General features: G+C 41.4%; 1 protein-coding gene and 1 long non-coding RNA gene across 4 annotated transcripts; one reads left to right on the top strand and one right to left on the bottom strand.

The window, feature by feature from the left end:
* The first annotated feature begins 742 nt into the window (after positions 1–742).
* LOC138798631 (uncharacterized) lies at positions 743–31354 on the top strand. Of its 3 annotated transcripts, XR_011364118.1 has the most exons (4): positions 743–886; positions 12564–12775; positions 18997–19143; positions 30983–31354. It is a non-coding gene; the product is annotated as an uncharacterized lncRNA (long non-coding RNA). The 3 variants fall into 3 exon arrangements; XR_011364119.1 differs by lacking the exon at positions 12564–12775 and having other exon boundaries at positions 30980–31353; XR_011364117.1 differs by lacking the exon at positions 12564–12775 and having other exon boundaries at positions 30983–31343.
* Positions 21541–22745, bottom strand: NEUROG3 (neurogenin 3). The gene is made up of 2 exons (XM_069979165.1): positions 22616–22745; positions 21541–22365 (listed from the first exon to the last, which is right to left on the bottom strand). The coding sequence occupies exon 2, from the start codon at positions 22362–22364 to the stop codon at positions 21702–21704; it is 663 nt and encodes a 220-aa protein (XP_069835266.1). The 5' UTR covers position 22365; positions 22616–22745; the 3' UTR covers positions 21541–21701.
* Positions 31355–52778: the final 21424 nt, after the last annotated feature.

Here is a 52778-nt window from a genome sequence, read left to right as displayed (position 1 = left end):
TGGAGCCATGTTACAGAGGGGAGGGGACACAATCACACTGGGGGGCGCGCAGCTTTTCAAAAAAAAGGACAACACATAAGGGTGCTCACATATCAGCCCGGTCCTAGCTACAAAGTAAATGAGGCTGGAAGCAGTTTGTTCCTGTGTTGAGGCAGCGACTAGAGATGAGCGTGACTGGAGCATGCTGGAGTGCGATCCCTTGGCATTTGAACACTGCTGACTGACAAAGTTGGATGCAGCCCTAGGGAGCCCTGGAAAACATGGATACAATCTATGGCCTACTCTATCGATCAGACACTAATAGTCCCTATCCATGGACCCAACAAATCTATTGCAAAATGTGATAGCCTATCACTGGGAAATATATAAGCCTTTATACAGGGCAACGATACAGGGACCTCCTTATCCTGATGTTACTAGGCTGCTGCTGATTGTTTTTTTTACCTGGCCGGTTATGAAAAAAAGGGGGGAACCCTCACAGAGATATAGCTCTCTCACATGCAATAAATCACACCCCTCATTGTCAAAATTTTTAAAAATCTTTGTAACTATATAACATGGTATAATAGTGTAGCGACACCTGTGTTATATTGTTGGTCTCTCTATGGGATATGTAATATGGTAATTTATTTTGTGCTGCTTCTTAGCTGGAGCTGCTGCACAGTACATTGTATGTGTGTTAAAAATAGTTGATTGTTAATAAAGCTACTTCAGAAAAAAAGTCATTGGCAGGTGAGGCTGGTGACCAACTGCCACTGATCACTAGAGCTGTAAACAAGTCTGGTGGCGGCTTGTGGTTGCTGAGGGGCAATTGTCTGACCATTTTTCTTGTCACAGACGCCTGATGGACGGCACAGCTCCCCGGTGCATCCCAGAACATCTACTGGTAAGTGTTACTGGTACACACGGTACATAGGACAGCGGAGAGGAACACTGATCGTGGGGCAGACCGGTCATGTTAGGGGCTATGTAACTATATAACATTTATAAGACTTATCTGTACAGGACATAGAGGACATTAGTGATGGCGGCCATGGAGACCTGTAAGAAAAAACTGTCATCTCCAAGACACGGCCATATAACACTACAGGTTACAGGCTGTTGCCATTCAGATCATACATAGCTCTGTAATCTGGACCATAGAGTAATATGGGGTTGTCTGCAGCTTCCTCAATAACAGATTGTGCTGCTCTACACAGACTGGATATTAGAATGTATAGGGGTAGATTTATCAAGCAGTCTTACAGTAGCAATGTTCTGCGTTGCCCATAGCAACCAATCACAGCTTAGCTTTAAAGTTATCATGAGCTCTAATAAAATAAAAGCTGATCTTTGATTGGTTGCTATGGGCGACAGGGGTCCGAATTAGGGGGCTGTGCTGGGCCTTGACTGGGAAGAGCACCGGGACAGTCCGCATTATGGGGCTGGAAAGGGCGTCTGGAGGGTCCGTGTTATGGGGCGGGCCTGCGTTAGGGGGCTGAAGTGAGCCTGGGCTGGGAAGAAGAGGAGAAGTAGAAGAAGAGGAACAAGAAGACTGTGACGGGCCTGGGCTGGGAAGGGCGCTGGGAGGCTCCACGTTAGTGGGCAGGGAGGGTCCGAGCTAGGGAGCTGGGGTGGGCCTGGGCTGAGAAGGGTGCCAGGAGAGTCGGTGTTAGGGTGTCGGGGAGGGCCTGGGCTGGAAAGGGCCCTGGGAGGGTCCGTGTTAGGGGGCTGGGAAGGGTGCCGGTAGGATACGTGTTAGGAAGTTAGGACAGGCCTGGGTTAGGAAGAAGAGGAGAAGAAGAAGAGAAGGAAGAAGAAGAATGAGGTGGGCCTGAGCTGGGAAGGGCACCGGCAGGGTACGCATTAGGGGGCTTGGGCAAACCTGGGCTGGGAATGGCCGCAGGAGGGTCCGCTTTAGAGGGCTGGGGCGGGCCTGGGCTGGCAAGTGCGCCCCGGGAGGGTCCTTGTTAGGGGGCTGGGGCGGGCCTGGACTAGGAAGGGCGCTGCGAGGGTTCGCGTTAGGAGGCTGGGGCAAGCCTGGGTTGGGAAGGGAGCCGGGAATGTCCACATTAGGGGGCTGGGGCAGACCTGGGCTGGGAATAGCATCGGGAGGGTCCATGTTAGCAAAGTACAGGTAAATTAAGGGTTGAGAGGAGTAATCGGGCTAGGGTGGAGGGGCTCCCTCATGGTGCCTTCACCTTGATGTGGTGAGGGAGCTTGTGTGCTTTGATGATCCAATGAGCTAAGCTGGCGGGAGTAATACTACTGGCGGGGTCACCCATGCCAGACAGGTCAATGGGGAGAGGCCAGACTAAGCAAGGCACCCGGAAGAAAGGGCTGGTATTCTAGAAATTGTAAAAAAAAAATTAATACAATGGAAATATAATATTGACAATACATCTAGCGCTCTCACTACACATATCAGTCAGCAGGACATACCACTTAGGCAAGCAGGAGATGGCAGGACCCCTGCACCTAAGATTCCTGTCCATCAATACGCCGGATACAGGACTCCAATCTGATGGACGTCTTACTATGTTGTAAGTGCAGGGAGTGTGCAGTGTTGGGGAAAACCAGCCATCAATCTGTTCATGGATAGCCCCACTTAGCACACCGACTCATCTGGCATTTGCCTGAACTGGCAACTGGACGAACTGGGACCAAACAGCAGCAAATGAATCCCACAAAATCCAGTAATCCAAGGGTTAATTTATACATGGTCATTAGTCTAAGACCTTATTGTCATGCTCCGTAATCTACGGACCCTACAGAGTGTGTAGCTGAGCAGTGGACTCGCAGCCCTCCCGCCATCATGTATCATTATGATGCTGGGAGAGCCGAAAGTGTGGCTGTATCAGTAAAATCTTGCAGAGATTTAATTAAGCCTGTATACACTACCTCCTCTATGATGCAGTGGCATGCCCATACCTTCATGTCATGTCCACTCTGCCCTAAAGTCCCTGCACACAGCATATGCACCTTTATTACCCCTCTATTACCTTCAGGACCTCCACAGGATGGCTTTTACATGGCTCTATATTGTGGGAATGGTGAGCAGCTAACAACACCAGAGTGGCAGCTGACAGACCCATGGCGCACCCTCCTGCTCTGCTCCTCTTTATCAGGTGCTGGGTGGCACTGGCGCTGTGTTTTAGAAGATGCCTAGCACATTGACCATCTACTAGTTACAGTAATATACGCTTTAATCAAACACGTAAATATAAAACATTAACATAGTAAGACAATTTTCTATGAATGATAATATTGTATATAACCTAGTAGTTCATACAGTTTCCAAATAATAACCAGTATACAAGGAGGAATATTATCACCACCGTAGTGATACTAAGAAAATTCTATATACCAATATTACCAATAATAGCAATATACATGTAACAGATTATACCACCATACAATGACTTCCATAACCACCTCATAATGACTAATACCACTATACTGTTAATGAATAAAATCCACTATAAAAACACCAATATTACCAGTATATACAGGACAAATAATCCTGTCATACCATGATCACTACCATTATCACATGCAGTGACTGGATAATACCGCTGTGCTGCCACTGAATAAAATGCTATATAAAGACTAGAGGTAAGCGAACGTACAGTCAGGTCACCCATCTTTAATAAAGACCAATATTCTCCCTAAGCAGCAACCATATAGAGCAGGGGTCTCAAACTCAATTTACCCAGGGGCCGCTGGAGGTAGAGTCTGGGTGAGGCTGGGCCTCATCAGGTTTTCCACAAGAAAAGCTCTTACATATACACACGCACATAGGGACAGGGGTGTATGACTATACAGGGGGCACAGAGGGATAGTGGTGTATGACTATACAGGGGGCACAGAGGGATAGGGGTGTATGACTATACAGGGGGCACATAGGGACGGGTGTATGACTATACAGGGGGCACAGAGGGATAGGGGTGTATGACTATACAGGGGGCACAGAGGGATAGGGGTGTATGACTATACAGGGGGCACAGAGGGATAGGAGTGTATGACTATACAGGAGGCACATAGGGACAGGGGTGTATGACTATACAGGAGGCACAGAGGGATAGGGGTGTATGACTATACAGGAGGCACAGATGGATAGCGGTGTATGACTTTACAGGGTGCACAGAGGGATAGGGGTGTATGACTATACAGGGGGCACATAGGGACAGGGGTGTATGACTATTCAGGGGGGCACATAGGGACAGGCAGGGCCGTATTTACCACTAGGCACCAGTGGTCCGGTGCCTAGGTCGGCACCTTGCAGGGGGGCGGGAGCAGGGGGAAAGAAACAACTTTTTTTGCTTTTATTTTTTTTTTAGTCTCCCACCTTCGGTTTAGACTTGCCAGTAAATCTAGTTCCTTTTGGGGTTGGGGGGGGGGGGTTTATTATCTACCAATTCAGACAACATGCAGACTGATCTAATCATTGATTCAATGTGGAAATTTGTTTGTTTTAAGCAGTTAAAAACCATGATTCAGACAATGTTTCTACATGTAGAGAAATGCATGTGGCCGAAACCACGCTCCTCCACACTCCCCAAGATGAGGCATCTTCAGGTTTAGTGCCTAGGGCAGCAGCAGCTGTTAATACAGCGCTAGGGATAGGGGTATATGACTATACAAGGGGGCACATAAGGGATAGGGGTATATGACTATACAGGGAGCACATAGGGAAAGAAGGGTATGACTATACAGGGATCACATAGGGATAGGGGTGTATGACTATACAAGGGGGCACATAGGGATAGGGGTGTATGACTATACAGGAGGCACATAGGGATAGGGGTGTTTGACTATACAGGGATCACATAGGGATAGGGGTGTATGACTATACAAGGGGGCACATAGGGATAAGGGTGTATGACTATACAGGGGGCACATAGGGATAGGGGTGTATGACTATACAGGAGGCACATAGGGATAGGGGTATATGACTATACAGGAGGCACATAGGCATAGGAGTGTATGACTATACAGGGGGCACATAGGGACGCGGGTGAATGACTATACAGGGGGCACATAGGGACAGGGGTGTATGACTATACAGGGGGCACAGACCCTTGCACATACAGTAGTCATAGAGGCCGATGACTATACAGGGGTCACATAGAGATAAGGGTATATGAATATACAGGGGATCACATAGGGATAGACGTGTATGACTATACAGGGGGCACATAGGGACGTGGGTGTATGACTATACAGGGGGCACATAGGGTCAGGGGTGTATGACTATACAGGGGGCACAGACCCTTGCACATACAGTAGGCATAGAGGTGTATGACTATACAGGGGGCACATAGGGATAAGGGTATATGATTATACAGGGGATCACATAGGGATAGACATGTATGACTATACAGGGGGCACATAGGGATAGGGGTGTATGACTATACAGGGGGCACATAGGGACAGGGGTGCATGACTATACAGGGGGCACATAGGGACAGGGGTGTATGACTATACAGGGGGCACATAGGGACAGGGGTGTATGACTATACAGGGGGCACATAGGGACAGGGGTATATGACTATACAGGAGGCACATAGGGGGGTATATGATTATACAGGAGGCACATAGGCATAGGAGTGTATGACTATACAGGGGGCACATAGGGACACGGGAGTATGACTATACAGGGGGCACATACCCTTGCACATACAGTAGGCATAGAGGTGTATGACTATACAGGGGGCACATAGGGAAAAGGGTATATGATTATACGGGGGATCACATAGGGATAGAAGTGTATGACTATACAGGGGGCACATAGGGACAGGGGTGCATGACTATACAGGGGGCACATAGGGACAGGGGTGTATGACTATACAGGGGGCACATAGGGAGAGGAGTGTATGACTATACAGGGGGCACAGACCCTTGCACAAAGGCATAGAGGTGTATGACTATACAGGGGGCACATATGGATAAGGGTATATGATTATAGAGGGGATCACATAGGGATAGAAGTGAATGACTATACAGGGGGCACATAGGGACAGGGGTGCATGACTATACAGGGGGCACATAGGGATAGGGGTTTATGACTATACAGAAGGCACATAGGGATAGGGGTGTATGACTATACAGGGGGGCACATAAGGATATGGGTGTATTACTATACAGGGAGGCACATAGGGATAGTTGTGTATGACTATACAGGGGGGCTCATAGGCATAGGGGTGTATGACTATACAGGGGTCACATAGGGTGGTGTATGACTATACAGGGGGCATATAGGGATATGGGTGTATGACTATTCAGGGGGCACATAGGGATAGAGGTGTATGACTATACAGGGGGCACATACAATACCGTTCAAAAGTTTGAGGTCACATTGAAATGTCCTTATTTTTGAAGGAAAAGCACTGTACTTTTCAATGAAGATAACTAAACTAGTCCTAACTTTAAACAAATAGACTCTATACATTGCTAATGTGGTAAATGACTATTCTAGCTGCAAATGTCTGGTTTTTGGTGCAATATCTACATAGGTGTATAAAGGCCCATTTCCAGCAACTATCACTCCAGTGTTCTAATGGTACAATGTGTTTGCTCATTGGCTCAGAAGGCTAATTGATGATTAGAAAACCCTTGTGCAATCATGTTCACACATCTGAAAACAGTCTAGCTCGTTACAGAAGCTAAAAAACTGACCTTCCTTTGAGCAGATTGTGTTTCTGGAGCATCACATTTGTGGGGTCAATTAAATGCTCAAAATGGCCAGAAAAAGAGAACTTTCATCTGAAACTCGACAGTGTATTCTTGTTCTTAGAAATGAAGGCTATTCCATGCGAGAAATTGCTAAGAAATTGAAGATTTCCTACAACGGTGTGTTCTATTCCCTTCAGAGGACAGCACAAACAGGCTCTAACCAGAGTAGAAAAAGAAGTGGGAGGCCGCGTTGCACAACTTAACAAGAAGATAAGCACATTAGAGTCTCTAGTTTGAGAAACAGACGCCTCACAGGTCGCCAACTGGCATCTTCATTAAATAGTACCCGCAAAACACCAGTGTCAACATCTACAATGAAGAGGCGGCTGCGGGATTTTGGGCTTCAGGGCAGAGTGGGAAAGAAAAAGCCATATCTGAGACTGGCCAATAAAAGAAAAAGATTAAGATGGGCAAAAGAACACAGACATTGGACAGAGGAAGACTGGAAAAAAGTGTTGTGGACGGATGAATCCAAGTTTGTGAGACGCAGAACAAATGAAAAGATGCTGGAAGAATGCCTGACGCCATCTGTTAAGCATGGTGGAGGTAATGTGATGGTCTGGGGTTGCTTTGGTGCTGGTAAGGTGGGAGATTTGTACAGGGTAAAAGGGATTCTGAATAAGGAAGGCTATCACTCAATTTTGCAACGCCATGCCATACCCAGTGGACAGCGCTTGATTGGAGCCAATTTCATCCTACAACGAGACAATGACCCTAAACACACCTCCAAATTGTGCAAGAACTATTTACAGCAGAAGCAGGCAGCTGGTATTATATCATAGGTTAAGGGAGTGACCAGCGCAGTCACCAGATCTGAACCCCATTGAGCTGTTGTGGGAGCAGCTTGACCGTATGGTACGCCAGCAGTGCCCATCCAACCAATCCAACTTGTGGGAGCTGCTTCAAGAAGCGTGGGGTGCAATTTCTCCAGCTTACCTCAACAGATTAATAGCTAAAATGCCACAGGTGTGCAATGCTGTAATTGCTGCAAAAGGAGGATTCTTTGACGAAAGCAAAGTTTGATGTAAAAACAATGTTATTTCAAATACAAATCATTATTTCTAACCTTGTCAATGTCTTGACTTTATTTTCTATTCATTTCACAACGTATGGTGGTGAATAAGTGTGACTTTTCATGGAAAACACAAAATTGTTTGGGTGACAACAAACTTTTGAACGGTAGTGTAGGGATAGGGGTATATGACTATACAGGAGGCACATAGGCATAGGAGTGTATGACTATACAGGGGGCACATAGAGACACGGGTGTATGACTATACAGAGGGCACATAGGGACTGGGGTGTATGACTATATAGGGGGCATAGACCCTTGCACATAGGCATAGAGGTGTATGACTATACAGGGGGTACATAGGGATAAGGGTATATGATTATACAGGGGATCACATAGGGATAGAAGTGTATGACTATACAGTGGGCACATAGGGACAGGGGTGCATGACTATACAGGGGGCACATAGGGACAGGGGTGTATGACTATACAGGGGGAACAGACCCTTGCACATAGGCATAGAGGTGTATGACTATACAGGGAGCACATAGGGATAAGGGTATATGATTATACAGGGGATCACATAGGGATATAAGTGTATGACTATACAGGGGGCATATAGAAATAGGGGTGTATGACTGTACAGAGGGCACAGACCCTGGCACATAGAGATAGAAGTGTATGACTATACAGGGGGCACATAGAGATAGAAGTGTATGACTATACAGGGGGCACATAGAGATAGAAGTGTATGACTATACAGGGGGCACATAGGGATTGAGGTGAATGACTATACAGGGGGGCACATAGGGATAGGGGTGTATTACTATACAGGGGGCACAGGCCCTGGCACATAGGGATAGGGGTGTATGACTATACGGGGGGGGGGGGAATATACAGGTGCAGACACGCTGCATGCTGGGACCTGCAGTAACAATGCATGGGGGCCACTTGCAGGTCAGTTATCCTCATTCTCCAGGCACTAGCAGCAGTAACGTAGTCATGTACCTGGAGTCTGACTCTAGAATGCTCCAGAAGAGAGTGAATCCTCTGCCTACAGGACAGCACCTCTGACACTGACAGTGAGCCGCCCCAGCTGCTGCCCTGCCGCCCAGGAACAGCCACCCAGAGATCGTCACCTTCTGTGTAGAGTCTGTGACCCTTGTGAAGCCCCAGCTTAGGGGGAGACCCCGCAGAGTGCTCTACACGGTCAAAGTGCAGCGATACCTGCCTTTGCCCTTCACCGATCAGAGCGCACTGACAGGCCAGGCCAGGCTGAGTCGGGTTAGGGGGGGCGCATTGATGAATGGGACAGGTGGGGGTGAAGCGCACTGACAGGACGGATGCAGGGGGAAGCACACTAACGGGAGGGGTGAGGGGGAAGTGCACTAACGGGAGGGGGAAGGGCACTGACGGGACATGCCGGGTGAGGTGGGAGGAAGTGCACTGTTGGGCCCAGTGAGGGGGGGCACTGACAGGCTAGGTGGGGGTTGCTCTGTCACATACAGTGTGGCACTAACCTGTGCAGCGCTCACAGCTCTGACCACAGGCAGGAAGATGAAAATACCGCAAAAACTGTCCTGGCAAAGTTTAGATCGGTTAACCGACGCCAGAGATGGTATCGGTATTTTCACGTATATCACCCAGCCCTAACCCTACTGTGATTGGTAGTTTTATTCAGCCCCGCACAACACTGAAAAGTGTCAGTCATATCAAACTCAGGCCTCACTAACATTAAACTTTAATATTAAGGTGGGGGCCGTAAACTAATGTCCCAATGTGTACTGCGTCACACAGTGAACTGTTATAAACATTAGAAAAATGGGCAGCAATGGACTAATACACTGTCATCTCCATTCCATCATCGAATCCAGCTTCTGTTTGGGATTTAACAACGCATAACATGGTCACTGTCGGGAACCTATTGACCCTACATACTGAAGACTAGAGATGGTCCGAACCCGCTGAGGTTCGGGTTCGGCTGAACCCAAACGCTCGGCTCGGTATCCTGTACAGCGGGCGGATACAGCAGGAGGACCGCCTGGAAAACTGGGATACAGCCTACGGCTATGGCTGCATCCCAGTTTTCCAGGCGTTCCTCCCGCTGGATCCGCCCACTGCGGGCAGACAGCGGTAATCATTGCGGAGGGTTCGGGTTCGTCCGAACCAGGTTCGGACCATCACTACTGAAGACCAATGTTCAGAATCTAAGCACAAGTGAATTACAATTGTTGTAGTGACTAGTTAATGACAACTATTTGTGTTTCTAGGGGATTTCAACTATCCATATTTCAGGTAGATTACAAATATTTCAAGTTCCAATGAATTTTAGTAACTCTGGTCTAATAAAGATGCAAATTTATATTGCATTTTAAGCACAAGATCCCCCCCCAAAAAAGCCCTTTTTTTTTTTTTTTTTTTTTTTTTTTTTTTAACATCTGCTTATTTTGCAGGGTCACGTGATTGCCTTTAATCCCAGGGCATATATGTGTCTAAATTGTTACTAGGGCAATGGTAGTAAAACTGGCACTAAGTGAGCAGAAAAAAAGGTTAATAAAAGCCAAGTAATTTACTGTTCACCTTTAACCGGGTCAGAGTCAGAGCTGTTAGGGACAGAAGAATAGAAGACATAAATATGTGCGAGTAAATAACAGCAATTGACAGCAGATGTATGAGATATAATAAAGAAAATCTTAATATGCAACTGGAATGCCATCAAGTCCAGTTACTTTGCCCTTATATGTTGCGTTGTTAAAAAGGTGTACATATAAATCATCAATGGGTAAAAAACAAGTTGACTGTTTGAATAAATGAGGTCTCTATTTGAAATGGAGAAAGGACAGTAGTAAATTTAAAGCCAGCAGCTCCACCAGAATTATTAATGAGGACTAGAGGTTGAAACCTTAGTTTGCCCAGTCTAGCCAGAGTGATGGGCTATTGAGTAGACTTTTTATCAATAGGTTAAGCAAGCTACAGCAGATGGCTGGATGGAATACAGGTGGAAGAGAACGGAGAGGATAGACATTGAAACTATGTTCCAAATATACCAACCCATTATTTAGTTGCATCTTTTTAACTCTTACGTGACTTTTTTGTGCCTACAGGTTTGTACAGCGAGTCTGTTTTACTGTAATTGATCTGAGACTGCCCAGCTTTGGCACAAAATCCGCCACCCTGCCATCTGCTATGTATAAGATTATTAATCTTTTTGAACAAGCTAATTACAGGAAATGCACCTGTATATACATATATCATTACAAATGTAATTTATTCAAAGATATAAAGATACAAGATATGAGGTACATTTACCTTCAGGCTGTAAATAAAGAGCGTTAGACCCAATAGCATTTTTTGTGATGCAGTTATTGTTCTAAAAAAAACTACTTTTAAACTTGCAGCCCTGTCAAATTTGCGTGGCTTAGAATACCCATGCCCTAGGATTGTGACATCATTAGGAATGCCCCTAGAACAATTTCACCTATTCATCAACTGTCTGAACACTGCACATGTGCTGGATCGTAAAGGCCCATGTGCAGTGTTCAGACAGGTGAGGAATAGGAAAATCCTAAATGAACAATTTTAATTAACACCATAGAGATATGTACATATATATGTATATATATATATATATATATATATATATATATAAAATCAATACCATGAAAAATAAACAATACATAAAAATAATCAATAAAAATAATCAGTGTGATCAAACTGTAAAAAACATATGATTAAGAACATGTGATTAAAAGTTCATATGATGTTAGAGCCACTTAGTGTGCATCTATATTGAACCCAGAAGATGGGCGTATATTCGTATAATGCGTTAGTATTGTTCCACAGTGTCTGTTTAAAATGATATAACAGTCATAGAGTTTGGAGGTACCGATAGCTTCTTAAAAAATGCAAAAGGTTGGCGTGGTACACCTCTCACCGGGTCGTTATATCAGCCGTGTCGTGGGTAGTATGTGGCTTGTGGTGCGCCAGAGGATCCTCCGCTCCGCATTAGAGACCGCTGCTGTAGGTGGATCTGGATAAAGCTGTATCGGCTTCAGTTGTGTAACTGCCGGATCAGCGTGCAGCGTCTTCACTCCTGCTGGCCACTATAGATTAGGCTGGAGTATGCAGAGTAGCGCTAACAGGTTTGTTGTTGCGCGGGAATCGGCCTGTCAATCATTCATGCTGTTCTCGTTGTTAGTGTTTGTCAACCTTGCAACATTAGTTATCCATGCAATAAGTTGACTGTAGCGGTGTATAATTGGCTAAACGCGTTTCAAGGCAAAACCAGGGCCTCTTCCTCAGTAGCCACATACTACCCACGACACGGCTGATATAACGACCCGGTGAGAGGCGTACCACGCCAACCTTTTGCATTTTTTAAGGAGCTATTGATACCTCCAAACTCTATGACTGTTATATCATTTTAAACAGACACTGTGGAAAAATACTAGCGCATTATACGAATATACACCCATCATCTGGGTTCTATATATATGCACACTAAGTGGCTCTAACATCATATGAACTTTTAATCATATTTTTTTTACAATCACACTAATTATTTGTATTGATTATTTGTATGTATTGTTTATTTTTCATGGTATTGATTTTATATATATATACATATATATGTACATATCTCTATGGTGTTAATTAAAATTGTTCATTTAGGATTTTCCTATTCCTCACCTGTCTCTAGAGGACTCTAGAGGATTAGTTACCTTTTTCTCCTATTTTTGATTTATTTTCTAATCCCTTGGTACAGGATATACTATTGACCTCGAGTTTATTGCAGTTTAAAGAGCTCCACCATCCGTTGTTTTATTTCGTTTAATAGGAAAATCCTGCCTGGAGCATTCCTAATGATGAGGAGGGTGGGGAGGAAGAATGGAGAGGAGGTGCAAGACTAGAGCATGGGTACTCTAGGCCACACCAATTTGACCCAGATCTGCAGGCCTGCCAGCATCTGTAAGCCAGAACGGCACACGTCCTCTTTGTCCTGCGGGTAGGAGATGGCAGAGGACCCGGCCAGCACTGAAGAGAGCAAATGTGAGTGAAATGTTTATTGTTTTTATTTGGCACTGAATAACAGGGCATCATGGGCATCACTGGGGAGTTAACTTCAGCTACCAGGAGCATCACTTGGGGGTTCACTAAAGCTACCAATGGCATCACTGGGGGGTTAACGTCAGCTACTATGGGCATCACTGAGGGGTTAACTACAGCTAGCAGAGGCACCACTGGGGGTTAACTACAGCTACCATGGCTTGTTTTGAAGGGTTCCTAGGAGAAATAGTTTTCTTTCTAAAGAGAGCATGGCAGCACACAGCTTAAGGTTGCAGATTTGCATTTGAACAATCAACAAAACTTCATACAAGAACAAGGTGGAGACTAAACCAAACATAACATAGCACAAACACTTCATACCAACTTTCAAGCCTGATGGTGGAAGAGTGATAATTTGAGCTTGTTTTGCAGCTACCTGGACTGCTTTGCAGTCACTGAATTGACCATGTACCCAACTTTATACCATTGCACCTCTTAGATCATTTTTGAATTGAGGCCCTAGTCTTCTTACACATAGCCGATTGCCAAAATGTTTTATTCCAGTTGTAAAAGAGAAAGAGAGACACCCGCCTTCAGGTGAGAAACAGTAATGCACTGAGACCAGCACGGACCAGCTGAACAACAAATCCCCCTTCTCATAAAGCGCAGGTGAATAAATTGTGAGCTACAAATAGCTCTGTTACCATTACGAGTGTGAATAGCACATTAGCGACAGCCAGCAAGTGAATAAAAATAGCATTTATTGACTGCTATGCGTTTCGGCACTATAACATTGTTTTGATTCATAATGATGTGGTTACTACCCTTGGGGTACATTAATGAGATGAGTTTGAAAGCCTAAAAGTAATCTATAAGAAATATACTAAAGAAATGTTTTCTGTACATTAAAATTAAACACATAAAAACGAATCCGTTAAATGGACAGCAAAAACGCAGTGTGAACCGAGCCTTACTTACAAATTGTTAATTCATGTAAAAACTCATATGAAATAAAGTTAGCATAGATATTTTCTTTTGGCTTCCTCAATCACGCCTTTAAAATTTAAGCCAACACATTAATACCAAGAAGGGTGCAGAAGTATAATCTCCACATTCCTGTAGTTCATTAAAGGAGAACTTGGCAATTTTTGTAGTGATATAAAATAACAGACAAAATATTTCCCCAGAACCATTTACCACAACAAACCACGGACCACTGCCTGATAGATGATCAATCACGTCTTCTGTTAGCCAGCATCACTGATATGTCCATGGATTAAACATTACCAGGAGTTTTCTTACTGTAAGCCACATGCCAGTGATTTGTAACCAATAATCTAATTTGTCACAATGAGGACTTGTTTGATATGTGTGCGGCAGTGTTTAAAACACCTGTTTCATCAATCTTCTTCTGTCTGCCTAAACTCACAGTTTCATGTAGATAGAGACAGCACCAAGTAAAGCCTGATAAGTTATTTTCGCTTAGCATATGGTTAAGCATTTTAGTGTAGTTACTCTCTGGATGGTTTTAAAGTAGTTTACGTCTCTACTGTATCCGCTACTGAGGATGCTAGCTAAGTAACGCAATAATCCCATGGTATGAAATGGGCATAAATTAATATCATGTGTATAAGTGTTTTAATTTTTAAGGAGAAATAAAAAAATAACAACACTTTGTGTTTTTCAAATGGTTCCCCAAACTTACTAGGCATGTATTCACCAGCTATGGCTGGGTTCATGTCTAAACATAATGTTTTAGAAAATTCCAATATCATTGCCCAAACGATATTAAAAATAATAGACAGCTTCACTAAACTTTATGCTTAAAAAACAACATATTTTATTGTAGTATATATTGCAGGCACCAAGGCTCTGGTGACCATAGAGGTGCTGGATGTCAGTACCCCATCAGTCTAGTATTTATGGCCTGTTCTGAGGATAGGAATGGAAAAAAAGTTCTGGAAGACACCATAAATGCTCACTGTCATTATCAATAAATAATTTTAAATCAGCAAGGGAGGTGATACTGTATACTACATCTTTGCACATTTTCTATATGAAATACAATGCTATACATCCAGCCACTAGGTGTCAAACTTTTAGAAAACTGCAATCTCGGCTCCATCACTAATGCCATTTGGTCTTTAGTAAAAGCAAAAAAAAGAGACCAAACACAGGAAATGATGTCAGTTGACCCAGTGAAGATGAATGCTGATTGGCCAGCAGCCATGCACTACTAAACTGCTAAACAAGAGCCACCCACTGGCTCAAAGTGAAAGGCAAAAGCATGAGCAGCTCAATGGGGCACTAAACGGATTACTGGAGTGGCAAAATTAAAATCAAAATGGACAGCGTACATAATGCAAGCATTAACTAGATATTTACTGGGATTGTACTGGGTCTGTATCAATTTTTTCCAGACGGTTCTCGGGTTGTCTGCGCCTTCTCCATGGAGCAGGCAGGCAGCGTGATTCTCTTCATGATTGGGGGCATACCTTTTATATCTACATAGTCCTCTCCTTTGTCAAGATGTGATTTATTTTGTTAATGTGAAAATGAGGCTCAAGTGTCTGTGGGTGTTCTCCAGTACAGCCAGAGACCAAGTTTAGCCAGCTCATCCTATCTTTTTTACTGTTCCACAATCTGCCTACATCCAACTATCTTATGATTAACACATGGGCTGAACTTGTCTGGGCATTTGTCCTGCTGAGAAACACCCAACGGGCAATTGACGCTCCTTGGCAAAACTCTTATATGTCACCAATGGAGAGGACTATTAAAGTAAAAAAGGTATGCCTGGAATCCTGGTATGCCTGGTGACTAGTCCTATCTTGCCATGAGCTTATTTACGTCTTTGTTTTCCTTTGTTGAGCAGTTCAAAATAAATCAGTGTTGGGCAGATGGGTCTATATTAGAAATAGACAATATGGGCTTTACATTATTGTATGTTGAAACCAAATCTCTATGGAAAGTTGGTAATTGGTTCTGAGTTCTGTACAGATCACACAGGGTCCCAGAAAAATAAAATAAAGCCACCCTCATCTGGTGCTCAAAGTAGCAAGTCAATATGGCCCAGGTAAAGTACAGGATATGTAGTATCACACTATACTGTAGAGAGGAGATAATAGACAGCCAATCACTGCATGTACTTCAGTAATACTGGGGTTTTACCAATAAATTGGCCACTTTTATTGGTCGATCCTCCAGTTATTCATATGAGCTGCAGATCTGGGCTGTGTGTAGCATTGTATGTTGAGTCTGGTCTCAAGTTACTATGGTACAGAAAGAACCATTGTATGTTGAAATATTGTAACCTTTGTAACCAGTGTAAGCTGAGGGACTACTGCATTACCTCCTACTTTCCATGTACATTCTTATGTATGTTACTGTGTTACATTACAAGTGATCATTTTTTGTGTTTACAGACTCTTTTAGGTTTTTTTATTGTAAAACATGTCCAGTTAATAAAGAACATGGTTGTTAGTTATTTGTCCTGTGCATTATTTTGGTGCTAGATTGGTTTACTTTCAGGTCCACAGGAGTTCACTAGATATATGTATAAGCACATTAGGAGGTTATCTATTCAAACAATACAAGTACCAATAACTTTTGAACTAGAGAAGCTCCAGTTATCACTGTTTAGTGAATCTCTCCTATTGTAATCTCTTTCATCACTGAAGTACTTTAAGTTGAAAACAGGGGAAGGAATGGAGTAGTCCAGTCCTAAACATATTCCCAGACATCCTTTCTCTTGCTCATGGAGAGGAGGAGGAGGAACCGACAAAGAAGAATGGGATAAAGACTGAAGACAACAAAAAGAAGTTAAAGTGTGAATGACAAGTTTTAGGTAACGGGCTGCTGCCTAAATTAGACACTGTGAGGTCGCTTGCGCAAAGAAAAGGACCGAGTCAGCTAGATTTTCATGCTTGGTAGACGGTAAAAGAATAATCATCTTTTAAAACCCTATCAGGAACTCTTTGGATTGTGATTATTTCATTGGAAAAAAGGAACTTTTGAATGTTGCCCAAGTGAAAAGATCTGATTTATAAGGTTACTTTCCTATTTCTGCCTCAGTGTTCTTCAATGAAATTTTCCACTTGTAAGATACTTAATAAAAACAAAAATGAGTCAGCATTTAATTATGGCATTTCACTTAATGAATATATATATATATATATTGTAGGGGGATACCCTCAACTGCTATAATAATACCACATGGGTAACACTTTGGTTAGGGTCCATTTTTTATATTTGTCTCTGGATAACAATACATAAGAATACCATATTCAGCCTTTAGATGGTTTAGATTGCTTTGTGACCTAAAGAATACCAGCAGCAGCCTGTAAAGAGATCAAAAATACTAATACATAAATACATAAGTCTACAGCACATTGCAGCTACCTATCTTCTCTCATTTAGAGAATAATAATTGAGTATAAGGTGCTGGTACTCTGTTAAGGCTATTTCCTTATGGCATTTGGGTGAACATGTTCAGAAAAACTTGATGGAGGTAAAAGGGGTGTCCTTTCGGACTCCAATGAGGGGGTATGCATTGGCATGCTTTCTTTTTTATTTTATGGAAAAGTATACCAGCCCGCTTTTCTATACAGTGAGCCAATGAAAAAGTATATTGTTACAGTATCTATTTTTTTTTCTTACAATCACACACTTTATATAGTATATTTGCTGTGGATGCCTTACATTTTACAAACCAATAAAAAGCTGATAAAATAGTTTTTAGAAAGGGCTTATGTTTAGGAATAACATTGATTTAGATGCCCACTGACCTATTAATCAAAGGAAGCCTCCCAGATTGAGAAATCTGAATGAGAAAGCAATAGATTTGCTTCAATGCAGGATGCCCCAGTGGGGAGTTCCAGGCTACTTAAAAGCCTGCCGAGAAAGGAAGAAGGAACTTACAGGCAAAATATGTAGCGTGGTAATGGTGATTTGTCTGGCAGCAGGAGTTTGCTGAGAGCCTGACAGGAGTCTTGTCAGTGTCTAGGGGGAGGCTTTTCTGAGCTGAATAGGCTAAATGAGCCTGTAATGAAGGGACGCCAGCTCTCTGTGCTTGCTCGGCACTGTTCAGGACCATGGTCAGTGGTGCATTTCCTAGCATTGTCTACATCAATCTTGACTCTGACATTAACTACTGTGGGCTTCAGCATTAAATAGTATAAGCGTAAAATTCACCCATTGGGTTGTTCCATAGAGGATTTTATGAAAATGCTGGGCCAATCTGTTACTTTTTATACCCTCCAGTTGAACTTTTCTATTCAATTGCAAGCCAATTAAAGCTATTTTAATTCTCATAAAAAGAGAGGTGCATGCTATTTCAGACCTATTGCATGCTTTAAATCAATTTAGTTCCATAGAAGCCATGTCATATCTGGAAAAAGCAAGCTTTGCTTTCAAATTCTCCTACAGACCATTATAGGTTAATGCGATTCATCGGGGAACTTTGTAAGCATTTAATTTACTTCAGCCAGTATTTCATTGCTTTAAATTAATACAAATATTCTTCATAGCATAAGGTTTAAAAAGAATGATCAAAGGCAAGAAACACTAAAAATCTCAGTTAAAATGTACGGCTTATTAAATGAATGCAGAAATTACTGTCCGACAGTCAGGAAAATGGAGATCAAATTGCGATGCTGAACCTTTAGGTTAGTTGATTACCACTGGGATTGCAATGCTGCAGGGGCGGATTTTCTCATCCACTAAAGGGGCCTGATGAAGACATTGATCTGGCCATTTGCCATTTGATTAATGCTAATAAAAATGTCCTGATTATATCAACTTTCTTGCGTATCAGCAGTGCTATTTGATCCCCATGTCTCCTGACTACTGTATTTTGTATATATTAACTCATCTGCAGGAGCTGCAGCAGATCTCTACCTATACTATATTAGTTTACTAGGGTGAAACATATTCCTAACACATGAGCCTGATATCACACATCTTACTACATTGCTCCCTTGCCTCAGGGACATGTGAGGCTCCATGTATTTTTCTCGTTTAGCTATACTACTACACCTTGACAGTCAACTTCCCAGATTGCCTTATATCTTAGTGGCTGCCACCATCTTGAAGATATAAACAATGAATTTACCCATCTTATAAATGGAAAATCAATTAAACATTTCTTTATGTATGAAGTAACAAATGCTTAAAGTGTAAAAAAAAATGTAGAAGGCTGAATTATGTTGTATTATGTCTTGCAGGACATAGTGCCCTCCAAAAAGAGGGAACTGGACTGGCCCACCAGATAACCAAAGGATCATTTGGGCCCAGACTGTGATGCAATAATGGGACTTAAAGGAAAGCGGAAGATAACCATATTTATAGTTGCCTTTGGAGCCACTTATGAGGTAATTTACAAATAATCTATTGCACATTATTGATAATATACCTTATCCATACAATGGTAATTACAAAGTTTCTGAAATTACTGTATAAATGCACTCGGGCAGGTTCTGTATTGATGGAGGCTAAACCCTAAAAGAGTTTTCACTCATTCATGCACCTATTGAATCCCACTATGACGTTGCATTCGGCATGGTTATAAAATGCTGGAAAGCATAGATTTGGTGATCTTTCGGCAATGGAACCTAACACTTTTTTACAGAAAAAAATGTTGGATACCATTTCTCAAATAGAAATTGATGGTCAGGTTGCCAGCCATCTATTATAACTGTAATTGTGTCCATGGTGAGAAACATTGGGGAACGTCTGTTCATCCTGCTACGATGACTTCAAAGACAATGGTGTGTCCCCCTTGGCTTCTGGTCAGTGTGCTGTCCTCACAACATTACACGTTGATAGGTGAAAATATTCTAGGTTCATATTATTTTAGTAAGATTATGAGAATTATGATATATACTATGATTTTTTTTAGTTTTGGTGCTCTTATCTGTTGGTAAAATTCATTTAGGCTATCTGTGATATATTACTAAACAAAAAGAAACTTTGCAAGCATGTCTTATGCCTGAGGCAAGGACGCTCAATGTCATAAATAATAGCATGTAAAAGAAATTCCAAATAACAAGAAGAAGCCTTGGCTGCCCCTGTACAGGCATTGGCCAAATTTGATGGTACATTTTATTATATGCAAGCATGCAGTTGTTGCATTTAGATGTGACTCCTAGGGATATAGGACTAGTAAATCATTAGCAGGACTAACCTAGACCATTAGTAACTGAGTGACAGTGAACAATCCTTGAAGACTCACATTTGATCTGTTTGTGTGGATATGTTGGACATTGTGCGTTGAAGTGCCAAATTTCTTTTGTTTTACAAATTGCTTCAATAGCATCCTTTTGCACCATTAAATGAATTCAACTGCCAATTATTAGCATAACAATAACCGTTTGACACATAAGGATCTTTTTGTCATCAAGACACATTGCAATGGGGGCAGTGAGAGAATGCTTTTCTTTGGAAGCCGCAGTGAAAGGAAGATGATATAAATCTAACTACTACAAATTGATTGTGTGGAAGCTTGATCTGCATTCACATTAGCATTCCAGTCCAATGTTCACCCTCGGTGCACAGAACAACCAGATTTGTGCTATAAAGAGTTTACAACCCTTTGCTGAATGATTACGGGTGGTAAATCCTGAACATTAGCCATTATTCTTCCACTATTTAAGGCAAAAAAAAAAACTTTTTTCTTTTAGACTGTATTTTACTAGGACCAAGTAAAAAGTTCCAGCAGGCCAATATTGTCAACGTATAACTTTTCTCAAAGAAAGATAATAATATAAAGAAAGAAGTGATTCAAAGGAAGAAAAGAGGGAATAAGAAAACAGAGAGAGGAAGAAGAGAATGAAGTAAAGGAAGCAAGCAGGGAAAAGGGAGGGAGTGGTGTGTTTGATAGGGAGTGTATCATGGGCTATTAACTGAGGTTCAAGCATGTACACCACATAAATATATATGGGTTATAGAACTGGAGTCAAATCCAATACATTCCAATATATAATATATCAATGCATTTATTGTAATAATCTATACATTGTTCTTTAAAGCATACATCTCTGTGAATGGATCATCGCTTTTTTTTGTTATTGTGCAGCTCTTTAATACACTCAGTCTTTTTAAATGTACAGGTGAGTTAGAGGTCTAGAGCTTGCCAGGTGCACGACAGAATACATACCCCATGGCACTGCAGTATATGAAAGCAGCTACTAAGAGAACATTAATCTTCCCTTACAAGATTATATCTTAAAGAGTGAAACACTCCACCTGTTTACTTCCTTCCTCCATCACGATTGTAATTAATATAACACTTTCCCTTTTATCAATTTAACTACAGTATTTGTCATTTGCCAACTACAAATGCAGACACAATTATTAACTCTTATGTAAGTGCAACATTATAGTAATAGACGAGAGGTAAATACAATAGCTTTTCATCACTGCTGAATATTTTATTGCAATGATACCTCGAGGTACAGTCAGTTACTCAACATGGTGCAAAAATAGATCTGTACACTATATATATATATTTATAATGAATCAATACAATTAATAAATAAATACACATGATTAAAAAAAGAATATAATTTAAACACAGCAAATAGCTGGAAATCAATAGTCATAGAAGCCCAATACAGAATAAACTTAAAAAAAATCAATATTACAATATACACAGTGGTAAAGAATTAAGTGTTCTTTTTTTTTTAAGCGCTAATATAAAGATACTGTTTTTCCTTTACAAGAAAAGTGCAAAAAATCTTATCTTTCCAACATATCATTACAATAGAAGGAAAAGCAAGACTTAAGAAAATAAAGCATTTACAATGAAAAAGGAGACACATAAATATACAGTAGAAAGGGATTGCAGAGAGGATTTGATTCACTTCTGTCCCTGCCACAGTAAGTTGGCCATTCAGCAATGTGAATGTGAGCAGAGGGACACTAGAACAAGTTATATAAAATCTGAAAAAGTATCAGTGTATCTCAGGGAAGAGCTGGAATGAGAAAAATCATCCATGTCTGTGGGGCTATGACTGCTGCTCTGTGACCCTGGAGAATAGAGAGAGTCCCAGTCACTTGATGAACTGCAGCTACTATTTGGACTAGTGAGCTCCACCATTAAGCATGTCTTAGATAACTTTTCAAATGAGTCTGTCATACCCTGTTGTGCCATGTTAAGTAGGCTATGGTCAGCCATCCGCAAAGTCTCAGATAAAGCCCAGATGTAATTGTGAGCAAACCTCAGGGTTTCAATCTTGGTCAGCTTGGCATCATCTGGAAAGGTAGGTAGAACACTCCTCAAGGCATCCAAGGCTGAGTTGAGGTTGTGCATTCGGTTTCTTTCTCTATCATTAGCTTTTACCCTGCGATTCTTCTTCTGTTTAATGACTGTTACTTCATTCTTGACTTGTGATCTTCGTCTCCCCTTTTGCCTTTTTCTCTGCAACTCCCTGGAGTCAGAAAGGGGAAATTTTTCTCCCACTAAACAACCTTCACTCCCAGCTGAGGGGGCTGGAGAACAGGGCAGAGAAAAAGAATGGTCCTCCTCATCAGAGACATCATAGTAGAGGTATCTCTCGCTTCTGCTATGGCTGCTCTCTGTTTTTGAAGACATTCTAAAAAATGTAACCAGAAATATTTGTGTGAGTTTTAAAGTAAATGTTATATATATATATATAAATATATATATATATATATATATATATATATATATATATATATATATATATATATAAAATTTCACATCAGTTTCATAGGTATTATGCTTGATTTAAAATACAGTAATATGTAGCATGTGGCTTAAGACTGTATGATACAAATAATGTAAGAGTTTACAAAAGGGGAAAAGCAGAGCCAAAAACATACCTTGTAAACTTTCAGGATGAATTGCTGTATAAAGTAGTTGAAAGCAGGTAGAAGATACCCAGAGATGTGGGGTGTTTTCCTTTCCTGGACCTCTAGGTCTAATATGTAAGAGGAGCTTCACTGGAAGGATGTGTGAAGGATGTGCAACAGGCACATGACTAGCTCCCAGGCATATATATACCATTGTGAAACAATGCAGATCAATACAAAGTGTGCCCCCCTGGCACACTTTATCTTATCAGTCTTGCATGGAGTGTGCCGGGCTCATTACAACCTGGGAAGTGGCCAATCAGAATCATCAATGACACGCGAGCCTCCCCACTGCCAGACACAGCTGGAATCCCAACAAAGGGCCAAGTGGGAGGGAGAGCAATGAACCCCCACCCCTCCATAAATGATCCTTACACTTAATATGTACATGCATCTAGGAGCTGCCCATGTAGCTGTGTGGTATCAAGGAGGGTGAAAAAAGACTAAACTTTTGTAGCTCAACCTTGTATTCAACCTTGTTCAATTGGCACAGAGTTTTGGAACAATTGACCTAAAATACACATAGTATGTGTTATTCATGGGGAACACTATGGATAAAGCCCAAAAGACATATAATAGAACTACCATTCTTATGTTTTCTAAAAACAGTAAATAAACCATGCACATTCCCTTTAAATGAAGAATAAGATTATTTGTTAAGAATAAACTTTATTTTATTTCGTAAGGGATAAGAGCCAATCCTAATATTATGAGGAGTTGTACCGTCTAGAGGAACTGATTTCTCTCAGTGGGAAACTTTTTTTCATTATTTTTACTACAAACACATTTGGTGCATAGAACAGTCACTATTTGTCCGGTCTGAGATACTTTATATTAGCAGATTAAGAATTGTCACTAAGAACTTTATGCATTTTTTTTGCATATAAATTAATGAGACCTGAAAGTTTTTATAGTGCAGTTGATAACCACCAACCAGTGCCCTTTACACAACACCATTTACTAAATATCAGACCTATGGGTAAAATAGGCCATACCAATAAGTTGGTACTAAACGCTTATAACATTCACCTTACATAAGATACAAAGATGGTAATGCATGCGTCTTAATGTATATATGTTTTCCACCTAAATTTAGTCTAACTACGGCAGTCTAAGATGGGGAATGGGATGGTTTGAGTGCTGTCAGCACACTTTCCCACTATGTACTGTATACAGTCCTACTCAGTTGCTAGGGATACAATGTCTATAAAACATAGTATTTTCAGCTCCATCAGTGGGGATTCCTGCATACCTGGTAACTAGAGATGAGCGAATTTGCTGAAGTTCGGGTTCGTATGAACCTGAACTATTGGCTTCTGATTCCCGCTGTCTGCAGCCTCCGTAAACAGGGTGGATACAGCATAAGGACCGCCTGGAAAACTGGGATACAGCCTATGCCAATGTCTGTATCCCAGTTTTTCAGGCGGTCCTTACGCGTATCCACCCTGTTTACGGAGGCTGCAGACAGCGGGAATGAGAAGCCGATAGTTCAGGTTTACACGAACCCGAACTTCGGCAAATTTGCTCATCTCTACTGGTAACCAGCCTCTCTCAGATCAAAACTGGTTGTCACTTAACTTAGGTAACAAGGCAAACGTTTCAATGCCTTTGTTTCAAATATGTAGAGTTCAATAAGAATTAGAATTAAATAATCTTTCTTGAAGGGGTATCCTCATCTCAGCTTGTTATCCGATATTCACAGGATAGGGGATAACAAGCTGACTGTTGGCAGTCCAACCGTCAGGACCCCCAATGATCCTGGGAACGGGGACATAATCAGCCTGCCATGAATGGAGCGCTCAGCGCATCTGCGTGACCTGCACACCTGGTATATTGAAGTAGCTCCAAGGTTTTTGTGAATGGTGCAATACCCATTAGAGACTTATAATACCTTGTAATATCAAATCTGTGTGTATGAAAAAAACTGCAATGAAAACATCTATTATCTGAATTGTACATTTAGGAGAAATGACAGCCTCCATCTTTGTAGAGCACCCCTCCCCATCTGTCCAGGGCTTTTTATTATTATAATATTTTTAAAATAAGAGCAGAATAGAGCTGGTTCCTATCTCTCCTGGATTCATTCTGTCAGTCTAGGCCAAAGCAACAGGTGAGTCTGTACAGTATAGGGAGGTCACCTTGTGGTGGTGGTGGATGGGCTCACACAATTTCCATGTGAACCTCACCCTATATGATTTGTCTCTATGAGCAAACTACTATGTAAAGTGCTGTGGTATAAATTGTTACTATATAAATAAAGGAATGTTATAAAGGAATTATTATATAAGACGGTTCAGGGAAGAAAAAGAGTGCTGCACCTCACACCCATGACTGATACTAGTACCTCTCGGCTGCATAAAAAACATCAGAATTCTGTATGTGAATTGATCAAGCCACACTGCCCCATGTACCGCGTGCAGGTATCTGATACACATGGGTCCCTACACTAAGTCCACACTGTGCCAGTCAGCGACCACCACCCCCGCAGGCGTGCACAGTCAGGGAAGGGAGGCCATGGAACGGCCCTGCAACCCCCATGCCACAGGACCAGACCCAAAAATGCCACACCAAAACCCAGCCAGCACCACCGGCGGAGGAAGCTGCCCCAAACAGCACAAGTCTGTATAAGGTATTGCACTCACCATAGCTATCAAAGATAGAATGGGACAGACAGGAGGAATTAAAACCATGAGCAGTCAGGTGTCTCCTGCTAATTGTGGTCATGTGGGTCTCACCAGGAGGAGTGCAAAACACGGAGAAAAGAGAGAAACAAAATACGGTTCAGGGAAGAAAAAGAGTGCTGCACCTCACACCCATGACTGATACTAGTACCTCTCGGCTGCATAAAAAACATCAGAATTATTATATAAGGTTTAATGTGCCCTATTAGAAGCTCACAACAGACAGGGCCAGGACGTGTTTCAGATTGTCAGCCTTCATTTAAATTGCTGAGATCTAATACATCATTTTCCCAGCAGGAGGTAACAGAAGGAATGAATGTTCTGTCACTGTGGAGTCTGTGAGACAGCCATCAGTCTTCATGAGACAGTCTCTAAGTGCAACAATATTTAGGTTCAACCCTGTGCCCTGCCTAACAACCTGGTGACCATGTAATCTAGATGCCATTCTTATAACTTTGTCTAGCTTATGAAAACGCAGCAGTGTAACATCCTATGCCCCCCCCCCCTCATATAGACACACACACTGAGTAGTGGCAGCGATAAGGGTCCATTTACACAGAAAGATTATCTGACAGATTATCTGGCAAAGATTTGAAGCCAAAGCCAGAAATGGACCATAAACAGAGATCAGGTCATAAAGGAAAGCCTGAGATGTCTCCTCTTTTCAAATCCATTCCTGACTTTGGCTTCAAATCTTTGGCAGATAATGTGTCAGATAATCTTTCTGTGTAAATGGACCCTTTATCTGACAGATTTTGGAAGCCAAAACCAGGAACGGATTTGAAAAGAGGAGAAATCCCAGTCTTTCCTTTATGACCTGATTCCTGTTTATAGTCTGTGCCTGGTTTTGGCTTCAAAGATCTGTCAGATAAAACTCTGTGTAAACGCACCATTAGTCATGCCTTCTAATAGCACTGCAATTTAGCACCGATTTTGCTGATTGGCACTCACTTGTGTCCTTGCATGGCCCCATATCTGTCTGTGTAAAAGGACCCTTAGTGATTGCAAACAAAAAGTAATGATCCACAGACTTCCATCTTCCCATGGCGTTTTAACCAAAAGTTGATGTACCTTAAGGGTACTTTCACACATATAAGATCTGCTGCAGATTTTATGGATTTGATGGAGATGAGCTGCAGAAAATATACAATGATTCTGCACTGAAAAAAAGGAAGTATGCACACAGATCACTAAAGGCCCTGTCACACGAAGCGATTATCAGGCGATAATCGATTTGTATATTAGTAGAATACGATCAGCCAACATGCACAATCTTAGCTGATCGTTGTCTTTCAACAGGCTGAAACACAAATGATCAGCCTAGCAACAATCTGCTGCCATTGCTCTGCATAATAGGAGTGGCGGCAGCAGACCGCTGCTATCTGCTATGGGCTCCCCGGACAATATACTCGCTCGCTGTCAGTGGGCGCGAGCAGAGAATGAGGAGCAAGCGATTGCTGACCTGAGAGGTCGGAATCGGCCCGTGTAATAGGTGCTTTACAGAAAATATCAAAGCCAAAAATGCTTGCAGTAAGCGAGCACCAATTAGTGGGATCGGCACTAGTGTGCATTGTCTTTACACAGCATGACTAATCAAGCTGCTGGGCTGCACAATCTCTGTATAAATTCTGCTGATATAGTTCCCAGCAGCACAGTCACAGTATACATCTACTGTCAGACAAAAAAATCAGCTGATGAGCGAGGCCCTTTTACACAGGTCGATTATCAGGTGAATGTGCATTCCCATTAAAGGGAGCTATTCTTACCTCACCACACTCCCCCGGTGTCCTGCTGCCGTGTCTCCTGCCACCACTTCAGAGATGGACCTATCACGACAATGACAGGCTGCTCAGCAAATCACTGACTGAGAAGGGACAGCGCTTCGGCCAGTGATTGGCTGAGCACACTGTCTCTGCCAAGATGGTGAGATTTTTCAATGGGAGACTCAAAGACACTACAAGAGGACACAGGGGGAGCATGGTGAGGTAAGAATAGCATCTTTATTATTTTGTATATAACTGTAACACTATATAAAAAGTTTCTAAATGCTGGAGTACCTCTTTAACAATAATTGGCCTGTGTAAAAGGGCTTTAAGTTTACACATGCAGATAAAAAAAAGGCCCAAAGAATGCAGCTGTAAACATTTTACATAAACTCTGTCACAGGACATTCCCCTTAAACAAGACTCTGTACACTTCCACTCTTTTCAGTCTTGAACTTTAGTGCCACAAATGAGACTTCTTTTTCCAGTGGTCCTTTTTATAATTGCTCCAGCAGTCCCTTTTACACAGAACCTTTCCCTTTGTTTCTTTTAAAGACTTCTTTCATAATGTTGCATATGCTTGAAAGGGTTAGTTCACCAAAAGAAATTTCCTTCAAATCAACTGGTGCCATAAAGTTATATAGATTTGTAATTTACTTCTATTAATAAATCTCAAGTATTCCAGTACTTATCAGCTGCTGTATGTCCTACAGGAAGTGATGTATTCTTTCAGTGTGACACAGTGCTCCCTGATGACATTTCTGTCAATGTCAGGAACTGTCCAGAGCAGTAGCAATTCCTCATAGAACACCCCTCCTGCTTCCAAGACTGGAAAGAATACCACTTCCTGCAGGACATATGGCAGTTGATAAGTACTGGAAGATTTGAGATGTTTTAATAGAAATAAATTACAAGTCTCTTGCACTTTCTGGCACCAATCGATTTGAAAGATTTTTTTTATGCTGAACTACCCATTTAGGTTAGAGCAAAACATGCACCAATTCCACCATATACATGTATATCACTTTCCGATTAACAACCCTCTAATGAAAAATCAATTAATCGGTATTAGTATTTTGTATTTATGGTGTCCAGTAAATGCCAATGCTTGAAAGATTCAAATGTATCAGTAGTCTCTGCAAGAGGCGCTGAGTCTGATGTTAAGTTCCACATATGTAAATTTCCCTCTCACCATGGGCATCTCCTACTCAGCCAGTCACCATTTGGATGCATAATTCTGCAGCAGATGTAAATTTGCTTGCTCCTACACTCCCTCAGTGCTTAACATTTCAAAATAGGTGTAGAAAACCATGTTCCCATTAGAAACTATCAACATTTTGACTGCATTCAGTTTGAGATTATTTACAGTTAAAATGTTAAAGCATTTTTTCGTTTTCTAGAATCTGACCATCCATGACTTAACAAAACAGCCTCCTGCATATTACCCTAGTGTCCCCCATGGTAGACATCTCCCCTAGTATCCCCCATGATAGACATCTCCCCTAGTGTCCCCCATGGTAGGCATCTCCCCTAGTGCCCCCCATGGTAGGCATCTCCCCTAGTGTCCCCAATGGTAGGCATCTCCCCTAGTGTCTCTTATGGTAGGCATCTCCCCTAGTGTCCCCATGGTAGGCATCTCCCCTAGTGTCCGCCATGGTAGGCATCTCCCCTAGTGTCCCCCATGGTAGGCATCTCCCCTAGTGTCCCCCATAGTAGACATCTCCCCTATTATCCTACCCCCCCAGTACATAGTGTCTCCCATGGTAGGCATTTCCCTTAGTAATAGGATGACAGCTCAGGAGGCCCAGTGTGTTGCACTGATTGGCCCCCTGATGCGGTGGCCCCCATAGTGGCTGCTACATATGGCTGCTACAATGGTAGTTACGCCCCTGTTCTTGAACACCAGCACAGGAATACACTTTTAATAGCTCTCTGCTGTTTTGCATACTGTGTCCAGGTTCTCCATTCCAGTTCTCAAACCAGCTTCCTCTATGTAAAAGGATGCTGTTTTCTGTACCACTGTGACCATTAACCCAAAAGGCATGTCAGTCTGTCTCATAGGGTACTGGTGTAAAAATGCAGAATGCCATCAAACACATACCACATGTTTATGGTACATATCATATGGGGTAATAAAGAAAATAACACCACACTTTTTATAGTACTCTATTAATATAGCTTCAGATTTCCCCCAGAGGCCCTTCTAGATCCCTTTTACTGTATGTTCTTACTGAAATGCTTTAGGAACCATATCTCATCTCAGTCTTGCTCCTATTTTCTTACCTAACCTTACCCACTGTGTCCCTCTCCATCCTGGTAACACTCCACCCACATTCAGCCTGACAGCTACCACAATGAAAATCAGTGACCCCCTCAACTACCAAAGCCCAGGAGCTCTTTTCTTTCCTATTATTAGAGAATGATAACCTGGAGCACTATTGTTTTCTTCCCCACTTGTCCTGCTTCATCTTCGACAAATTCTATTTGTGTCACTTAATAACTTTCCTGAACTTTTCTAAACCTTGTTTCTGGATCCCCTCCTAGACCTGACTACATTCTTCTGAATAATGTGTGTACCAGCCTCTCTTTTTTAATCTTCTCCATATTAAGGATAACAAAAAGCACAACCAGCATCCAATGTAGAGGTTGCCTTCCCATAGGCTCCAGTGCAGAAGCTCCTCACTTCTCATTAGTTCACCTCCCCTGACATCCTGAAGTGGCCCAAAGCCCTCCATTCCCTCCTCATTATTGCTGTGTGGACTATCCTTCAGCTACACTCGGTAGTTTCTTGTCCTCTTCTACACTGTTCCTTTAGAAAATCTCCACTGCCCCCTACCCTCTATGAGGCTGGGTGTTCTGATTTATGAACAGTTATAGTTTGCAGGTTGTAAAAAATGTATTTATTAACTGTTGAAGACAACAAGCAAAATATGGATACATTTCTCTTGGTGCACAAAGGATTGATTTTTTTCACTACCGTAATTTATCTTTATCCGTATACATCTTAACGTGTCACTGGCGTTATAACTTCCAAAACCTAAATCAACAGTAGATGTGATATAAAGCAAGTTTTCAATTTAGATTTATTATTTTTTTTTTAGTAATCATTGAAAACACAGCACTTCCTGTGTTCTGGCTCAAAGAGTTCAAAGAGTCTAAAAACAGGAAGTCCCGTGTTTTCCAGGTCATCTAAGTACTCACAGGGAAGGCAGTCATGTGATTGGCGGACACATTGAGCTGTGACTGCCCGGAATTCATGTGTTTAGTCTGTTTTTTTCAATCAGCATGTCTAAAAATCTTCCTTCAGGAGACTGGACCTGGATTTCTGGTAAGTATGGCTGTTTTACAGCATGATAATAAAAAAATAATGAATGTAAATTGCAAACTTGCTTTATTATACATCTACTGTTGATTTAAATTTTGAAAGTTATAACGACAGGTACACTTTAAGATGTATAACGTAAAGCATGTGTGTAAGTAAAGTAATACTATATCTTTTGAACTACATCAGGGTTTTTTTCTAATAGTTACATAAATATTTAAACAAATGGAAAGTTTTCATCCAACATTGAAACCTTTCTGTATTCTATGGTATGCTTGGAAGTTAAAAAAAATAGAATGGTGGTGCTGAAACAGCTCCTAACAAGAGCGTCTCGGTTCAGTTCCAGCAGGTGATGTGCCCTACTTGAGGTAAGGTTGATAAATCTCACGTATCTCCAATAGTGCAGGAATGACTGGGACAACATCCACCTTTCCAATAGAGGCATCTGTTTAGTGGCTACAGTTCAAGGAAGAAAGGACAGTTGGGTATAAAAGCCTTTATTCTTCTGTATGACCAGAACTTTTCTCTCTTTTCTCATTTTTTTTTTTTTTTTTGCATTTATTTCAAGCAGGAAAAAAATGAATAGCCAAGGCTTGGAGGATTTTTTTTTCTTGAACAATTGGATGGACTAAAAAATCTGGTGAGCGAGTTTCCAAAGCCTGGACTACCCACTTCAATCATCCTCCAAACAAAAGCTGAAGATGAGAAGAAAGCCCCACCTGGTACCACTGTTTGCTAAAATAATAATAAATAGATTTCATTTAATAAATAGTTACAAGAGATTGCGGAGTGGAGTGCTCTGGCCTGCATTAATCACCAGGCTTGGGGCAGGTATCACCTGCTCTTACACAAGGCAACTTTATTGTTAAATCACCTTCACACAACTCTGATAACTCTGGTATTTCCACAATGACTTGACGCTTATGTTTACTCATAGTTAGCATAGCAAGCACAAAATGACCACAAACCTGATAAAAATACAGTATATAAGGCAGAAAACTGTTAGGTTTATACACACACCTGTCTGTTCGCCTTCACTATAGAATTGGCATTAAATGGCCCATTCAAGGAGGGGCCCTGCACAGTTTACATTGGATTATTTTATGCTACTTTATAACAGGTTTACTGCAATCCATATCTCTCAGTCCTATTTGTCTTATTTTATTGAAAACATATGGTAACCAGCTGAACTCTTTCCTGTGTTTCATCTGCCAGCAATGGGCAGGTTTTGCAATCAGGCACTTGCTTACATGCTGCTGTCGACACATGGTGCTGTTTAATTTAGAGAAGGGCAGCTTCCAGATAACACTTACCTATTCTATCCCCCGCACACTTAAACTGTAAAATAATAAGAAAGCACACAGCCCAGATTCTCAGAAAAGCAGCCTCTCTGCAGCATGGGTGCCCTCCTGGAAAGAGTGTGGAGAGGGGACCATATGCCACCTTGGGTGCACAGCTAAACACTTGTGCTGGGAGAGACAATAAGAGAATGAGAAACACACTGGACTCTCCAAAATGGTCACAGTCTTTATTTACACATCCAAAAAAATTTCCCCCAGAAACAATAGAGAACAAACTCTTGATGCCACTAGAGTGGGATCCAAGTAGAGCAGGACTGAAAAGGTGCATTACGCACAGGCAAGACACCTGTTAAGCTTCCTTTCCTGAGAGCAGTGCCTTTCCCAGGCCAGGATGCAAACAGGCACTATTGATAGATACTGTGATTTGTGATGACATGTGTTCAGCATATATCCAGAAATACACAACAGGGAGCAGATGTCCCCACTACTAATATACCTACAGATAATATAATACCTGTAGCCAGCATCTTACTTGCCCTTTTCTCCTAACATGCTAGACCCACTAATCTTACTGACAACAGACCCATTTTGTGACTTTATGGTCAAGTTTAACAGATGCACTCTTGTTCCTAATGCACACAAACAAGCTGTTGAGATACAAGCAATCCATATGCCAGGCTCAAGGTGCACATATGCCTTCTTTGTAAAAGCAAGCTTAGTCAAACAATATATTTTATTTGGGAACAAGTAGTAAAATGAAGTGCTGAATTGAGCTTGCCATTAACTATATATCTTGTTCTTTGTTGGCTTGAAACACTTTTTTGCACATTGAAGGAGCTGGAGGAGAGCTGGCTCTGGTTAGCCATAAGAATTCAGAGCAAAATACAACCACTGTTAGTATGTTAATCAAGCAGTGCAGTAGAACGCCGCAGGATGCTTTCTGGGCAGAAGCAGAAGCCCTTGGAGACGCATTTTGGAAATGCGTTGGGACCTTTTTGGTAATTCGTTAGTCCATTGTACAAACCAATACATCTGTGGGTACAAAATACAATTAAGTGTTTTGTGCAAATGCACAGCGACTTTTTGGAATTATTTTTAACAATTTTTAATATTTTTTTCAGAGATAAATTCAAACTCTAATAATTTTACAGTCATTTTCAGCCTAGAAACATGACATTAGAGCTGCTTTAAAATAATGCTTCTGTATTAAATGTCCACGACCATTTCAAACAAATTCCCCCTAGCCTATAAATTTTATGATCGGTAATGTATTTGTAAATCTTCATTTACCAAAAATGACTCCATACCCTGATGGCCACTAGGTGTCTCACTTCCCTGCAATCTGCTATTCACTGCTGTTGTTTGGCTTAGGGTACGTTCCCACTTACCGGATTCGTAGCTGATTTTCTGCTGCGGATCCGCAGCAGATTTCATTCAGTTAACTGAACACAGCATCAAATCTGCACCATCAAATCTGCTGCGGATCTGCTGCAGATCTGCTGCGGATCCTGTAGGTGTGAACGCACACCCTTAAAGGGGTTCACTCAGCTGCCAAGACAAAAAGACAGAAATGGCTGCACATCGAACTCATCTTGGCACGACTGCTTATCTTAACAAAAGTTTAGGTGATGGGAATACCCCTTTAATTTTTTTCTAGTAACAGCAGACTAGGATGGAACACAGGGAGTAGGGTGTGACTTAAGGCCCTATTACACAAAGCGATTATTGGCCGTATTGGGCCGATATGGTCCATTATGGATGATAATCGTGTTGTGTAATAAAAGACAACGATCACCCGACATGCACGATGTCGGCTGATAGTTGTCTTTCAACACTTTGAAAGCTGAACGATCACAATAGCAGCGAAATGCTGCCGTAGCTCAGTGTAACAGTAGCAGTGGCAGCAGACCGCTGCTATCTTCTATAGCATCTTGCAAAGTGAGTGCATCAGTTACCCCTTCTCCCTCCACATGCCATCTATACTACTGTACTGTAAATCATCTCCCAGCACACTGCCAGCCTGTTCACCTGCCTGTTCATGCAGGGCGGTATTAACAGCTACTGTCGCCCTAAGCACTAAACCTGAAGACACCCCATCTTGGGGAGAGTGGGGAAGCGTTGTCTCGGCCACATGCATTTCTTTACATGTGGGAGCATTGTCTAAATCGCATTTTTTATGGTTTTTAACTGCTTAAAACATAAACAAATTTCTACATCCCCCCCCCCCCCCCCCGAAGAGAGACAAACAAAAGAAAAGAAAAGTTGTTTTTTCCCCTGCTCCCTGGTGCTGCCCCCAACCACGAGTGCCTAGTGGTAAATACTGCCTTGATGTCATGGTAAAGAATTGAGAAGTGTGCATGCTGGGATTGGCCAGACAAGTACTGGAAAAGAAGAACTATTGGCAAGCAGCCCAGCTCTAGTCTTACTCCTGGGCACTGAGAGAATAAGAAAAAGCTGTGCACCATGATTCACACTCTGAATCATTTGAAACAAGAGGTATGGTTTAAAATATTTGCAACCGTTCTGAATGTCATTTTCTGTGCAATACAACCCTCTTCCATCTACCTTCCTGCCACCACACCAATAAAGCTAAGTTACTTACAAATAGGAAATGACAATGGCAAACTACTAGCAATGTAAGCACTAGGGTCCATTAATATTCATATATAAAGCGGTATGGTTAGCAGGTTTTTGGTGTATAAGGCAATGTTATAGAATGGTTATAGAAGGCTTCTGACCCTAAATCCATGAATACTGTTGTTTTGATATTTGACCTCTCTATCACCGAGATATCACTATTTAAAGGAGAAAACATGGCCACTTTCTTCCAAAAACAGCACCCCTCTGGTACTCAGTATGGTGTGGTTTTTCAGCTCAGTTCCATTGAGATAAAATGAGAATAACTGTAATACCACAGACAACCTGGGGAGCTGTGTGGTGCTGTTTTGTAAGAAATTAACCGTGTTTTTTCTAATCTTGGCTAACCCCTTTAATTGATATACAAATTAGACTTAAAAGCCTACAAGGCATTACCCTGAGCTGCTGAAGCCCAGCAAAATGTATAGTTTGTCTGACAAATGATTTATTACATGGGAATAACCCTATCATTTTAATAATGTGGTGAATATCAGGTTATTGGTGTGATTATACATGTGATTAGGCATAGACACTTGTCACTATAAATCATTCCTGTATACTCATGCCAATCAGCTGATATTCACCCCTATTGTTAAATTTAGGTTCATGCCCATGGGAACCTGGGAAACTGGAAGGCATATCCAGGAACTGTAAAAAGGTGTGTAATTCTGACTCCCTAATCTATTTAATGATAGGAGCATTCAGAGGGAGTTGGCTAAAGGTCCTCTTTAGGGCTAATTTGTATTTCAATTTAATGATATCTCAGCACCAAATGGGTGAGTTATGGGAGGAAACCTGCTGGTATTCTGCTTGAGGATACTGGCATACCCCAAAAACATGATGTCCTCCAGAACATGTTCTTCTCTATTGCCAACTTAAAACGTGTCAATGTTATCAATTGGAAGGAGTGAGCCAATGGATACTGTTACCTTTACTTATAATCAGTATGAATAGGTTGGCTTGCCACTGATACTGACGACGTACCGCTGAGTCCTATTGCACCAAATGATTATTATCTGTATTTAGCTGATTACTGGCCGTTTCGGACAATAAGCATTTGGTGTAAAAGGTCATGTTAAAAGGCAATGATCAGCCAACATGCACAATGCCAGCTGCTTGTTGTCTTAAAACATGACCTATGAAAATAACAATGATAGCGACAGTCTGACTGTTGCTCTGTCCAATGGGACAGGGGTCCCCTGGATGATCTAAGGTTCATCCGGGCAGCCCATCCTGCTGCTCCCCCACACACACCTGCTGTGTGTGCATGTAATAAAAATTTAACCAACAAAGCATCAAATCAATTGCATGTGGGGTCATGTAACTTGTCACTTGCTCAATTCCAAATGCTACCCTCACTTGCATATAAGCCTTACAGCTAAATGTATATTACCTATAACAACAAGTTGAGACTCATGAACCAAAGAATGTATTGTTTTATTTAATCACAAAAATAAAAATCACATAATGTAATTTTTTAAAAAAAAAACGCAGATTAAAAAATTGATGGCATACCCAGAGAAACATGATCACAAATGTAAACACAATGGGGGACATTTATTAAGTCCAGCGTTTTCTACGCCGGACTTAAAAATGTCCCCACAGCTCCGGTAGTACGGAGATTTATGTAGAGGCGGACTACCTCTACATAAATCCTGTGCGTGCGCCAGGAAACCTGAAGCTGGAGTAGGTTTCCTGACTATTTTTTTGTGAAAATAATGATGAATAGCGCGGACTCTGAGTCTGCGCCCCACCCCCCGTTCCGACCCCTTCACACCCCCTCCCCGCCCCCTTGCCGTACCGGGTGTAAAGGGGCCTGATGCAAATATTTTATTTGCAAAACGGCCATTTGCAAATAAATTTATTCGCATCTGGCCCCTTTCTGCCGAAAAATACAGATTTTTACATTAATAAATGTCCCCCAATAGGTACAGGATAGATGGGGAAAATGGGTCGTCCTCCAGACGAAGGACACAAAACCCGATTTGGGGTGGTGATATTAGCTGATTGTGTCATGGTAAATATGTCATGGCAATGTAATACTGGTATGTGGGGTTGACTATTGTCTCCAGTGCATATGGTAATATATGCACTAGCACATAAAAAAAAAAAAAAGTCACATGGAAATAAGTTGTTTGCTAAGATCTTTTAATTGTGGCTTTTCATCCACTTTGGCTAGAAGAAAGTCTTGTGCAATGAACACAACTCTGTTACATCCATATTAGTAAATAGCCTTACTGATAAAGTTTAAAGGCACTTCATAGGTACAAATACAAAGGCACTTACCTGCCCGATGATAAGGAACATTACTTACCTCGCAGGATTTGCAAACACTTTGATAGAACACTTATAGAAATTAGTTGGCTAAAAACATTTAAAGCCATTTTTCTATTATAGAGGTCTATGCCATATTGATTATAAAGGGTCATGTCATAAAGGCATGATGGCTTAGTGGTGATATGATCTTTACAAATCCGATTTATTCCGGCATGGTGGCTCAGTGGTCAGCATTGTTTCCTTGCAGCACTGAGATCCTGGGTTCCAATCTGACCAATGACAACATCTACAAGGAGTTCTCCCAAAACTGTAAAACGTAGCAAAAGATTAATTGACCTAATATAAGGAAAATTAGATTGTGATTCGCACTGGAGAGAGGGACTGATGTGAATGGTGGCAATTTCAGTATCGTGAGCACGTACACTACTGTGGAATAAGGCAGCACTATATAGTTAACAGAAATATTGTTGGGTAGGGGAGCCATGGTCAATCACCCAATGATGAAAACATTACCATGTAGTCTGCAGCCACTTTAAGACCATTCCAGGCTTACCTTACACTTTATTTTCTGTCTAGAGCTGTGTATGACATGGGGATTCTCTGGTGTTCCACAAATCCTTGTGTCATCATGCTCCCTGCAGACCCTGTACAGTTTGAGTGAGTTCTTGTAACATTTCCTATTCTAACAGAATTCTTATCCTGATGTGACTAGGAGAGAGAACAGACAGGAACTGTTTATGCTGCATCCTCAAGATTATTACTGATCCCAATAAAGGTGTCTTGAAAAGTAGATTCTCAGCTGTGGATTCTTTTGCCTAACCCATATATCTCTTCTAATTCTTTCATTACCATAGGAATTTTGAAACTTTATAATGGTGTGTATTACAGTGAACCTCAAACTAATGCTAAGTAACAATGCTTTTCACATACATCTCAGCAGGTGGTGCTGCGCTAATACACACTGCACAAATACTAAGAAAACCAATAGGCTTCACTAGAAAAGTAACATTAAAAATCTGATAGCAATAAGTGTTACAGCTAGCTAGTACAGCTACTAAGTACAGCTTTATAGGACATTTGGGAATACTTACCTTTCACGGAACGGAACAATTATTTTATACATGTAGGGAGAAAATATAGGGAAAATAAAGTAAGCATAAATGTTTCTCTATATATACTGCTCTTTAATGTTACAGCCGCTAACAGCATTTTTAGTGTTCATAGCACTATGCTTTTTTATTCTTACTATATAATATAAGACCAAAGTATACTTAAAACTGAAGTAAAACTTGCTATGGTTACCTTGTCTTTACATTTTCTAGAATAGTTTATATAAAATAAACAGGAACAGCTCTCCCTGTATGTTATCAGTTAACATTTACACCTTGCAGTAATGTAAATCTTATTTTTGCTATAAATAGTCCATATATCCCCTATTTACTGCATGACCACTCGTTAGATGTGGATGACAGTCCTCTGTGCCTAAGCTCAGTTACAGTACAGATGTTGTCTCCAACATTGCAGCATGTGAGAAAGGGACTGGCCTTCTGCATCAGAGACATCACAATAAATCTGTCTATTTTTCTTGTCCTATGGGTTTTCTCAGTTTTGTAGATATTCTGCAAAACACAATTAAGAACATGTGTGATTGTAGCACTAAACTCATGGATTTCATTAGCCTTATTTTTCCTATGTTATATTTAGCAAGGTCAAAATTAAAAGAGGTACCACCACATAAGTAAAGACCTGAGTTTAGGGAGCCATAGTAGAAGGATGTGTGAATGTATATATATATATACCAATGTGAAATAATACAGGTCAATAGATGTATGCCTCCCCTGGCACACTTTATCTTATTATTCTTGCATGGAGCTGCCTCAAAAGCTGATATTTACAATCTACTTAATTAAGGCAATACAAGAGATCACTTTAATTAAAATCAAACTTTCAGCTTTTATAGATGGCTTGGTAAATTCTGCATAGATGGCATGGTACATTCTGCAACTACTAGAAAAAGGTCTAAACCCATATAAAAGTACACAGGAAATAAAAGTACACAGGAAACAAAGCAAAAACATACCTTGTAAATTTTTGGGATGATTTGCAGTATGAAGTAGATGTAAGCAGTAACAAGTCACCAGGAGATGTGGGGTGTTTTCCTTTCCTGGACCTCTAGGTCTTATGAGTTAAAGGAGCCTCAGTAGAAGGATGTATGAAGGATGTGCAACAGGCACACAACTAGCTCCCAGGCATATATATACCATTGTGAAACAATGCAGATCAATACAAAGTGTGCCCCCCTGGCACACTTTATCTTATCAGTCTTGCATGGAGTGTGCCGGGCTCATTACAACCTGGGAAGTGGCCAATCAGAATCATCAATGACACGCGAGCCTCCCCACTGCCAGACACAGCTGGAATCCCAACAAAGGGCCAAGTGGGAGGGAGAGCAATGAACCCCCACCCCTCCATAAATGATCCTTACACTTAATATGTACATGCATCTAGGAGCTGCCCATGTAGCTGTGTGGTATCAAGCCTGAACTTTTGTAGCTCTTCAACTTTGCACAATTGGCACAGAGTTTTGGAGAAATTGCTCTAAAATACACAGAACTTGTTTTACTGACGGGGAACCTCTGTACACTATGTGTAAGGCACACGTGAATAATATATATATATATATATATATATATATATATATATATACACACACATGTGTATAGCAGATACATTTGTATACACTGAAAGTAAGAGCATAAATGACACATGTTCTTTCTACTCATTTTGTAAAAAGCCAAAAGTAATATCGAAGGGCGCACTGTCCAGATAAACTGATGTTTATTATATCCGCCTGGGTATAAAGGACAGTTACATCACAAGTAATTGATAGAAGAACTGAGTCCATAATACACAGCTTTCAAGGTCTCAACTATCTTCTTTTTTCATAAACAGTTAATGAAACATAATACAACAATAAAATTCATTGTGCTATGTCGGTATTTTTAGCCAATGGAAACCATGTGTTCGAATGTGTGGACAAGTATATTCTGTAAATATCAGGAATCACTATGTATGCTGTATGGAAAAGGTATTATGCCCTTTACCCAAAACCTTTCATAAAAAGGAGATTTCAAATCTCTGGACATGACAGGCCAATATTGTTCTGAGTTTCTAGTGTATTACAGAAACAGTTGAGGGTGCATCTGTGGCCTCACTAGTTCAACCAAAAAACAAGCTTTAGTATGCATCTTCATTCATAACATCGCATAACATTATTCACCCTAAATTACTACAAACAATATGTAGGGCTAGAATACCAGAAATCTATAATAGCCTTCATCTCTCCACCGTGATGTTGTCCAGACTGATGCCAAGATTCCTACACTAACTCAGCACCACCTTGTCTAAGAAAAGCAAAGGTGTTCTCCTTTCCCACTCACTTGTTAGGGGAAAGTTTAAGTGGGTGGATTTCTATGATTATTGTTACCAACTTGCCTGTAAGAAGATGGCACTGAAAATACAAAAAATTTCCATCTTAAAAGGCCTGGGAGGACACAAAACCCTCTTATTGGTAGACTGACACACCTTACCAGTTGTCATCAACTCTTGCAGGAGCATTATGGAAATAGGCTTTATGGTGTATGTAATCTTTTTGTTCTGCCTCAAGTCCTTTTCACCCTGGTGAATGCTCATCTTTACTCAATTTTATCATCATTTATTTAAAATATCTTTTGGTGTGTTAATTTTCTTCAATCAGGGTCTGGTTGTTCAGACCCTAACAAGTTCCTACAACAAGCTGGGAGAAGTTTGCGTCTATGACATCTTAAAAGTTAAGGTCGGTGTCTTCGTCTACTGTAGATGCTGTTTTCCCTTGTTCACCACCACAAATTCAACCCTGCAGCTCCTGCTAAAAAACTCTACCATGCATTTCCTACCCTTAACCGGTCCCTCAGCAACCTAGCTTCCTGAACATTACCGTATGTTGAGGTTAACTATTTTAGAAAAAGGTTTCCTTAGATTTCCTGTGTGTATACAGTAGTTTTTATCATTAATTGTTGTTTTTTATATATGTTTTTTAGAATTATGGACCCTCTATGTTCCTTCAAGTAATGGAGTTTTGTCTTTTCCCCGCTTTTATCGGACGCATCATCGTGGGGACACATTGCACATTGACCATCCAGCTATACCATATTGACATCAGGATTACACCCTTTGGACCAGTTTTGAATTATATGTTTTTATAATAGCACCATCACCATCTACACTATCACAATCTTCACTTCTAACCATATGTGATTTTTGCCATATTATATGGGTTTTTATCTTTTAATTTTTTATATATATATTTTTTATTTTCACTCCACTTATATTTATACATATTGATATATGTCATCACATACAATTGTTACACATAAGTATTGATTTTTAGTGATCTAATTTCCACTGATCTGGGTTACCTTTGGTACGACCACGTTTACATATAACTACAATTCAACACTTTGAACACATAGGAATATTTTACCCATGTTCACTACCAATTATTTGGATTAATCACCAATCACTTGTACACTTGTGCTTTTAGTAGTTCAAATTTTTTCAGGGTTGGGTGTATGTGGTGTGTGAGGGGGGTGGGGGGGGGTTGTGTGTGTGAGGGGAGGGGGGGGAGGAGTGTGGTCACTTTAGCATGTGGACGTGTGGGGTGTGTGTGTGGTGTTGTGGTGTGGGGGGTGGGTACTGTGGATATTAATTATTTAATTAATTATTTGTTCATTACACTTACACTTATTTTCACTTATGCATTTTTTGTTCTTCAATTATGTTAGTTACATTTTTTATGTCTCCTAATATTCACATTTATAATCATCAGTTACTTATTATGTATTTTTTTGGGGGGATTTTTAGGTGCATAGATGTGTTTTGTGTATTACACTAGCTAATATGGTATCCACACCTGTGTATATACTATCATCTCTGTGGTTTGCAGTGTGTATTCCCTGCTGATCGAGTCTGCACAATTGCAGTCCAGCAGCAGGGGTTTGTTTCATTACATGGCCAGACGCCGGAATCACTTTGTGGGGCTTGGTCGTTGTCCTGGCGACGCGTCGTGACGTCACACGCTGACCCGTTCATGTGACTGGTCATGTGATGCCGCCTCGCCGCTGGGCGGCGGTCATGTGACCGGAAGTGAGGAGGGCGTCTAGAGGCCGGAGTCTCCATTAGGATAGGTATAAAAGGGACGTAGGTCTAGGGATTCCTTACCTCCTGGAGAAAGCTTTGCGCGAAACGTGCGTTGGAGGGGAGCGTGCACACACTGCCAGCCACAGGTAGTATGATTTATATGTGATTTGTCTTCTCCTTATGTTTATTATTTTAGGCCACTGGGCTTGAGTGTAATACTATACATTAAGGGGATTGTGCAATGAGTCATTATTTATAGACTACTACAAAATGTATTTATTGATTCTTGTGCAATACTACTTATTAATTTCCTGTGGATTAAGATTTTTTTGTCCTTATGTGCATGGCTATGTGGCTTCTTTTAAGAATATGTATGAATCATGTTTTTATGAAATTTGATAAATAAAGATTATTGATATTGAACACGATAAATGTCCTTTTTGTAGGAGATAGTATATTGGGCTGAGGGACCAGCCCTTGTTGTGGTCAAGATAGGAGTATAAAAATTTATTAGCCAGTAGAGTGGTTACTTTCATCTTAATCATGTACGCTAAAACATACAGCACATATTTTGACGTATATTGGTCGTCACCAAACAACCAGCAAAATTTTCCCCCTAAAAAACAGGATACTTGCTTTCTCTAAAGCATGTTGACCAATAGGCTGCTTGGCAGCATGGTGCACGACATGTACCCTTGTGAGTGGCGCTTAATAAATGCTTCATCTGTATTTATTTTAGCATAAAAAGGCACCGTCTCCAGAACAGTAGGTGAGTGAGTTGATGCCCCCTTCTCTAAATAGCATTGTGACTTGTCTATTACTGGGAACTCATTTTTGACCTGCCATTGTAAGCATGCTTCTTTTTTCAGTCATGTGAAGAACCATTAATTCCACTTTCTGTGACTTGTTTTTGATGTTAGTGTACAGATTCTCAAGACAACGCGATGTGAGTAACACGTTTGCATAGTTGTCAGTAGTTTCTTTACTTCAGCAATATGTTGATGGTAAGCTCTAGCATGGTTAAAGTGTCTGTCTAGTTTTATTTAACTTCAGATTGACTTATAACTTCTGAAGAAATTATTTACTATAATGCCACTGAGTATACTATATAAAATAACAATGCTCTTTTCAGGACTAAAATGCTTTAAGCATTAGTAGGGCACTTTTTTTCAGAATTCAATTCTTTCCTAAATAATCTTTATAAATTTTTTTGTCCAGGTAGGAGTAAAGAGGGCCCAACATTGTGCATGTGTCTGGCCCCAAAGGGATGGCCCCCACATATGCATCAGGGTTCCTGTCTTTGTCATCTCAGCATTAATCATTGGTCTTTGACCTAACCACACATTTACTCCTCCTGACATTGTCTTCTTTCTCCTCTCTCTAGATGTCTTTACCTGGAACACCTTCTTCCCAAATCCACTGCCATTTGCTCTAGGTGAACCAATGGAGTAGAACTCTGAACCTACCTTCCAGAGTTGGCTTTGTTCTGTGGTTGCCACTGTCCTAAAACCATAAGTCGCTTTCCTACTGAGACTCTTTCCTCCTTATTCTTATTCTACATTTTCATAAGAATTGGCCCTGTTATTACTTCATATATCCCCATTAAGCCACTTATGATCCTATTAATCTACTGAACCTTTTTTTCTCTCACTGTAATGTATTTGCTCAGCCTTATAACTGATGTATTTTATTAAAAAGGAAACTTGGGCAAAATTTCTTAAGACCAGTGTACTCGTATCCTGGTCTTAAATAAGGCCCCACCACCACTCACCCGTCAGATTCACTAAGAGGCGCCTTATAAGCAGATTAGATTTCTGCCATGATTTACGCTAGCAGGCATAAATCATGATTAATATCATCATGGGAGAGGCCAAGCCTCCTCCCTGCATTATGGCCCCCGTCCGTCCATCTGTGGGGGGAAAGAGCGAGGATTACAAACAGCATATGGCACGGAGAACTGGCCCTTCTCCATGGTATACGCCAGCGGTGTCCCCCATGGAGTTTAGATACAGACGTGCATTACATTGAATACATTATTAGAAAAATGGATTATACTTTTATCATGTCAGACTATTAACTGTAATTTTGAGAAGCCAAAGTTAATTTGTGTTAGTTATATTGAGATTTCAAAAAAAAAAAAAATGGTGCTGTTACATTCAACAAGTAAACCACTTGGAAAGTTTGGGTTTAGCTGTAATTCTAGAGGACTGCCATATGTAAGTGAGTGGTGCTGAAACAGCTCTGTATGCAAGTTCTTTTCTAGGATCCAACACCTTCTTCATATGTTCTTTTACATCCGGTAATGTACTTTATCAGAAGCAACTCATACAGCAAAAGCACAGGAATGAGTGGGACAAGTTCCATCTTTCCAAAAGAGGCATCTGTTCAGTGGCCACAGTTTTAAGCAGGGGAAAAAGACAGTTGAGTATAATAGCCTTTATTTCTCTACATCTTCACCGGGAGAACTTTTCTGTTCTTTCTTATTTGTTGTGCCTTTTTTTACTTATATCAAGTGAAAAAATTGAATAGCCAAGCTTTGGCAGTTTTTTTCTCTTTTGCACAATTGGATGGACTTAAAAATCTGGTGAGCGAGTTTCCAAAGCCTGGACTACCCACTTCAATCATCCTTCAAACAAAGGCTGGGGATGAAAAGAAAGCCCCACCTGGTACCACTGTTTGCTAAAATAATAATAAATAGATTTTGTTTAATAAATAGTTACAAGAGATTGCAGAGTGGAGTGCCCTGGCCTGCATTAATCACCAGGCTTGGGGCAGGTATCACCTGCTCCTACACAAGGCAACTTTATTGTTAAATCACCTTCACACGACTACTCTCTCTGATAACTCCACAATGATTGGACAATTGTATTTACTTATAGTTAGCATAGCAAGCGCAAAATGACCACAAACCTGATAAAATATATAAAACAGAAAACTGTTAGGTTTATACACACACCTGTCTGTTCGTCTTTGCTCTAGAATTGGCATTAAATGGCCCATTCAAGGAGGGGCCCTGCACAGTTTACATTTTATTCTACTTTATAACAGGTTTACTGCAATCCATATCTCTCAGTCCTATTTGTCTTATTTTATTGAAAACATATGGTAACCAGCTGAACTCTTTCCTGTGTTTCATCTGTTTCAGGTTTTGCAATCAGGCACTTGCTTACATGCTGCTGTCGACACATGGTGCTGTTTAATTTGGAGAAGGGCAGTTTGCTTAAGATAACACTTATATCCCACACATACTTAAACTGCTTAAACTGTAAAATAATAAGAAAGCACACAGCGCAGATTCTCAAAAAAGCAGCCTCTCTGCAGCATGGGTGCCCTCCTGGAAAGAGTGTGGAGAGGGGACCATATGCCACCTTGGGTGCAAAGCTAAACACTTGTGCTGGGAAAAACACTAAGAGAATGAGAAACACACTGTACTTTCCAAAATGGTCACAGTCTCAGAAACAATATAGAACAAACTCTTGATGCCACTAGAGTGGGATCCAAGGAGATTAGGGCTGAAAAGGTGCATTACGCACAGGCAAGACTTTTCCTTACAGCAAAGGTTTTGTTTATTGTAGAGAACTGTCAAATTGAAATAAGGCTTTAGTATCCTGTTGGCTGCTAAAGCTACCATGCAAAATGAGTATGGCTTGGTATAGAGACTTACAGGTTCTGTATGACATCCTGTGGTACATATGCCCACAGATGCTCTTGCTGGGCCTATACATACTGCATATAGGTTGCCAAAGTTAGTTCACCATAAATGCTCAACTAGCAATAAATCTAGCAACTAGGCAGGCCAAGAAAGTGTTGCAATTTGGCAGAGGCATTCCTGGAAAACCATTGTTGAGTATAGATGAGCATTATATTGCTGGGAAATACCACTACTGTTAGTATCCCTTGTATTACTACTAAAGGTTGTATATACTAAACTGTTGTATAGGAAAGGTGTGGATCTGTTAAACCACAGCAAGCGATGGCACCAGGGAGTTAAGTCGAAGGGGCTGCTGGTCTTCACCAGAGCCTGGTGCAAGGCAGGTTGGGCTTGCTGCAGCAGGTGACCCCCAGGTTTCTACCCCTGGTTAAGCTAGCTTGCAGTGGCAGATGAGGTGAAACAGCAGTAGCTATGACAGTACCCCTCCCCCTCAGCCTCTCCCCTTTTCTTGCCTGTAGAAGCCTTTTCAGCAGATTCTGGTTTAGGATGTGCTTCTCAGGCTCCCAGGATCTCTTTTTTCAGGACCAAAGCCCAGTCTACCAAAAAGAAACCCTTGCCCCTAATTTTTTATCAAAACAAGGATCTCCTTAACAGTATACACATCAGAGGTATCCGCTTGCTGAGTGAAGGAGGTGGATTTAGATGAAAAACAAATGACAATCACTGGCTTAAGAAGGGAAACATGGAAGGAATTTGGAATGTGCATGGCTGTAGGCAGACGGAGCTTATAGGGCACAGGGTTGATGCATTTTAGCACCATAAATGGTCCAAGAAACCATGGGCCTAACTTGTAACTAGGAGTTCTCAGCTGGACCTACTTGGCAGACAACCAACTTTGTCACCTGTTGCAAAGGTTATGAAAAGTTTTCTCTTCTTGTTTGCTTGGGATTTCATCTGAGCAGAAGCATGCAATAGAGATAGAAGCAAAGTCCTTGGCTAGCTGAACCACAGATGGTACCTAAGAGGATGAGAACAAAGGCAACAGAGGACGAGGGTGTTGTCTATAGATGATTAGAAAAAATGGAGATGCACCTGTGGAGCTTCAATCAAGATACAGTAGTTGTAAAATAATTCTCCCATGGTAGCAAGTTAGACCAGTGGTCCTGACAGGCCGAAACAAAGTGTCAAAGGTAATTTCTGAGGACCTGATTGACTTTCTCGACTGGTTTGAGGATTATAAGCTGATGAAAAGTCTAATTTCACCTGAAGATGAGAAAAGACGATTTATTAAAGTGTTTAAAATATATTCTGCTGTAAACCGTACACAGCAACCAATCACAGCTCAAATTTCAGCTCTGATAAAATGAAAGCTTAGCTGTGATTGGTTGCTATGGGCAATTTACACCAGTGTATATTTTACACCCGTTGATGAATCTGGGCCAGAGTGTCTGCCAAAACTTAAAGTGTCACTGTCGTGAATTTTTTTTTTGCAGAAATCAATAGTCCAGGCGATTTTAAGAAACTTTGTAATTGGGTTTATTATCCGAAAAATGCATTTTTATCATGAAAAAGCAGTTTGAAGCTCTCCCCCCTGTCTTCATTGTTCTCCTATGGAGAGAGCTAAAGAAAAGACCAAAACAGGACAACAAAGAGTTAATCTACAAATCCCTCACCGTTATCTCTTCTGACCATCACCAGTGACCTGTCTGAGCTCAGATTACAGCTGTCACCTAGCTCTGTGCCTGTAATCCTCTGTTATCTGCTTTCTGCTGCCGGCTAACTCCCTCCTTCCTCCTCCCCCCTCCCCTCTCCCTAGAACAGACAGGAGACGTCTCCTGCAACAAGTCACAATTTTCAGATTTTTTGGAGTGGATGAAAAAGAGGAAGGAGGGGGGGACCTGGGAAAAGGCTTTTTACATGCAGATAATGGAAGATTTGGCTAATAAACCCAATTACAAAGTTTCTTAAAATCGCCTGGACTATTGATTTCTGCAAAAAAAAAAATAAAATGCGACAGTGACTGGGATCCCCAGTCAGAAACAATGTGCGAGGAGCAAAGCGAGTTGCAGAAGGCACTTCAGGAAAGAGTACAAAATGGGACATTTCAGAAAAACAGTTTTTGACCACCCAAATGACAGTGTTGCTTGCTGAAAGAGAAGGTAGATGATAAAGTCTATTTCTGTATACACCCATAGGTGGTCTGGAATGGGCAGAGGCTGAAGTAGACCAGCTGGTTTAAGGTGGGAATCCTTATTTTGGGCACAAGGGGTTCAGGAGGTTACGCACTTCTTGACATCCTTGAGAAGACTCGGCCACCATTAATGGCAGGAGATCAGTTTCCCGATTTTACGAATACCGGGAGGCAACCAGAGAGGCATGAACCCATATCAGTACTCTCTTCCTAAGCACTGCATGCACATAGGTCTTGTCAGAAGAAAAAATTCTGTAGAACCGAAGTGGCGACAGAACTACACATTCAGGAGAAACAATGTGGCAATGAGAGGCCCATGAGAACACGTCAGCTTTAAAGTTCTTCTCTGCTGGATGGAAATGTATAAAAAAAGGTTAGCCTGAAAAAGAAAAGAGACCATCTGGCCTGTCTGGGGTTAAGACTTTGTGCCATGTGAAGATAGAGAAGATTTTTATTTTACTATAGATGTTGATGGGATAGATTGCCCCTTCCAAGAGGTGACACAATTCTTCTAGCACTAACTTTATAGCAAAAAGCCAATTGTGTAAGTTCTCTCTGATGAGAAAAAGAAGAAAAGGCCACAAGGTCTAGTCTATCCGGTGAGATTTTTCCGATCTGGCTCCTACCGAAGAAGCATCCACTTTGACAGCTGCATCTGAATCCTTAATTAGCGGGCATGGCGATCGGACCGTGCCCGCTAATAGCCGCGGTCCCGGGCTACATGCAGCACCCGGGACTGCGGCAGTTCAGAGCGGGGTCGCCGCGCAGCCCCACCCTGAACTCCCCGAGGCAGCCGCAAGGCGTAAATACATGCCCGTCGTCATTAAGGGGTTAATAAGGGCGACAATTGGTGCACAAGGGCCACCAAGGTGGAGAAGTGGGGAATACTTCTGATAATAGTTGGCAATCCCAGAAAGCATTGCATAGCCTGAAGGCTAATGGGGTATGGCCACTGAAGAACCACCGAAAGCTTGGCTGGATCTATTTGTAGGCCATGGTTATAGATGATGTAACCGAGAAAAGAAAGACTGGTCTGATGTAAAATACACTTCTCCAACTTGGCACTTGTAAAAGGTTCACATGAATGTCCCCCTAGATGTCTGAAGGCAACGGTTGTAGCAGTCCAGACTCCAACATAAGACCTCCAGGTTCTCCAGTCGAGGTTAGGGGTGCAGGGTTGCAGCTACAGGAGTCTAAAAACTGGAAACCCCCTTAACAGAAGAAATGCTCAGAGATTTAAGAAGTCTGACCACTAGGAGTCACCATTTCTGAGCCAAGGCATTTATTAATGTGCCTGCAGAAACAGAATCCAGGAAAGCTGTGGTCTGATACTGCTTTCCAGAGAAGACTGACATTAGGATCGACAAGAACAGTCATAGAGAGGATGAATACAGACCTAGGGAGGCCTCTCCTACATTACCCAAGTGCAGGCATTTACTGAACACAGAGAACATTATGGGCAATTTATAAGAGAACCCTTGCCGCAGGTTCTGGAAAACCGTCTCTGCAGAAGACGCACTTGCAGGCTCCTCAAAAATGCATTGGAACTCCGACAAGATGACTTGAAGGTTGGCGGTGACTGGATCTTCCCGGTTAGAGATGAGCGAATCGCATATGTTAACAAAGCAAAGTGCTTCGTTTGATCTGCTCTCTGCTTATCAAGCTACTGGCCTATTAGCGCTGCTCCACTCCCTGATGCTTCACTCCGGATGCTGGAACCAATCCAGTCATATTTGGACTTATAGATTAGGTGTAAGGGCAGATGCTGTGGGCTGTGGTGGTGATGAAGGCAGAGGCAAAGATTGTTAAGCCACAAGCAGTTGCTGCATCATGGTGGATAGTTGCTTCTTTTTTGTAGTGACTGCTGGGCTATCTGCTGACTCTGCTGGGCAACCACTGTGGAGATCTTACGGACATCTGGCACCTTGTTGGTATCCATGGTTGGAGCCAGATGAAACTGTTGAAGGTGTGGATCTGTTGGACCACGGCAAGTGATGGCCTAAGCCGCACCAGAGGGCAGAGTCAAAGGTGCCACTGGTCTTCACCATAGCTTGCTGCAAAGCAGCGTGGGCTTGCTGCAGCAGGTGACCCCTGGGTCGATAACCCTAATTTGGTTAGCCTGCGGTGGTGCAGCTAAGTAGACAGGCCACAGCCAGGAACAACAGCAGGCAACAGAGCAACATACAGGCTCACAGGCAGAAACAATGGTCAAGGAACATGGGCAGAAACACAGGCAGAAACATTGGCTGGGACCACTTTATTGGGGTAAGGACACAGTGGTTCCAACAGAGAAACCAAGCAATTATTTATATACATGGGCTGTTGTGCAGCAGACAATTAAGGGTGTCCTAGCTCTTTAAACCCCATAGAGCCGCTGTGTGCACCCTAGGAGGTTGGGACATGCACTCTTGCGAAGGGAGACGGTGCCAGAAGCGAGGAGGGGTAAGGGTGCCGGACTGATGGCAGAACCAAGTCCCGACATTGGGGACACGGTGTCCATCGAGCTGGTGGAGCAGACGTGGTGGCAGCCCACAGTACAGGTCCCCACCACAGTTGTGGCAGGGATGGCTCAGGTCAAACCTGACCAGAATCTAGATTTGTCATAAAAGACAATATGGTTCATGCCTGTAGTAGTCCAGGTTTTTTGTCCCAACACCACTGCAAACCAATGCCATGGTTGCTGGCTCTTAATTGCAAGGGCATCATCACACCAAATATCCTTCTGGTATGTGCCTGGAAATTTTTTAGGGAGAGTGTGTAACGAAGGAACCACCAGAATATGGATGGAGTCCATTGGGTTTTCTGCTCATGTTTACGGGAATATAATAGGACAAAAATATATTGCAGGCAGCAATATTTTGTTCCCTGATTTTAAAGGCTCCCTACAATAGAGGCCCTGATGCAGTGTGCACTTATCCTAAGAGTTTTCTTTTAAAGGGAACCTGTCATCTCCATATTGCTCCACAAACCTGCCCGAGTACCATATAGATGCCTTCAGTGGTGTTTTGATCATCCCAGCCAATGTCAAAGTCTGCACTATATGCAAATAGGATGCAGTCACAGAGGAAGAAATACAGCAGCATGCAGTCACCAATCCCTCCTCTCTCCTAACTAGCATTCAGTGACGTCCCTTCACTTTAACATTCCTTCTTAGTGACTGGATTAGTTTATTGCAGCTTGGGGCATTAGCTGGGGCATATAAAGACACAGTCAGAATGCCATTCATCCCATTTACATAGTTGCCCCCCAGCATAATAAAGACCCCAGAGTCAGGCCTCAAACATAAAAGAGACCCCAGAATTAGGCCCCCAGCATAAAACCGGCCTCAAAAAGACACTGGTAACATGCAGTCTAGTAACACCAGGGCAGGAGGGCCATTTATTTGGTTCCCAACCTGATATTACTAGCTCTAGACCAGATATGCAATTTATTGACACTCCAGGACTGATGGCAATAGGGGAAGGGGGTAATTTTTCCTAATAGGGAGCAAAGTGATGGAAATGTTTATTTTAAGGAAGCACAAACAAAAAGGGTGATAAAGAGAGTATTTATAGGTTGTGGAAGGGAAAGAAGGGCATTACACTGTATAAGGCCGATGTGTTCAGATAATCAAATACTCCTGTTTACTTGTGGTCTATCTGGGCTATCCACAGCCTGTTTGTCATGTGTAGGATTGGAGTAATGTAACCACTACTCCTAACACCTCCTTATAGCTTGGTCAGACTAATCTAGACAACTTGCAATTCATGCACCTTCTCTCAATATTTGACAACTGGGCAAAATGTCTTTGGGTAGATCGCAGAGATATATAAAGTAGCCATCAAACTTTCACTAACAGGTAGAATACCTAAAAGTAGCCTCTGAGAGCCTTTTTATAGCAGAGAAAGCACTTTTATGCCTCCTATGGCAAGACCCAATGTGTAATTAGACCACTTATTTACATTCATTTACACTGCCTGAGACACAACTGTATGACAAGTTCAAAATTTCAAATTCAAATTCAAAATTCAAATCCAAAATTTCTATCTGGGTGTTTGTTTCAATCTCAAATTCCCAAACTACTGCATACTATTACGTCTTTCTTTTCCTACAGCACGCAAAAACACATACATACTGTATATCTATTTATACTATATATAGTAGCTAGGCGTAGCTAGGGGTTTAGCCTAGGGGCCTAAGTGAGCTTGAGTGGGCCCCAACCCATTATGTTTCCCAAAGGGAACCTCGGCAGACAACAATGCTTTCCTAATAATAAAGGGTATATTCTGCTACATTATCCATGGCTTCAAAGCAGTGAGGGGAAGGCTACCCAATGTGAAATTTGCTCATACTTTGTGTCTACAGTATATCACAAGCTTATGTGTAATGCCCAATTCTGTCTTGCAACCTTTTAGTAACTCCTATGCTATTCAATCTGGTTAATATTGTACATTTGTTATATTAATATTATATTAATATAGATTTCGTATTTTCATGCTTACTGAGAAACCAGGGCAATAGCTTTACATGCTTACTATTTGTTGTTTATTATATCTTTTTCTAAAAGTTGTGTTTGCAAAGCTTGAGCTGTTTATATAGTTTATAGTATTGTTCCATATTTTGTAATATATATTGATTTAAATACATTTTACAAAAAAACACACACAATAAAAGACCTGAATCCAGTGGTTTTGTGCATCAATGTGACCACACGTTCTGAGTATTTGTCTGACAGAATCAGCCTTGTGTTTTCATGGCTTTAAAGCCATACTTCCTCTGACCACAAGCTTATAAATCTCTACACAAACAGCTCACATAGACATCTAGACAAAAGGTTATTCAGCACAATAAGACCAGTGTTGACATTACACACAGCACAAATATATATCTCGTAAGTGTAAGAATAGTCGCTGCCATTTTTATTTAACTAACAATGGACCATACAGTGATTTGTGATGGCTTGTAAGCATCGGATTGAATAAATGGTGTAAATTATAAAAAAAGGGAAGACAAGCCAAAATTCTATCAACCACACAAAGCAGTTCCTCAAATTAATATAGGTTCAACTGATTAAACCTGCAACTATTAAAACTGGTAGGAGTTCTGGGCACTGTGCGGCTTAAAAAACCTGGTGCTGTGTTTAAATTAGGCA

The sequence above is a fragment of the Dendropsophus ebraccatus genome, chromosome 8, assembly GCF_027789765.1.
Source record: "Dendropsophus ebraccatus isolate aDenEbr1 chromosome 8, aDenEbr1.pat, whole genome shotgun sequence".
Lineage (NCBI taxonomy): Eukaryota > Metazoa > Chordata > Amphibia > Anura > Hylidae > Dendropsophus > Dendropsophus ebraccatus.
This window is presented reverse-complemented; position numbering and strand designations above follow the sequence as displayed.

What these genes read in the sequence shown, in the direction of transcription:
- NEUROG3 (XM_069979165.1), bottom strand. Translation starts at nt 22,364, where the DNA reads ATGTCTTCAAAAACAGAGAGCAGCCATAGCAGAAGCGAGAGATACCTC.